This window comes from Hordeum vulgare, chromosome 3H (assembly GCF_904849725.1).
Source record: "Hordeum vulgare subsp. vulgare chromosome 3H, MorexV3_pseudomolecules_assembly, whole genome shotgun sequence".
In the NCBI taxonomy this organism is placed as follows: Eukaryota; Viridiplantae; Streptophyta; class Magnoliopsida; order Poales; family Poaceae; genus Hordeum; species Hordeum vulgare.
The window spans coordinates 126,007,564-126,079,652 of record NC_058520.1 but is presented as its reverse complement, the minus strand read 5'-3'; positions in this window follow the sequence as shown (position 1 = coordinate 126,079,652).

Here is a 72,089-nt window from a genome sequence, read left to right as displayed (position 1 = left end):
AACACATATCATGTGGTGAATCAAAATATAGCTCCAAGTAATGTTATCGATGGATTGAAGATCAAAGAGGGGATGCCTTCCCGGGGCATCCCCAAGCTTAGGCTTTTTGGTGTCCTTGAATTCGGCTTGGGATACCTTGAGCATCCCCAAGCTTGATCTCTTTCCACTCTTTATCCCATTGTCCATGTGAACATCACCCAAAACTGGAAAACTTCACAACACAAAACTTAAACAGAAACTCGTGATATCATTAGCATGAGAAAACAAACCAGCACCTCTTTAGGCACTGTAGAAAACTTGATTTATGTTTATATTGGTGTTAGATTACTGTATTCTCACTTTTCCATGGCTAGTACCCCCCGATACTATCCATAGTTTCATCAAAATAAGCAATCAACACAACAAAAACATAATCTGTCAAAAATAGACCAGTCTGTAGCAATCCGGTATACTTCGTAAACTTAAGGTATCTCGAAAATTCTGAATAATTATGAAAATTAGGAAAATTGGCATATCAACCAGCAGAAAAAAGAATAAACTCAAAAGCTCTTTCTGGATAGGAATTAAAAACAATTTCGTGAGCGTAAAGTTTCTGTATTTTTCAGCAAGATCAAACAACCATCACCAAAACTAGTCATAAAGGTTTTACTTGGCACAAACACAAAATGAAACACAAAAAACACAATCATAGCAGAATTATGATGGTGTGGACAGAACAAAACATAAAGTAAAAAGCAAAGATAAATTCATTGGGTTGCCTCCCAACAAGCGCTATTGTTTAACGCTCTTAGCTAGGCATAAGGCGATAGCATCAAGTATCGTCGTCTTTGGTGCTCAAACCATAAGTAGCCCTCATCATGGATTCATAAGGCAATCTTATTTTCTTTCTAGGAAACGTTCCATGCCCTTCTTTAATGGAAATTGAAATCTAATATTCCCTTTCTTCATATCGATGACAGCACCAATAGTCCTTAGGAAAGGTCTACCAAGAATGATAGGACATGTTGGATTGCAATCAATATCAAGCACAATGAAATGTACGGGTACATAGTTCCTATTTGAAATAATAAGAACATCATTGATCCTTCCCATAGGTTTTTAAAACTAGAATCCACAAGATGCTAATTAAGAGAGCACTCATCAATCTCATTGAAGCCTAGAACATCACATAAAGACTTCGGAATAGCGGAAACAGTAGCACCCAAATAACAGAAAGCATTGCATTCATAGTTTTTGATCTTGATTTTTATAGTAGGTTCCCAATCATGATGAAGATTTCTAGGAATAGAAACTTCCAACTCAAGTTTCTCTTCAATATATTTCATCATAGCATCGACGATATGATCGGTAAAGGCCTTGTTTTGGCTATAAGCGTGTGGAGAGTTTAGCATGGATTGCATCAAGGAAATACATTCAATCATAGAGCAACTATCATAATTGAATTCCTTGAAATCAGAAGTAGTAATTTAATTACTACTCAAAGTTTTGATATCCTCTACTCCACTTTCAATGCTTTTAGCATCAAGATAGATAGACTCCGAATCATTGGGGCGTTTCTCAACCAAGGTGGATTCATATCTAGCCCCATCATCATTAGGTTTGACATTAGAAAACAAGGATTCAATGGGAGTCACTCCAAGCACTTTAAGATCTTCGTGATTCTCATCACGAGAACATGCCTTTTTAAGCCATTCATGTCTAGAACGAATTTGGGCAGTTCTTTCCTTACTCTCATTAATGGAAACACGCATAGATTTCAAAGTTTCATCCATATTAATCTTGGCAGGAGCACATCTCAATTTCAAAGCATCAATATCAAGAGACATTCTATCAACGCTCCTAGCCAAGTCATCAATTCTGAGCAATTTTTCTTCTATGGATGCATTGAAAATCTTTTGCGAGTTGATAAATTGTTTAATATTACTCTCTAGATCAGAGGGTAATTTATTGTAATTTCCATGAGAATTGTTGTAGGAATTGCCAAAGTTTTTAGAGGGATTACTAGGAAAAGGCCTAGGAATATAATTTCCTCTAAAAGCATTGTTGTTGCCAAATTTATTCCTACCAACAAAATTAACATCCAAGCTCTCATTGCTACTCTCAATCAAGGAAGAAAAGGGCATATAATTTGGATCTAATGGAGCACCTTTACTAGCAAACAATTTCATTAACTCATCCACCTTAGCACTCAGAGAGTTAATTTCTTCTATAGCATGCTCTTTTTTACTAGTAGGTGACCTTTCAGTGTGCCATTGAGAATAGTTTGTCATGATATTATCTAGGAGTTTTGTAGCTTCTCCTAATGTGATTTCTACGAAATTTCCACCGGAGGGGGAATCCAAGATATTTCTAGAAGCAAAATTCAGACCATCATAGAAGATTTGTATAATCATCCAAAGACTCAAGCCATGAGCGGGACAATTTATAATCATCAATTTCATTATCTCCCAAGATTGTGCAACATGTTCATGATCTGGTTGCTTAAAATTCATGATATCATTACAAAGAGAGATAATTTTAGCCGGTGGAAAATACTTGGATATATAAGCATCTTTGCACTTATTCCAAGAATTAGTACTATTTTTGGGCAAAGATGAAAACCAAGATTTTGCTCGATCTCGCAATGAGAAAGGAAATAGCTTCAATTTAATGACATCATTATCCACATCTTTCTTCTTTTGCATATCGCATAACTCAATGAAGGTATTAAGATCAGATGCGGCATCTTCACTAGGAAGGCCGGAAAATTGCTCTTTCATAACAAGATTCAGCAAAGCAGCATTGATTTTATATGATTCCGCACTAGTGGAGGAAGCAATCGGAGTACTAATAAAATCATTATTATTAGTATTCGAGAAGTCACAAAGTTTGGTGTTTTCAGTCATGCTAACTTCAGCAAGCAGACAAGCACACAAGCAAACAGAAAGCAAGCGAAAGAAAAGGGCGAATGAAAAAGACAAATATTTTTTTGTAATTTTCGTTTTTCAGAAGTGGGGGAGAGGAAAACGAGAGGCAAAAAAGTAAATGCAAGAGATGAGTTTGTGATAGTTACTTGGATAAGCTTCACTTAGAATAGTCCCCGGTGCCAGAAATTGACACGTTGAAGGAAGTCTATTCTTGACTTGATACTCCCCAGCAACGGCGCCATAAATTCTTCTTGCTACCTCTTGAGCTTGCGTTGGTTTTTCCCTTGAATAGGAAAGAGTGATGCAGCAAAGTAGTAGTAAGTATTTCCCTCAGTTTGAGAACCAAGGTATCAATCCAGCAGGAGTATCAAGGCAAGTCTCCAAAGTATCTGCGCAAAAACAAACAAACTTGCACCCAACGCTATAAAGGGGTTGTCAATCCCTTCACGATTGATTGCAAAGTGGGATCTGAAGGCGGAAAGTGCAACAAAGTAAAAGTGTAGAGATGAAAATATGATGTGAAGTAGACCCGGGGGCCATAGTGTTCACTAGAGGCTTCTCTCATGATAGCAAGTATTACGGTGGGTGAACGAATTACTGTCGAGCAATTGATAGAACCGCGCAACGTTATGATGAAATCTAAGGCAATGATCATACATATAGGCATCACGTCCGAGACAAGTAGACCGATACTGTCTGCATCTACTACTATTACTCTACACATCGACCGCTATCCAACATGCATCTAGTGTATTAAGTTCATGACAAACGGAGTAACATCTTAAGCAAGATGACATGATGTAGAGGGATAAATTCATGCAATAGATATAAACCCCATCTTTTTACCCTTGATGGCAACAACACGATGCGTGCCTTGCTACCCCTTCTGCCACTGGGTCAGGTCACCGCATGGTATGAACCCAAAAGCAAGCACTTCTCCCATTGCAAGAATTATAGATCAAGTTGGCCAAAAAAAACCCACAACTCGAAGAAAATTACAAGGATACGAAATCATGCATATAAGAGATCAGAGGAGACTCAAATAACATTCATAGATAATCTGATCATAAATCCACAATTCATCAGATCTCGACAAACACACCGCAAAAGAAGATTACATCGGATAGATCTCCATGAAGATCATGAGAACTTTGTATTGAAGATCCAAGAGAGAGAAGAAGCCATCTAGCTACTAGCTATGGACCCGAAGGTCTATGGTGAACTACTCACGCATCATCGAATAGGCAATGGTGTTGATGAAGAATCTCCCTCCGGCAGGGTACCAGAACGTGCCCAGATGGGATCTTGCGGAGACAGAAGCTTGCGGCGGCAGAAAAGTATTTTCGTGGCTCTCTCCCGTGGTTTCACATTTTTAGGGAATTTGTAGGCGGAAGATGTAGGGCAGAGGAGCCACTGGGGGCCCACAAGCCTGCTAGGCGCGCCCCCGAGGCCGCGCCTAGGGGTCTTGTGGCCTCCCCCGGGACCCTTTGCCTTGGTTCTCAAGTTCCCTGCGTATCTTCTGTTCCAGAAAAAATCATTCCGAAGATTTTATTCTCTTTGGACTCCTTTCAATATTTTTCTCTCAAAAGGGTCAAAACACGGAAAAACAGGAACTGGCACTTGGCACTGAGTTAATAGGTTAGTCCCAAAAAAGATATAAAATGCATACAAAACATCCAAAGTTGACAAGATAATAGCATGGAACCATCAAAAAATTTGGATACGTTGGAGACGTATCAGTTGCCACCTTTCATTATTAATAAAGGGTAACTTTTTCCTTCTTATGTAACATATGTTTTCCTCTTGAGACTTCCAAAGCTTTATCTTCTCTTCTTATACTATAGTGCCATGGCCAAGAAGAGGAATATTTGCAGTTATTTTGCCACTCCTCATCTAGAAAACCTAGATACGACGGCTTTCGGAGCCATCGGGCGAATCAATGATTATCGAGATATTCAAGTCGATCTACCTCAACCTAAAGTAGAAGAAGTTGTTGTCCCTCCCACGGGTGTTGAAAATGACCCGGCGATGGGTATTGACCCACCAATTCCTGAAAAATCTCCTGAAGGCATTTCTTGTGACAAGAACACAGAAGTGGTCATCCTTGGGTCAAGTTACATTACTACTGGACCTTCTGACGTATTGGCAAAACAAACCACAAAATAGGAATTTTTCCAATCTGAGAAAGGAAAAGCTAAACTAAAGTCTCTACATCATGTTTCTTTTATCATCGAAGAATTGCAGGGTGGTTATCTTGAACTTTTTCTTCAAACCGGCAAATGGAAGCTAGCCTTGTAAATAAAATGAAAATGAAGTATGAGGTAAGCTATGTATTCTGTACACATGTAGCCTTCTGTATCCCCCAAGGGACGACTCATCTTCTTGAGATGAGTTGGGTCTTTTATTTTTTGAAGATGAATTCAACCTGTAGCCCCCAACCACCGGCTCATCTACTTGAGATGAGTCCGGTCCTTTATTCTTTGAAGATGATTTCGACCTGTAGCCCCCAAGGGCTAGCTCAACTTCTTGAGATGAGTCCAATCTTTTTCTTTTGAAGATGAATTCGACCTGTAGCCCCCAAGGGCCGGCTCATCTTCTTGAGATGAGTCGGGTCTTTTATTTCTTGAAGATAAATTCGACCTGTAGCCCCCAAGGGCAGGCTCATCTTGTTGAGATGAGTCATGTCTTGCTCTATCGTGTGGTAATGAAAAATTTGACACGCATTAGCCCCAAGTACCAAGTATATTGCTTGAAATCTGCTTGGGACTTGTTTTATTGTCTTGTTCATCCTCTGGCTTATCTTCATCCCGATTTTTTTGCACGAAACTTTGAAGTTCACCAAATCAAAAGTTGCTGATTTGTCAAGAGATCTTGAAATAGGACAACATGCCCGAGCAGAACTTCAGGAAAAACTTCTTTTATCTTTGGAGCAAACGGGGAAATGCAAGGCCGGTTTTGCACTAGAAAGGGAATCCTTTGAAAGTGATAAATCCATCTTGACCAAGCGCTCTAATGGTGCGGAAGACAAACACAAAATTGTCTTTGAAGAGCTATCCGTGTTTAAAAGGCATATTGACGAGATGATTCATGCTATCTTTGGTAAGTGTCTATGAAACTTCTTCTTTAATCCACTTCACTCCTTTTTGCCAAGGCCAATCATGTGGCGACTTATCTGTTTGATTCCTTGCAGGCCCCCATGTGCACAATATCCATGATAATTTCTTTTCAAAGCTTAAAGTTGCATATGTTTTAATTGAGCGGCTATATACTAGGAGCTTGTGCACAATCAAAGTCGTTGCAGGGAACAAAGAGCCGGTCAATCTTATAAGAGATGTGCTCTCGTTCCTCTCCATAATCCCAAATAGATTGGAGAACTTAATAGATCACCCGCTCATGCCGAAGCAACATATACTTTGATTTGTGCTCCAGCTTACTCGTTAGAGCTTGAACCGGCAGAAATGTCAGAGGGTTTCCAAAACTGAAGGCAGATAGATCATCTTTCAGTGATGATGATTACCGTCGGTTCATCTCAACAACTCATAAATTTGCTAGTCATCTTGTAAGTGATATGTCCTTGAATAGCTATCATCCCGCCTATGACTCAAAGAACGCCCGAATTCAACCACCCCAATTTCAATCAGTTTGTCTGACTCCAAAGTGCTACAAGCAACTCTTTGCTCCTGATGTCGACCCATGGTATGTCTTCAACGAGGAAGCCATGTTTGAAGCCTTGGCCAACTGCAACTGAAACTTGGACGATCTTTAGATCATGGAAGTGGCAACTCGAGCGGAAGATGAGCCGAAGGCGACTCAGACCAAATATTAAGATAAAGCTTAACCCCGAACTTTTAAAGGTCGAGTTATAAGAACTTTGAATTCTTACTATTTGCTCTCAAAGCGCCTTTGTAATATATTTGATTCAACAACTATTAGGCAGTGCCGCAATTTTGCGTTTGCCTTGAAAATTCTCTCAATTTGTGATAATGGCAAAGAAATCATGTTTGGGAAAGTCCTTGTTAACTCTCCTTTACACCTTAATGTATATGAGCCCTATGAACCTTAATATTGATGTTTGTTTCCTTTCAAAAGCTGATCCTTAATTAGAAATCTGATTGTTCCAAACAACTTGAGGTGAGTCATTAATGTGTGCCTTTTGTAACCTTTCTTCATGATTTTTCTCCGCTGAGTTGTAAAATTTTGAGCAGTTCTCACAATAGTATTATGATTTCATAAGCCATGCATTCTTTATGAGCTGAAAATAGAAAATCATTCGTACCTGAAAGAAAACAAGTGATGGTACCAATAACAATCTAGCTCGGTGAGACATGGCAAAGAGAGACCGGCTTTCGAAGCTCAAGTCTTGCTTTAGTGAAGCGGGTATGATACCCCATGGTTTATCCCCGCTTTCAGTATGTCGGCTCTCACGTGGCAAACCAATGTTTTAACCTTGCTAATTCAGGGTCGACAATGGACTGAGTAGTCAAGAGTACATGGAGTCACCTTATCGGAGTCACATCAAACATACCAGCAGATTTAACCATTTTATGGCATCTTTGCCAGATCAAGAGGGTGAGAAAGCTAAACTCGATGAGTCGGGAGCCCCCAAGTGACCAATGATCAAATAGAAAAGCTCGTCATAGGATTGCAGAAGTCAATGCTATTACTGGTAAAAAACATGGGGACCAGTAGCCCCGAGATAAGCCTACTTAATTCCATTGATCATGATAATTTATCCGGACTTGTAGCCCCCAGATAACATAAAAAATAAAGGCTCTTGCTCAATTTATGGCTAAAATATGAGATTTTTTGTATTAAAAAATATCATAGGAGTACGTATAGAATTTTGCGGAAGTATAAGAAATAATGAGCCAATGGCTCTATGTATAATAAGGCCGTAGGTGAGCAATATTCCAGAGCCGGGTTGTCTCTGCTTTAGAGGTGTTCTTACCAGGTCACATGTTGATTAGGTAATATGAACCATTGTTCAGATTTTGCTGACGATAAACAGGCCTTCCCAGGGCGGTGAGAGTTTAGGTACCCTTGTTTGATCTTGGATTAGCTGGAGAACCAAGTCGCCTTCCTAAAAGGTGCAGCTTTTAACCCTATGGTTGTGATAGCGACATAGATCTTTTTGGTATATGGATGGTCTAGCTGCCGCTAAGTCCCGCTCCTCCTCCAAAGCATCCAAAGAATCTTGTCTCGCATGTTCATTGTCGTTCTCAACATAGGGGGCGACTCTAGGAGAGTCATGACGGATATCACTTGGCAGCACCGCCTGAGCACCATAGACCAGAAAGAACGACGTGTACCCTATGGACCTTTTTGGGGTTGTATTGAAGCTCTGAAGAACTGAATGGACCTCCTCAACCCAAAAACCCAGACTGCATTGCAATGGGACCATGAGCCGGGGTTTTATCCCTCTTAGAATCTCTTGATTCGCCCTTCCGGCTTTCCCGTTGGATTACGATGCGCCACGACCGCACGATCGAGCCGAATATGCTCTTTCTGACAGAATTGATGAATAGCTCCTTTTGATAAATTGGTACATTATCCGTGATAATGCTATGAGGATAGCCAAAATGGTAGATTAACTTCTTCAAGAATTTTACCGTTGTTATCGTGTCGCAATTGCTGACGGGTTCCGCCTCAACCCACTTGGTGAACTTATCAAGAATCACTAGTAGATGGGACTTTTTATCTCGAGTCATTTTGAATGGATCAACCATATCAAGCCCCCACACCGCAAACCGCCATGTGATCTGGATCATGCGCAACTGCGTACAAGCTCTTCTGCATCTGCATGAGCTCTCAACCAGTAGGGCCCATGTCGAAACACCTTTGCCACCAAGGATCTTGAGCCGGCGTGATTCCCACAATCTCCAGCATGAATGTAAATTAGAATTTATTGACCCTCTTTAGGAGAGACACATCATTGGAAAATGCCAGTGTTGCTCTGTCGATGTAACTCGCCTCTGATAATGGTCATCGACTTAGATTGACGAACTATTTGGCGGGCCTCAACCTCCTCGATTGGGAGCTCTCCTCGAGTGAGATACGTTAAATATGGCATTGTCCAATACGGGGTCACGTGAGGAGACGACGCCAGTTGTGATTCTGGATCCGGAATTGCTATGTCCTCTTTATATGGTAATTTCACGAAGGGATTATGAAGAACATCCATAAAAACATTGGGAGGGACCAACTTCAGCTCAGAACCAAGCCGTGATATGGCGTCCGCTGCCTCATTGAGCTGGCGATCTATTTGATCGACTTGATATCCATGAAAGTAAACTGCCACCTCGGTGAGCGCTCGTCGATAGGCCACCATCGGGTGATATTTAGAATCCCAGGTGCCTGAAACCTACTGCGCCACCAAGTCTAAGTCGCCCAAACACCTGACCTGGCTAAGTCTCATTTCCTTAGCCATTCTTAGCCCATGTAACAAGGCCTCGTATTCAGCTGCGTTATTCGTGCAAGGAAACATGAGTCGAAGAATGTAGAAAAATTGTCACCTCGTGGAGAAGTTAACACGACCCTAGCTGCGGATCCTTCTAGGTGTCTGGACCAATCAAAGTGTAGAGTCCAGTATGTGTTGTCTAGCCTATCCTCTGGAATTTGCAACCCTGTCCAGTCATTGATGAAATCTACCAATGCTTGGGATTTGATAGCCATTCGAGGCATGTACTTCACTTGATGTGGACCAAGCTCAATGTCCCACTTAGCAATCTATCCAGTCACCTCTTGATTTTGTATGATATCACCAAGGGGTGCTGAACAGACACATTGATTGGGTGCTCCTCAAAGTAATGTTTCAGCTTCTGGATTGCCATAAAGACCCCGAAGACGATTTTCTACCAATGTGGGTATCTTTGCTTAGATAGGGTCAAGACCTCACTAACAAAATAAACCGGCCATTGGAATGGATATTAATTTCCTTCCTCCTTTCGTTTGACAACAACTGCAAAACTTACTACCTTAGAATTTACAGTAATGTACAAGAGCATGGGCTTTGTCTCAGTCGGGGCGGCTAGAACCGGTGGTTCAACCAACTTCTTCTTGTGTGCCTTGAAGGCTTCGTTAGCCGCGTCAGTCCAGACTAAATTGTGTGTTTTCCTTAGCAACTGATAGAGAGAGATCACCTTCTTCCCAGGTGGTTTATAAACCGGCTCAATGCTGTGATGCGGCCCACTAGGGGCTGAACCTGGTTTATATTAGCTGGCTTGCCCAGTGAGGTTACCGCCTTGATCTTGTTAAGATTGGTTTCAATGCCCCTTTCCGAGACTAAGAAGCCCAGTAGTTTGCTGGCAGGGACCCCAAAGACACACTTTGTCGGGTTAAGCTTCATTTGGTAAACTCAAAGGTTGTTAAATGTTTCTATGAGATCATCTAAGAGTGTTTACTTTTCCTAGACTTCACCACGATGTCATCAATATAAGCATGGGCGTTGCACCCAATCTGTGATTGAAGGCAATTCCGTATGCATCGCTGGTAAGTCGCCTCTGCACTTTTAAGCCCACAAGGCATATAAAAATAGCACAAGGCACCAATAGGAGTTATGAAAGTTGTTTTCTCCTGATCCTCCTTAGCCATTTTGATCTCATGATATGCTGAATATGCATCCAAATAGCACAACCACTCGCAACCCACTAAAGAGTCAATAAACTGGTCGACGCGCGGGAGGGCGAAAGGGTCCTTGGGAGAGGCTTTGTTAAAGTCCGTGTAATCTACACACATGTGCTAGGTGCCATTTTTCTTCAAAATAAGCACAGGGCTAGCCGACCATTCAGGATGAAAAACTTCAACGATAAACCCAGTAGCTAGGAGCCTAGCCACCTCTTCCCCAATAGCTTTGCATCTCTCCTCATTTAAATGACGGAGGTATTGCCATACTGGTTTCATTTTTGGATCCACATTAATATGGTGCTCAGCGAGTTCCCTCGGTACTCCACGCATGTTAAAAGGTTTCAATGCAAAGATGTCCCAGTTCTCGCGGATGAACTCAATGAGTGTGCTTTCCTATTTGGGATCCAGACCGGTTAGCAAACTGCTCGTATGAGTCGCCTGTGACAAAATCGATCTATTTAGTATCTTCAGCCAACTTAAACTTGAGAGGTTCTTCGGACTCAACAGTCGGCTTCTTGGGGGACTCATATGTGCCGGGTCAACATTAAGTGTATAAAACATCAATTCATCAGTGGCACATGCCGATTCAGCATAGTCGCGTCCCCTTCTTCACACTATTGAGTCGTCATTCTATCTCCTTTTACTGTGATCGGGCCATTGGGGCCCGACATTTGAAGCTTGAGATAAACACAATAAGGGCGAGCCATGCAACGTTCATAAGCTGGTCTTCCAAAAAGAGCGAGATAAGGGCTTTGTATCTTCACCACTTTGAAAGTCAAGGGCTCTATCCTGTACTTGTGTTCATCTCCAAAAACCACATCAAGCTTAATTTTCCCAACCGGGTATGCCGACATCCCGGGAACAACGCCGCGGAAAATAGTGGTCGAAGTCTCCAAGCTATTGTCGGGGATATTCATCTACCGAAAGGTGTGATAATACAGTATATTGATGCTACTTCCTCCGTCTATAAGGACCCTTGAGAGGTCATAGCCACCCACCTAAGGCGCCATCACCAATGCCAGCTCCCCGTGTTTGTCGACCCAGGGAGGGTGATCCCGATGGCTCCAAGTGATTTGCTCCTCCGACCAACGGAGATATTCGGTGCTCGTCGGCTCAACCATACCAATAGCTCTACTTTTAACGTTCTTCTCTCACTTACAAGCATTGGTGGTGAATACATGGTATTGACCACTACTTAGCTATTTAAAATCTTCGGATGACCCTCCAGGGGTATCCTAACTAGGGTATGGAAAATACCGCGTGTCGTGGATTGACACGGAAGTTTCCCGAGTCTTGTGGGTAAATTATGGAACTTATCCAGAGTGCCAAACTATTCGAGTAGCACTGTCCACGGTTAAGGACACTTGGATGGCCGCTCTTGGGCTACACCCATCATTACAAAACTTTGTGTGTGTGGAGGTGAGAAAGGGGATATTTGAGCTAAGTCGAATGACTTGACATGATGATGCAGCATGAGATGCTCTACCCGGTTTATATTGATATCTATAATTATTTCATATGGATATCACTTACCTCATGGTGGATGCCTTCATTATATATTGATCATGTCCTCTCACTTAAAATTAGCTTTCTGCAACTTACCTACTTTCTGCTATATCATGTATTGTTATTGCCTTGTTCCAAACGTGGGTTGCTTGTGAGTACATTCAAAGTACCCATTGGCTTGTCACTGGTTATTTAATTGGCCAGACATGGGAGAATAGTACTATGATGCAGAGTTCATTGGTGACGATCATGCGAACTAGAACACTTCCCAGTCAGAATGCCTGTAGGGTTAAGGCAGATGGCATGGGTTCACGCTTTCGTTCAAGATTTCCGCTGGTAGTTTGTGTTTGGTATTTGGCCTTCATGTCCCTATCTATGTAAGAATTGATGTTCATGCTATTTAATTGTGTCAGACGGTATGAATGGATGTAAGACTCTTGTTATTCAGCTTCTGTGTGTTTACTGAGCATTGATCTCTAGGATCATTTTTGTCACACCCTCTTTTCACCTCACTTTCACTTTAGTTCAAAATTTTGAGATTATTAAAACTTTTCAAAAACAAATGTTGTGACTGCCATGGTTGTCATTGTATGCTTGTATGCTTGATTGTGTAATATCAATACCACATTTTTCATAACATAAATATTCTCAAAACCCTTTTTCATATTTCTGACTATTTCAAAACCCTTCTTTGGGATGCACTACAAGTCCTTGATAGCAAGGGAGTGCTCTTACCCAAAGTTCGTGATCTGGTTTTAAAACTATTTTAGCTCTCCAAAACCATAAAATAATTATTTTATGAATTATTTTCCTATTTTATTTGCATGTCCATTTCTGAGGCCACAAATGATATTACTATATGAAAAATACTTTGAAAACCTATTCTGTTTGTTTGTTTTGAAAATATTTGACCCTATTTATTTTCCTATTTTATTTTATTTGCATGTCCATTTCTGACCCTATTTATATTGAAAATATTTGAGTAAAACTTTGAAAACCTATTCTGTCTGTTTTGATCTTTTGAAATATTTCTAAAGGAAATATTTGTAGTAAAATCCCGTAAAATTCCACGAACCTTCCCAAGCTATATTTAGTGGCCACACCAAGTTTCACCTCACTCCAAGGTGGTCTGGTTCACTAAATAATTCCGAAACCCTCTCTGTCCGGAACCAAGTTGAAACATCTCTACATTGCAAAGTTTATCCAATTGGGTTGAAACTTTGCAGGAGTGTTCAACACCCCAAATAAGGAGTTTCCGCCAAAAATGGGATTTGAAGGAGGTAATCTACCCACATTCCCTTTGGAAGGGACAGATTTGTCATTTGGGGGGCGATTTCAAGGTTGCATTGCCTAACTTGTTCAATGGGACTCAAATTTGGTGGAGTATCTTATTTTTGCACCCAAGTTAATCATGTTAACTCTCACCACCAGTGGTGAGGTGTTGCTACCCCAAACACCTGTCGAACACCTACTCTCATATTAGCAAAACAACACCTACCCCACTCCGTACTTAAGCTCTTCTCTCCAAACTCTTTGACGAAGTAGCCAGAACCACTTCCCAACTATAGGAGAGTGGCCCCTCTTTGAATCCAAGCAGAAAGCCCCAAAATCCTCATTCTAAGTTCTGGTCTAGCACTAGCATCTCTTCTTTGCTCTCCTCCCATGGGCAAAGTGAGTCCCTCGGCTCCCAAACGGTTAGGCATCTTCAAGCCTAGCCCAAGACAACCAAGACAAGGCCAAAGTGCCCCAGAGTGTGCCAGCATGCCGTGGCAAGCCAAAACTGCACTCTGGGCACACTGCTGGGCGCACCCGAAGCTAGGTGGCCAGCCCCAGCCAATTCGAGCCTCCCCCTGATGCCATTTCGAGTCCCCGACCACCTCTCTATATCAAGGCAGCTCCAGGGCCCCTCCTCCCTCGCTCTGTTGATCGGAGCGACACAGTCCCACGCGCGTTAGATCCACCAGAAGACCACGGCCACGCGTGCATGATCCTCCTTGCTTTCTCTCCCTCTCAATGGGTCACGCGGGTCCTAAACCATGTCCGCACACCGTGGTTTCAACCCCGAAGGCTCACTGCCCCTCCTGCGAGCAGCGGTGAAATTACCAGCGCTACCGGCTTGGTACACCGTTGGGAGCCTATAAATAGGGCCTCCCCTCGCTCCAGCACCTTCATCCCTCCTCTCCAGTGCCTAAATTCCACCCCTAGCCTCTCCATTTGAGCACAACGAGCTCCGGTGCTCGAGATCGACCAAGGCCCACCCGCTTTGGAGCTTTGTTGATCTCGGGCTACGGGCCAGCTCCGGTGCTCCTTTCACCTCCTACGGGATCCTAGAAACCTCAGGGAGCTTCCCCATCACCTCCCCGAGCTAATCCACACCCGTAGCACCCAGTTCATCAGCCTCCCGAAACAGCTCCGTCATAGCCACCTCATAGCCGGTGAACCAGGGCCTTCCTGTCGACCCCTCGACCACCAAAGGTAGGCGACGGTGAGCTCGTTCAATTGCTGCCTTTGGTTGGGCTCGAGGACCTCGGTAGCATCACCGGCGTGGCTCCTCTCCTCTCTGTCCTGAAGTGGAAGACGACCCCGACAGGTGGGGCTCACCTGTTGGTGGCTCCTATCTCTCCCCCTCTCTCCTCTCTGCCACTGATCGCAGGGGCCCGCACGTCTGGTTTGAACATGGTCGTGCGTGCGCCTGGACTGGCTGGCTGGGCTGGTCCAAGCCACAGGCCGAGCCAGGCGTGAGCCCCAGCCTTTTCTTTTTCTGTTTAATCTGGTTTTGAAAGATTTTTATATAAATAATTATTCAGTATATTTTTATTATTTTTCCACCATAATTCTTGTAAAAATGAGTAGTATTTAACACTGCCTTTTGAACAATTTTTGAGACAACCTTTCTGTTTTATATAATTAAAAAGGCTATTTGGAATAGTTTTGCTTGTGTTAAAATACTTCTAAAAATAATCCTTTCACTAAAACCCGAGACAAATATTTTTAAAATAACAATATGGATTTATCAGAATTAAGCAACATTTTTAAAGTGACTTTGTGCTCTGTTTTTGAGTGAGCTACTTATTGCTTTTTATTTATTACCATGATAGAAACCACGTTTGACGTAGGAGTTCGACTTGAAGACCCCGAAGACCCCGGTACTTAGCTGATCAAGGCAAGCAGCGCTTTGACCATGTTTGAGCATATGTTATATTGCATGCTAGTAGAGCAAATATTTCCGGTGCATGTGATCATAAGTATGAATAAATCATCGATATGATGTTTCCGATGGCTCCTCCGGAGCACTTGTATTTTGAGCACCTAAGAGGGTCATTCTAATATCATGCTGACAAGTAGAGCTAAGCATAGTAGAAGCATGAGCATGATGGTGGTATAAATCAAAGGTTTATGAAGACCCCGTCAGGTGCCACTAATGCCCGAGGGTGATGATGAGATCGGTGGCCAGTTTTGGAGAAGTGGTCCAGCGAGTGTATTTTGGTGTGGGTCGTTTCGGAAATCGGAATAGACTTATGATGTGTCGACCGTGCCAACCTTACATGTGTGACCACATTACCCCTTTATGGGACGGGGCTTTGTTGATTACTCGTGTCGGTGCTAGCAAAGAGCCACATTATTAGTGGCGGGAGTGATGTGTGGTCAATCTCATGACGGGGTCGTGCCAGGTAGGGCGACTATGCCATTTTTAGGTGTTCCGAGCACACCGTTGGTCCCCGCATGGATGATATTGTCCAGAGTTGGTGCTCATAAGATGTACATCATGTGGGCTGGGTACCAATCGAGTGGATCTCTTTGTCTAGTATCGTCAGAGGAAAGACATTGATCGGGTACTTACCTCGGGTATGTTATATACCTCGAGTCATGGATGACATGGAAGTTTCCCGGATCTCGTGGGTACAGCGTACAACCTCTGCAGAGTGTAAAACTATTCGAATAGCCATGTCCATGGTCAAGGACAGTTGGGTGGTGCTGCTTAATCTACATCCAGTCGTTTCCGCATAAACCAAGTGTGTGTGTGTGTCTAATGTTGTTATCGGAGAAAGAGTTGATATGACCAAGTTTGGTGACTTGGCATATCGGGTGAACCCGAAGTGTTCAGCCCTTAACAGATATGTTGATATCTGTAACCTGTTCTTTTAAATACCATCAAGCTTATGTTGCATATCCATCCATGATCATGTTTATTTACAGTTAATCTGCTATCCACCAATACTGCATATTACTTGTTATTCTACCAATTGCATTATTCATATCATGGGTTGTTTGCAAGTTCATTCAAAGTCCTCATTGGCTTTCCACTGGTTATATTATTGACCAGACATGGAAGGACCGGAGTTTGGAGAAGAGTGCGTCATCGGAGACGGCCCTACGAACCAGGACGCTTCCTAGTCAGAATGCCTGTCGGTGTAGGCTGATGGCATGGGCACCGACTTAGCCCCGAGATTTCCGCTACTAGCTGTATCAGTGTGCTTTGGCCTTACAGGCCCTACCTTGTGAACTTGACCTTATTAGTCATGTGTTGTAATATTTCGGTACTTGGATGTAAGACTTTTATTATTCAACATCTTTGTGTTCAGTGAGCATTGATCTCTGGGATCACTGAGCACGTTCATTCGGCGATCTCGTCTCATAAGTCGGGGTCCCCACAGAGCTGGTACCAGAGCCATCGTAAATATAGGAAGCCTTAGGTAGCATGGACGATAGCCGAGACGAGTAGTGCACTCAACCCTTACACTTGAGATTTTCTGCAACCACCAAAAATTTATAATCCTCTCCTACAACCTTGTAGATGGCCGCCATACATGAGATGCTTCTGGAGACGGGCTTTCCCCTACTTTTGGGAGATAGCCTCGAGAAGTGTCAAGTACGCCGCACGCCCATTTTCCTCTACCACGAGCACTGGGTCAACACCAACACCAAGGAATATCACGTGGACGTGATAGTGAAGGCTAACGACTCCCCAACTAGTTGGTTCTTTTAAGGACCACAGATGGAGAATCTGATGTTGGTAGTGGAGAGAGCCGAATGGCAGGCGCTCGTGCGTCTCCGCGACATACTTCCCGAGATGGCTAACGAGCCAGCTACTCGACACCTGCCTTTTATTAAGGACGACATTGACGGGAGTTGGACGCTTAACGCATCCTCGGAGGACAGAACGCCACTCAGGTTTTAGACATACTTCAGTCTCTCCGCCGACACCTTGACTCACCTTCTGATCAATGAGTCGATGACGCTTTGCCAAGAGCTACACCAAGTCAAGGACCTGCTTCGCTTGGAAAAGATGAAGACCCGCAAGGTCAAGAAGGAAGGAGCACCCGGAGGGCAGTCAACCATTGCCTTCCGAGGGGGAATACCACTGCTCCAGGCCACTCCTATTCAGAGTCGCCGTCTGACCGCGGAAGAGTACACTGAGCTCCTCACCGCTTCACCGACTAAGAGACGCCGTGATGGACCACTTCCGTCACCCACACCTCTGAAGGAGGAAAGTACCAATGAGGATGAAGACGAAGACCTTGTGGAACCTGCCTACAGGACCGAGGAGTCTGCCGCTTAGATGTACGACTTAGGCTATTAGGTGTCTTCCCCGAGATTAGTAGAGTCCATGTATCGGTTCATGCGAACCATAAGTGTTGTATGATGGAAGCCGCATTTCTGCCTTAGGCAGCTTGTAAGCGACTACATCACTTGTTTTAAATCAATGCATTAGATTTCCCAAAAAACCTATGTTTAAAAACTCTCACACTAGCACAGTACCAAAACCCCTTATTTAGAGCACCATCCCTTATGATCCCTGGCCAATTCGGCATGTTGACCTGTCTATTTCCCTGTCAGGATGGTGATTTCAACACACACCAGCACCTTCCGCAACCCCGGCTTTGCCTCCTCAGGCCAGCAGCAGGGAACCGGTGGGAACTCTCAAGCTGGAGATCACCACGAGCAACAGGAAGGCGATATTCCTCCGCCACAGCCTCCTTCGGAGAGCCAGACTGTGGCTCAGTTCCTCCAAGCTCTCCGAGAGGAATATGAAGCCAACAATGCCGCCATCTAATAGCTGGCTCAAGTCTTGGTGACCAATCCGCCGCAAAACAGAAATTGCAACGGTCGCTCTACTCTATGTGAGTTCATGCAGACCATGCCTCCTATATTCACGGAGATAACTGAACGATTGGATGGCCATGACTGGATCTATACTATCGAAGACTTCCTCGCAGTGGTCAAGTGCACCGATGATCGCGAGAAAGGCCTTTATGCTTCTTACTGTCTCGGAGGCACGGCCAGAGCTTGGTGGGACGGGTTCTAGATCATGCGAGAAGGGCAAGCTATCACTTGGGCAGTATTCAAGGAAGGATTCCGCGCTGCTCACATTCGTCCTGGAATGATGACCATTAAGAAGTGGGAATTCCGAGCTTTAAGGCAAGGCAGTGGAACCGTCAAGGAGTATCTGCAAAAGTTTAACCTCCTGTCGAGATATGCACCAGAGGACGTCAACACTGAGGCCGCAAAGGTGGAACGCCTTATGGAAGGACTGCATCAGTCACTCCAGTATCAACTGGTTGATTGTGAATGCCGGACCTTCTGCGCTCTAGTTAACAAGGCCCTCATGTTGGAGGATAAGCTCGGGCAATGGATGACACCCGTGAGCGCAAGCTGATGGGTAGTGGAGGACCTAGTAACCCGAAACCACATCCATGGCAGTCACCCCCAACAAGACCCAGTTATCAGCAACAGCAGTACAAGGCACCAATGTTCCGCCAGAACTACCAGCCCCAGCAGCAAGTCAACACCAAGCCAGCAATCAACCTGCCGAATAACAGTGGAGTCAAGACCAACATCCCAGGATAGGTTACCTGTTTTGGATGTGGACAAGCTGGGTACTATTCCAGGCAGTGCCCCAACAAGAAGCCCGACGTACCGCGCCCCAATGCGCCAAATCAGGGAAAAGGTCAAGGAGTGCCAGGAAGGAACCAACCTCCTCACAATTAGCAGTACCACAGCAGGGGACGTATTAATCACATCTCCATAGAAGAAGCACAGGAAGACCCGGACTGCATTCTGGGTACGTTCCTCGTCAAGTCCACCCCGGCAACAATGTTGTTTGATTGTGGTTCTTAGCATTCTTTTGTTACTCAGAAGTTTGCGGATAAATGAGGTTTGAAACCTACCCTACTTAATGGGCAAATGGCAGTACATACCCTGGGAGCAGTGCTAAGGACCAACCTAGGATGTAGAGGAGTCGGGATCAATATTAATGGGATAAGCTTCTGAGCAGATCTCATCGTCATTAAGTCGCAAGGCTTAGAAGTGATCCTTGGGATGGATTGGTTGGCCAAGCACCAGAGCAACTTACACTATGCCAACAGGATTATTACCATGACAAGCGACCAAGGGGTCAAAGTCAAATACGTCCCTGAGCCGACATCCACTCATGTCCCGCAGGTAAACTGCCTATCAGGAGAAGAGATGGATCGAGTGGCGATAGTCTGTGAATACCTGGATGTCTTTCCTGATGAGCTACCAGGGATGCCTCCTGACCGAGACATCGAGTTCATCATTGAGCTCATGCCCGGATCAAGGCCTATCTGTAAGAATCCTTATAGGATGGGATCCGAAGAGCTAGCAGAGTTGAAGAAGTAGCTGGATAAGCAACTCAGGAAAGGATTTATTCGCTCGAGTGCATCACCTTGGGGATCACCTGTTCTGTTCATGTCCAAGAAAGATGGGACTATCATACTCCGCGTCGATTACCGTTCTCTGAATGAAGTCACGATCAACAACAAGTACCCACTTCCCAAGATTGAAGACTTATTTGACCAGCTAAATGGAGCCAACGTATTTTCCAAGATCGATCTTCGATTTGGATATTACTGATACGTTGACATTGTTATATGTTTTGGTACACTTTTATATCTTTTTACACATATTTGGACTAACCTACTAACTTAGTGCATCCAATGCCAGTTTCTGTCTGCTGATGTCTTTTTTGCAGGGGCTTTTATTCCAATTTCCAGAGCCCCAAAAATCCCGAAAAAAATATATAAAAATCAGAATGATGGAATCTTCGAGAGGCATCAAGGTGGGCCAGAGGGGAGCCACGGGCTACCCAGGCGGCCTCCGTGCGCGGCCTGGCCCCTAGCCGCGCCCATAGGCCGCCTGGGTGGGGCCCACCTCCTCTGGTGCCCTCCTTCGGCCTATATTTACCTCTCCGATAGGAAACCCTTCCATGAGATCCAGAATTGTGAATTTCTCCATTGTTCCGCCGCCACAGCGCTTCCGAGATCGGGAGTATCAGGAGACCTCTTCCCGGCACCCTACCGGAGAAAGGATTGAGCTCCGGGAGCTTCTCCACCACCATGGACGCTTCCCAGACGTGCCGTGAGTAGTCCTGCTCGGACAATGAGTCCATGGCCAGTAGCTATGTGATGTCTTCTCTCCAATCTTGTGCTTCAATGTTTAGCCCTTGTGAGCTTCCCTACATGATCAAGGCATCTATGTAATTTTCTTGTTATTGCTATGTTTGGTTTCGATGGATTATGAGATTATGTTCAGATTGTGATGAGTTATATATTTGGTTATTCTTTTATATTATGTTCTTAGGTGATTCATGCATGTTATCCGTTGCTTTGTATTGCTTTGGCCCAGTAGTAGATTGTAACTCCAAGAGGGAGCATTATGCATGATTGTGGGTTCATGCCCCCTGATGTCTAGGTTGAGTGACAGAAACATGAGACTAGGGGATGTGCTGTTGCCACCAGGGAGAAAACAACGGTGCTTGTGATTACGGTTGCAAGGATTGTTTACCTTACAAAAAGTTCGTTAATTCAGTTGTCCGTTGCTTTGAGTTTACACTTTGGGTGGGGCTCGCAACTTAATACCAACGAGATGTTCTGGATAGATATCTCAAGGTGGATGATTAGTAAGTAGATGTTGATGGATAAACGGTCTACTTGTTTTGGCGTACTGCCCATTACTTTTGAGCCTCTAACTTTCCAGTAGCATGATTAGCATTGGAATGCGTTTAAAATTTTGTCAATTGCCCAGCTATAATTTGTTTACCCATGCATAGTTGTTTATCGTCTTTTGGGAGAGAGACATCACTAGTGAACATCATGTGATTCAGGTCCATATTACCACAATTGTTTACACCTCCACCATTTACAACTTTTATTTACTTTTCTGTTGCAATCACTATCACTATTGCCGCTTGTGTTTTGATCCTTCGCAAACTACAAGGCCGGAGAGAGATTGACAACCTCTGTGTACTCGTTGGGAGCAAAGTTAGTTGTTGTGTGTGCAGGTCCACGTCTTTTGCTAGCGCAAGAGCAGCGGACACCTACTTGTTCATCCTCGGAGTCCTCCAGGTTCGATAAACCTTACAGTCCCCGGGTAAGGGAAATCTGCTGCTGAATATATCTCCACCTTCCGCTTGGGGTAACCAACGAGGGGCGAGAAGTATATCCATCAACTCGTCATCAAGCAAATTTCTGGCGCCGTTTCCGGGGACTCCAGACTTCAAGATAGGGGAGTTGCACACTATCTTTTACCTTTGCTTTTTAGTCTTGTTAGTTTGCTTTCTAGTTTTTGCTTTAGAGTCTTATACCAAAAACCACAAAAAAATTAGTTGATTTGCTTCTAGTTGTCCTTTCTGCTTAGTCCAGCATGTTAGGGTTTGATTCTTTGAGGGAATTTGAGGTCCTAGATTTCCATAAAAGGAATGGAGAAAATATGAAGGAGGCTTGGTGCAGAATTTCTAAAGCACATAAAAGAATTATGCCTTGGATACCTATCAAAATTGTGCGTTGAATTTTTTATCATGGTCCTTTTGTTTGGTGTAAACACAGTCTTGATATTATAGACAGAGGAGATTTTTTAGAGTGCGAAGAGGCTGGAGCTCTTGATATCATACATGGTCTATCTAAATACCTTGTTTATGGTCGTGTATATGACACTACTATAGATGGACTTGCTACCATTGAAAGGAAAACAGATGCTCCAGACTTAAGAGAAAGAGAGAAACCCATGGTTGATAAGAAAAAGATTTTGAAAATAGATGATGACTAGGAGCCTTTTCTTAGAATTAGCATCTCTAACCAAGATTTCCTTGCTTATTGTGATATTGGATCCATGGTTTCTACAATGCCAAAAGTTGTTTATGATTCTCTAAGATTTTTAAACATAGACAATTTTTCATCTTATCATGAACATGCTAATGGGGATATTTCTGAGATCCAGGGAAAGGTAAAAGATGTCCAGGTTACATTCTCTAAAAGGAATGCAACTGTTGATTTCTTCATCACGAAGCCAAACCAAGGAAAGATAGTGCTTGGAAGGGACTTCCTCCGAGCCATGAAAGGCGTCATTGATATAGGTAAAGGACACATACGCTTACGTGGGAAAGAGAGAGGAACGTACCTGTTCCCTAGGAAAAATAAGGATCAACTTGTTGAGGTTCCGTTTGAAGGTTTTGATGATTCTAATGACTTCGGTGAATTTTGATCCCCCTTTTTGCATCATGCCTAGTTCAAAGGCATAAAAGAAAGAGCTTGTTGGGAGGCAACCCAGTTTGTTTTTACTTTCAGTTTTAGTGGTCTTGTTGCTTGTTACTACTCTAGCAACATCATTGTATCTTTATTTTCCAGCTTCGTGCCAAGTTTTAGCCTCCGATTGCAAGAAAGTTCAAAAGTTGTGACATGCTGTCGAGAAACAGATTATGTCTGCTCGACGGAAAAATTCACCAAAAATCACCATTTAGTCATTTTGATCTGAATTAGTTTGACAGCATGCTCTATATAATTATCTTTCTGGCGCATGTTCGGAGTTTTTTTATTTCAGTTGCAAAAGTGCCGCAAAAAAATTATTTACTACCTGTTGTTATGTTTTTCACTGATTCTGCCACGTTTTGCATTTTCATTGTGTTGCAGATCTTAAGCTTGCTTTTTCTTTGCAAAAAGCTTTTCGAAATCTTGAGAAATAGTAGCTCTTCATGAAAATCTTTATTTCCACTAGGGAATACATTATTTTATTATGGGCACTAACCACTCTAATCGGCTTATGATGAGTTTCGTATGAAGGGAGTTTTCAAGTATGCGATGGAAGATGATGAAAGAAGATCTAGGAGTGTCAAGCGCTCATGCTTGGGGATGCCCCATGCACCCCCAAGAAATATTCAAGGAGACTCATGCGTCTGAGCTTGGGGATGCCCCCGAGCATCCCCTTCTCTATCAATAATCATCAGTTCGTCGTTCTCCATGCTATATTTTTATCACTTCATATGTTATGTGCTATGCTTGGAGCGTCCCACTCTTTACTTCTTAGTTTGTTTTAGTTTTGCTTGCTGTTCATAACAAGATGGAACCTAGCCTTCTTTGTTTGGGAGAGAAAGACGCCCCACTCCAACCTAGAACAAAACATAGGTTTTCATGCTTATCTTTTTTGTGTGTTCTTTATCTTTTCATAGTTGTTGTCATGCTTAGCTCTTAGTTTTCATGCTTTATCTTTTTAAGAGCTTTTATTTAGGTTGCGTTTGGAACTCTCTTGAGTTATCACGCTTATCTTGTTTAGAGAGTTGGCTTGTTGCACTAAGTTGTGTGTCTTGCATGAGTAGGTAATTGAGCTTGCTATTTAAGTATAGTAGTAACTTGGAATAGTTTTGAGGTATTGATTTTAGTAATGTTTGGACTATTGGTGCCAAGAGCTTGAGCCTATTAGTGATCGGTGTCGTATTTTAGGAAATCCGTGTGTTTTTCAAAAACTAAAAAATTAGTTGAGAGCTCTAGCTACTAGATGGATCGCTAACCTCTTTAGGGGATGGAATATATAGAGTACCCTCACGTTATCATGGGTTCAGGGTGCGCAAGGATAACCAAACCTCCAAACACTCCTCCTCGGGGTACTTGTCTCTTTGTGAATTTCCTGAGTAGATAGAGAGTTACCGATAATAAGTGCATGAGTTCTTCGGACTAATGCGAGTATTCGATTGTTGGCACTTCCACCATCCAGATTTTGCTAGCCTCTTCGATACCATGCATTGCCCTTTCTCATCTTGAGAGTTGGTGCAAACTTCGTCGGTGCCACCAAACCCTTGGCATGATACGCTCTGTCATCATAAGCCTCATTATATGTTTCCTCAAAACAGCCACCATACCTACCTATTAAGGAATTTACATAGCCTTTCCGAGATACATTGCCATGCAACATCCACCATCTGATGACTTGATCTTCATGTCATACATGCTTTTGCTTGATCGAGGAGCCGCATGCTAGTTGGGCCTTTCCCTTATTATTGCTACATGACGCGCTAGTTTCATTGCATATCCTGCTACACTGGTAGAGGCATACATTTGCATACATCATGATAGTTTTCATTTGTCTTTATGTTGAGTACTTCTTATAAAGTGTGAAGATCTTCTTTTTATTCTTGTAAAACATAGAGTGTTGCCCTTAAGTTAGGAAAAGATCCGACAAAGGAGAAATTAAAAGATCCCAACGAGGGAAAAGAGAAGATCCCAAAGAGGACAAATGATAGATAACTAGAAAGAGACAAAGAGGCCACAAAAAATAAAAAAAGAAAGAAAAAGAAAAAAAAGAGAGAAGGGGCAACACTACTATTCCTTTTGAAATATCCACACTCGTACTCCATTGTTATATTTGTACTCCATAGAGATTGTCATTCATGCATAACTATGTGGGGACCCTTACACTATGGAACTTGGCTTGTATATTAAAATGACGAACCTCCTCAAATGATCTCTAGGTATTCATGAGCAAGCAAGTTGGATGCACCCCCACTAGTTCCATTGGAGAGCTTACCTTAGCTCATATGTGCATTCATTGCATGGCAATCCCTACTCCTCACATCATATCTATCATTTGGCATTCTCTCACCTATGGTTGTCCTCATTGATGTGAGCCTTTCACACCCTTTTTGTCTTCCTTCCCCATCAGTATTCTCTTTGCCATCCTAAGTACCAACATATCTTTCTTGCGCTCATCCATTGCATGAGTGCTCAAAGTCGAAAGGGAGAGGATCATTTTGACTTGTGCCTCACTAGTGGTCTGGGGATGAGTCAAACTAAGATTCCGAAGGAGACCAAGTGTGAAGTTTTAGTAGATTGAGTTCTCAATTAAAAAAATTATGCTCTAAACCCATATCCCATTTCTTGCACGCAAACACCATTTGAAGACATTCGAGTCACGGATAGCGAGAGCTCTTGCACCTTTATGTTCTTACTTTGCTATTTTCAATATTAGATATATACTCTTGCTTGTTATTGTCTTGACTTGAATTGCACAGATTACTTTCTTTACTTTGAAGTTCATATGTGTGTTAGCATGTCAACACCTAAATTATTTGTGTTATCATTTACCTACCCGGGGACGAGCTGGTATTAAGCTTGGGGATGTTGATACGTCCCAAACATGTCTATAATTTCTGCTTGTTCCATGATCTTTTGGGTGACATTGTTATATGTTTTGCTACACTTTTATATAATTTTACACATATTTGGACTAACCTACTAACTCAGTGCACCCAGTGCCAGTTTCTGTCTGCAGATGTCTTTTTTGCAGGGGCTTTTATCCCAATTTTCAGAGGCCCAAAAATCCCGAGAAAAAAATATAAAAATCAGCGTGATGGAAGCTTCGAGAGGCATCAAGGTGGGCCAGAGGGGATCTAGGGGCTGCCGAGGCGGCCTCCCTACACGGCCTGGCCCCTGTCCGCGCCCACAGGTCGCCTGGGTGGGGCCCACCTCATCTAGTGCCCTCCTTTCGCCTATATTTACCTCTCCGATAGGAAACCTTTCCAGGAGATCCAGAATTGTGAATTTCTGCATCGTTCCGCCGCCGCAGCGCTTCCGAGATTGGGAGCGTCAGGAGACCTCTTTCCGGCACCATACCGGAGGGAGGATTGACCTCCGGGAGTTTCTCCACCATCATGGATGCTTCCCGGACGTGCCGTGAGTAGTCCTCCTTGGACCATGAGTTCATGACTAGTAGCTATGTCATGTCTTCTCTCCAATCTTGTGCTTCAATGTTTAGCCCTTGTGAGCTGCCCTACAAGGCATCTATGTAATTTTCCTTCTATTGCTATGTTTGGTTTGCTAGAAACCGATGGATTATGAGATTATGTTCAGATTGTGATGAGTTATATATTTTTTTATTCTTTTATATTATGTTCTTAGACGATTCATGCATGTTCTCCGTTGCTTTGTATTGCTTTGGTCGAGTAGTATATTGTAACTCCAAGAGGGAGCGTTATGCATGATTGTGGGTTCATGCCCCCTGATGTCTAGCTTGAGTGTCAGAAACATGAGACTAGGGTATGTGCTTTTGCGACTAGGGAGAAAACAACGGTGCTTGTGGTCACGGTTGCAAGGATTGTCTAGCTTACGAAAGTTTGTTAATGCAGTTGTCCGTTGCTTTGAGTTTCCTCGGGTTAATTACTCCCTATGTGGTTCATTAGTTATTAGGAAAATGTAGTACCAAAGTTGGGCCTTGCCAGACCAGTTTTGAACTAAAACGAATTATCAAGGGGGTGTCCATAACAACCCCGATCGTGTTAGGAGCGCTCGATTATGGAATATAACACCGGTAGCCGAAACTAAGGGGGAAAGGTGGAACAAAACACCAGGCTAGAAAGGCCGAGCCTTCCTCCTTTGACCAAGTATATAGGTGCATTAACTTAAATATCATTAATATGGTGATTTAACAAGGAACTCATGTTATCACATGGAAGCAACTGCACCTGCAACTAGCAACGCTAACACATGGTTAAGCAAGCGGTAACATAGCCAATCAGTGGTTTGGTAGGTTGTGAACGGTCCGAAGGTTTTCATGGCAATGTTGAGAGGCTGACATTTAACAGGTGGTAGGCAACGGGACATCGCGATAGAAACGAAACAACTAGCATGGCAACGATAGTAATGGTATATAGGGAAATGGTCATCTTGCCTAAGATCCCTCTTGAAAGAAGAACAACTCCGTGAAGCAGACGAACCGACGTAGTCGAACGGGTCCTCACATTCCGACACGCTTGCGGAACTCTATCGAGACGAAGCAAACCGGAAACAAGAATCAACACACATTATTCACTACGACACAGGAACGACATGATGCACACCACATATGATGCATGAACGGTTTAAAATATGCAAGACATGGCATGACAATTCACATCACGCAAACACTACACAGTAAGTGAAGCTCGATACGCAACAAGTTGCATATCCACGAAACTCCACATTTAATTGTTTATTTCATTCCCATTTAGGAACACGACAATATTAAAATGTTGTTAACATGGCAACGGGTGAAGCAGAAATTAAACTACCTATCTAGGCATTTTAAATGAGGCGGGAAATGACATATAGCATCTCCGAGGCGACCCCACGCGTTAAATTCTAATTCTGTCCAGATTTATCCTCGTCGCATTTTCTCTTTGTTAAACGGCAAAACAGAGTTGTTCACGTGATTCTACTCGTCGTTCTAGTCCATTTACGTATATGGCTCATCTCCAACGGAGCTACGGTTAATTAACCACGACCTAAACCGTTTTTAACATGTCGACAGATAAACCGATGCAAACAACATGTAAAACAGTTTTAAATATGCATGAGAGTTGGAAATTTTTAATCTACGCAAAATTCTAGTCAAGTTACATATTTAAATCACTCCGATCCAATGCACGGTTTAGAAACTACACTCGTTTGAAAAACAATGCATTTTCTGAAATCCTAGTCATTGAATAAATCACCAAAACGGAAAAAAAACTACCGCGGGCCGAATCTAATCTGCTGGGCTGAACAGGCACTGGCTCAAGATATTAAATCTCGCCACGGGTAGGGAATAGCGGCTGAGGAGGCTCACCATGGGTCTGGCGCGGTTGAAGGAGACGGAGGCCTGGGCCTGGCGGCGAAGCAGGCCGGCTGGGCCACGGTGGCGTTCCGGCCCACCTAGCCTAGCTGGGGCAAGCAAGCGACGGGTTTCTCTTGATCCGATCTAGATCAGGGATGGCGTGAGATGCGGCGACGGCTCGCTGGCGGCGGGGCCAACTTGTGGCATAGGGAGGCTAGGGACGGGCTCCTCCGGCCCGGATCCGGCGGGGCACGGACTGACGGGACTCCGGCGAGCCCTGGAGGCTGCGGCGAGCGCCATGGCAGCTTGGGATCCTTAGCAGAGAGAGAGAGAAAAGCGGGTGAGCAGAGGGAGATGGAGGTCCAACGGCGTGGTAGCTCCGGCGGGTTCCAGCGGAGGTCCGGCGAGGAGGCGGGGCGACGGAGCTGACAAGGAAGGCAGGGCGACGAGGGGGCTGGAGGCGCTGGGAGCTGGGGGAGATCGGGGGCGGCGGCGGCTTCGGGCCCGGGCGGCCCAGTTGCGGACACGCGGGCCTGGCGACGCGAGCAGGAGGTGGGAGGCTGGCTACGCGACTAGGGTTTGGGGGCAATGCGGAAATCGAGGGAGGAGGTGGGTAAAGGCCAAATTAGGCAGGGAAGCTGCTTAAATAGGATAGGGAGGCTAGGTTTATCCAAATCCGGCTCCGTTTTCGACCACGGGATTGCGACCGGACGACCACGGACGCGGGAATAGATTAGATGGGCTAGGCGGCCGTGATGGAAGTGGTTGAATGGGCTAAGGCGAGAGGAAATACGGGCACCCGGCGACAGAGTTCAAAATACCGAAAACGTCCAACGATATACCGAAGACGGTGCCGCTATGGTCGACCGTTCGGCTATCACACGAACTCTGATTGCTATGAAATTTGGCAGGTGGCCTACCTACATTAAAATAAGACAGCACGCCAAGTTTCATCCCAATCCAAGAAAGTTTTATGAACACTTTTAAAAATAATATTTTTAACGCTGCTGCTCGCGCGTGCGAGTGTGGTTGGGTTCAAAATGGTCAACAATAAAACGGAGAGGACCGACAACTAATAACGGATACAGTTTTGAAAACTGCCAGCAACGGATTGGCGATGCAATGCAGATAATGCTAACATGAATGCGACAAACAAAATAACCACATGACGACAACGGAATAAAAGGAGAATCTTCTGGAGCATCGATCTCGGGTTGTCTCACCACTCCACCCTTAAGCTCTTCCCTCCAAACTCTTTGACCAAGCAGCCAGAACCACTCCGCAACTGCAGGAGAGTGGCCGCTCTTTGAATCCAAGTTGAAAGCCCCGAAATCCACATTCTAAGTTCTGGTCTAGCACTGACATCTCTTCTTTCCTCTCCTCCCATGGGCAAGAGTGAGCCTCTCGGCTCCCAAACGTCTAGGCATATTCAAGCCAAGCCCGAGGACAGCCCACACAAGGCTAAAGCACCCCAGAGCACGCCAGCAAGCCATGGCATGCCAAAACTGTGCTCTAGGCACGCTGCTGGGCGCACCCGAAGCTAGGTGACCAGCCCCGGCCAGTTCGAAACTCCCTCTGATGCCACTTCGAGTCCCCGACCACCTCTATGTATCAGGGCAACTCCAGGGCCCCTCCTCCCTCGCTATGTTGACCGGAGCAACGCAGGCCCATGCGCACCGGATCCACCAGAAGACCATGGCCAAGCGTGCATACTCCTCCTTGCTTTCTCTCCCTCTCAATGAGTCACCCGGGTCCTAAACCATGTCTGCATATCGTGGTTTCGACCTTGAAGGCTCACTGCCCCTCCTACGAGCAACAGTGAAACCATGAGCGCCACCAGCTCCGTACACCGTCGGGAGCCTATAAATAGGCCCCCTCGCTCCAGCACTTCCATCCCACCTCTCCAGTGCCTAAATTCCGCCCCTAGCCTATCCATTTGAGCACAACGAGCTCCTGTGCTCGAGATCGACCGAGGCCCCGCCGCTTCGGAGCTTCATCAATCTCGGGCTACGGGCCAACTCCGGTGCTCCTTTCACCTCCTACAGGATCCTAGCAACCTCAGGCAGCTTCCCCATCACCTCCCCGAGCTAATCCACGCCCGTAGCACCCAGTTCATCAGCCTCCCGAAACAACTCTACCGTAGCCACCTCGTAGACGGCGAACCAGGGACTCCCTGTCGACCCCTCGACCACCAGCAGGTAGGCGACGGTGAGCTGGTTCCATTTCTGCCTTTGGTTGGGCTCGACGCCATCGGTAGCATCGCCAGCGTGCCTCCCCTCCTCTCTGTCCCGAGGTGGAAGACAACCCCGACAGGTGGGGCTCACCTGTCGGTGGCTCCTATCTCCCCCCCTCTTCTCTCTACCACTGACCGGAGGGCCCTGCGTGTCAGGTTTGAACCTGGCCGCGCGCACGCCTGGGCTGGCTGGCTGGCTGGCTAGCTGGGCCGGCCCAAGCCACAGGCCGAGCCAGGCCTGAGCCCCAGTCCATTTCTTTTTCTGTTTAATCTGGTTTTCAAAGATTTTTATACAAATAATTATTCAATATATTTTAATTATTTTTCCTCCACAATTCTTCTAAAAATGAGTAGTATTTAAAAGAGCCTTTTGAACAATTTTTGAGACAACCTTTCTTTTTATATAATTAAAAAGGCTATTTGGAATAGTTTTGCTTCTGTTAAAATACTTTTAAAAATAATACTTTCACTAAAGCCAGAGACAAATGTTTTTAAAATAACAATATGGATTTATCAGAATTAGGCAACATTTTTAAAGTGACTTTGTGCTCTGCTGTTGCGTGAGCTACTTATTTCTTTCTATCTATTACGACAATAGAAACTACGTTTGACGAAGGAGTTGGACTTGAAGACCCCGAAGACCCCGGGAACTTAGCTGATCAAGGAAAGCAGCCCCTTTGACCATGTTTGAGCATATGTTATGTTGCATGCTAGTAGAGAAAATATTTCCATTGCATGTATCATAAGTATCGGTAAATCATCAGTATGATGTTTCCGATGGCTCCTCCGGAGCACTTGCATTTTGAGCATGATCCTACGACCTAAGAGGGTCACGCTAATATCATGTTGACAAGTGGAGCTAAGCATAGTAGAAGCATGAGCATGATGATGGTGTATATCAAAGGTTTATGAAAACCCCGTCGGGTGCCACTAATGCCCGAGGGTAATGATGACATAGGTGGCCACTTTTGGAGAAGTGGTGCACCGGGTGTATTTTGGTGTGAGTGGTTTCGGAAATGGGAATAGATTTATGACGTTTCGACCATCCGAATCTTAAATGTGCGACCAAGCTACCTCTTTATGGGACGGAGCTTTGTTGATTACTCTAGTCGGTGCTAGCAAATATCCACATTACTAGTGGCGGGAGTGATGTGTGGTCACTCTCGTGACGGGATCGTGCCAAGTAGGGCGATTGTTCCGGGCACATCGTTGGTCCCCGCATGGATGATACTATCAAGAGTTGGTGCTTGTAAGACGTACGTCATGTGGGTTGGGTACCAATCGAGTGGATCTCTTTGTCTAGTATCGTCAGGGGTAAGACATTGATCGGGGGTACTTACCTCAAGTATGTTATATACCGCGAATCGTGGATGACACGTAAGTTTCCCGAATCTCGTGGGTACAACGTACAACCTCTGAAGAGTGTCAAACTATTCGAATAGCCGTGTCCACGGTCAAGGACAGTTGGGTGGTGCTCCTTAAACTACATCCGGTTGTTTCGGCATAAACCAAGTGTGTGTGTGTTTGATGGTGTTATCTGAGAAAGAGTTGATATGACCAAGTTTGGTGACTTGGCATATCGAGTGAACCCGAAGTGTTCAGCCCTTAACAGATATGTTGATATGTGTAACCTGTTATTTTAAATACCGTCTAGCTTATGTTGCATATCCATCTATGATCATGTTTATTTACAGTTAATCTGCTATCCACCAATACTGCATATTACTTGTTATTCTACCAATTGCATTGTTCATATGATGGGCTTTTTGCGAGTACATTTAAAGTACTCATTGGCTTGCCACTGGTAATATTATTGACCAGACATGGAAGGACCGGAGTTTGGAGAAGAGTACATCATCGGAGACGGCCCTGTGAACTAGGACGCTTCCCAGTCAGAATGCATGTTGGTTTAGGCTGATGGCATGGGCACCCGCTTAGCCCCGAGATTTCTGCTACTAGTTGTATCAGTGTGCTTTGGCCTTGTAGGCTCTACCTTGTGAACTTGACCTTATTGGTCATGTGCTGTAATATTTCGGTACTCGGATGTAGGATCTTATTATTTAGCATCTGTGTGTTCGGTGAGCATTGATCTCTGGGATCACTTAGCACGTTCATTCGGCGATCTCGACTCATAAGTCGGGATCCCCACAATTTTACACGTGCATTCAATGATCACGACTTATGAGTCGGGGTCCCCATAGAGTTGGTATGAGAGCCATCCTGACTGAAGTAAGCCTTAGTTAGCATGGATGTTAGTTAGGATAAAACTCCTTTCAAGAACTATAACTACTACACTTGCTCATCCACTCTATTTTTGAAACTTTACGAACACTCCTCCCCTTAAACCTTGTAGATGACCATCATACTCGAAGACCTCCAGTTTCACCGTTCACCCGTTTTCCACTACCACAAGCACGGGGTCGATGCCACCACAAAGGAGTACCATGTTCATGTGGTCGTGAAGGACAACGACTCCCTGACAAGCTAGTTCTTTCGAGGACCACAAATGGTGACACTGGCATTGGCAGTCAAGACAGCTACACGGAAGGCACTCATCCACCTTCGAGACATCATCCGAGAGATGGCTGAGGAGCCGGATACTCTCCACCTTCTCTTCAGGAAGGATGATATTGACGAGAGTTGGACGTTGGTTCCATCCAAGGAGGATGGAACACCACCCATGTTCCAGACCTACTTCAGCCTCTCTGCTGACAGTCTGGCTCACAACCTGATTAAGGAGTCCGTGAATCTCCACAAGGAACTTTACCAGACCCGCGAGCTGCTTTGACTGGCCAAGACGAAGCAAGACATGAACAAGAAGGATGGAGCCCCCAAGGCACGACCAACTATCGCTTACAGGGGAGCAGTACCCCTAGCTAGAGAAGCACCCACATGTCATCCACATGAGTGTGAAGGAGTATCATGCGCTATTCACCAACACACCAATGAAGCATTGACGGTATGGACCTCCTCGTTCTCTAACCCTCTCGATCGGAGAGGATGCCCGTACAGATGATGACTAGGAGGAAGACACTGAGGAGCGTGAGTACGAGACCGAGCACTCAAAAATTGAGTCCGAGAACCCCCAGGGTAGGATAAGTCATGTGTCCCTCATGCAAAGTCGAGTCCGTGTAATGGTTCATATAAAACAGTATGTGCATGTTGTGTTTGTTGTTGTTTGTGTTTTGATGCAAGTCGTGCTTGTGCCTTAGCTAACATGTAAGCGACTACATCACCTATCTTGTCTTAATGTTATATGTTTCGTCTTTCGACCTTTGTTTTATCATAGTTGCACAATACCAACCCCCTTAGGCACATTTTCCTCTTGTTGCTATTCCCTCTTGCATATTCTAGTTGTTTGAACTCGCTGCTCCAAAAAAGATGGTGAATGCAACCCGCACCGACACTTTTGGCAACCCCAACGCCAGCAACTCTAGCCAGGAGCCAGTGGTTGGTGGGTCTGCTCAGGCTCAAGATCACCAGGAGCAGCCACGAGGTGAGGTTCCCCCACCACCACCTCTACCAGAGAACATGACCATAACTTAGTTTCTCCAAGTTCTATGGGAGGAACACCAAGCCAATAGTGCCTCTATCTACCATATGGATCAAGTCCTTGTGAATAACCAGCAATAAGGCAGGAATGACAATGGCCATTTCACTTTTTTGGAGTTCATGAGGAATTCGACCCCAAGCTTCATTGAGACTGTTGAACCTATCGATGCTGATGACTGGATCCGCACCATTGAGGACATCCTTGGAATGGTCAATTGTAATGAGGATCGTGAGAAGGTTCTCTATGCCTCTCAGTGCCTCGTAGGTACTGCTAGATCTTGGTGTGATCACCTTGGCTGATTTCAAGCTAGGATTCTGCACTGCCCACATTCCTTCTGGGATTGTAGCTATCAAGAAGCAGGTATTTTGTGCGCTAAACCAAGGAAGTGGCTCTGTCAAGGAGTACATGTGGAAGTTCAACCTTCTATTGAGGTATGCCCTTGAAGACGTCAGCATTGAGGTAGCCGAGATAGAACACTTCATGGAAGGAATCCAACAAGCACTGCAGTATCAGCTCGTTGTCTGCGACTGCCAAACTTTCTTCGAGCCGGTAAACAAAGCCCTCATGCTCGAAGACAAGCGTTATGTCATGGAAGACACTCGCAAGCACAAGATGATCAACAAGGGAAGTTCTAGCAAGAAGAAACCTCGCCCTTGGCAACCAGCCCTGACAATGCCAAACTATCAGCCTTAGTAGGCCTTGACTCTCGCAGCTCGTCTCAGCTACCAGCCTCAACAGTATGGCAATCCTAGGACAGCATACAACAACCCCAATAACAACACTAGTGGCCAGAACAACAACTTCGGGTAGGTGACGTGCTTTGGGTGTGGTCAGCCTGGAGCGCCACTGCTGCCTCTTGAGCTTGCGTTGGTTTTTCCCTTGAAGAGGAAAGGGTGATGCAGCAGAGTAGTAGTAAGTATTTCCCTCAGTTTTGAGAACCAAGGTATCAATCCAGTAGGAGAATCAAGCCAAGTGTCCAGAGTACCTGCGCAAACACAAACAAGCTTGCACCCAACGCTATAAAGGGGTTGTCAATCCCTTCAAGATTGATTGCAAAGTGAGATCTGAAGGTGGAAAGTGCAACGAAGTAAAAGTGTAAGGCTGAAAATATGATGTGAAGTAGACGCGGGGGCCATAGTGTTCACTAGAGGCTTCTCTCAAAATAGCAAATATTACGGTGGGTGAACAAGTTAGTGTCAAGCAATTGATAGAACCGCGCAAAGTCATGATGATATCTAAGGCAATGACCATACATATAGGCATCACGTCCGAAACAAGTAGACCGATACTGTGTGCATCTACTACTATTACTCCACACATCGACCGCTATCCAGCATGCATCTAGTGTATTGAGTTCATGACGAACAGAGTAACGCCTTACGCAAGATGACATGATGTAGAGGGATAAACTCAAACCAATGATGTAAACCCCATCTTTTTACCCTTGATGGAAACAACACGATGCGTGTCTCGCTACCCCTTCTGTCACTGGGTGAGGTCACCTCACGATATGAACCCAAAACCAAGCACTTCTCCCATTGCAAGAATCATAGATCAAGTTGGCCAAACAAAACCCACAACTCGACGAGAATTACAAGGATATGAAATCATGCATATAAGAGATGAAAAGAAACTCAAATAAGATTCATAGATAATCTCATCATAAATCCACAATTCATCGGATCTCCACAAACACACCGCAAGAGAAGATTACATCGGATAGATCTCCATGAAGATCATGGAGAACTTTGTATTGAAGATCCAAGAGATAGAAGAAGCCATCTAGCTAATAGCTATGGACATGAAGGTCTATGGTGAACTACTCACGCATCATCGGAGAGGCCATGGTGTTGATGAAGAAGCCCTCCGTATCCGAATCCCCCTCCGGCAAGGCACCAGAACGTGCCCCAGATGGGATCTTGCGGAGACAGAACCTTGCGGTAGCGGAAAAGTATTTTCGTGGATATCTCTCGTAGTTTTGGATTTTTTGGGAATTTATAGGCGGAAGAGGTAGGGCAGACGAGCCACAGGGGGCCCACAAGCCTACTAGGCGCGGTCCCCCTGGCCGCGCCTAGGGGGCTTGTGGCCTTCCCTGGTGGCCTCTGCCTTGGTTCTCATGTCCCGTGGGTATCTTCTGTTCCGGAAAAAATCTTTTCGGAAGTTTTATTCTGTTTGGACACCGTTTAAAATTCTCCTCTGAAAAGGGTCTATAACATGGAAAAAATAGGAACTCGCACTTGGCACTGAGTTAATAAGTTTGTCCCAAAAAATATATAGAAAGCATACAAAACATCCAATGTTTGACAAGATAATAACATGGAACCAACAAAAATTATAGATACGTTGGAGACGTATCAAGCATCCCCAAGCTTAACTCCTTCTCGTCCTAGAGTAGGGAAGTGATAAAGACTGAATTTTTGATGTGGAATGCTACCTAGCATAGTTGTCCTTTGTAACTTGTTTCATGTGACATGAATGTTCAGATCCGTAAGATTCAAAACAATAGTTTGCTATTGACATGAGAACAATAATACTTTAAGCAAACTAGCAAGGTAATCATGAACTTTCCAAATAATAAGGCCAAAGAAAGTTATCCCTACAAAATCATATAGTCTGGCTATGCTCCATCATCCCCACACAACTAATTCAAATCATGCACAACCCCGGTATTGGCCAAGTAATTGTTTTCGCACTCTAACTTTCTCAAACCTTTTTCAACTCTCACGCAATACATGAGCGTGAGCCATGGATATGGCACTATAGTAGAATAGAGTGTGGTGGAGGTTGTGAGACAAAAAGGAGGAGATGGTCACATTGACTCGGCGTATCAAAGGACTATGGAGATGCCCATTAATAGATATCAATGTGAATGAGTAGGGATTGCCATACAAAGGATGCACTAGAGCTATTAGTATGTGAAAGCTCAAAAGGAGAACTAGTGGGTGTGCATCCAAGTTGCTTGCTCACGAAGACCTAGGGCAATTTTGAGGAAGGCCATCATTGGAATATACAAGCCAAGTTATATAATAAAGACTCCCACTAGCATATGGTGGTGACAACACGAGAGGCTCTCAATCATGAAGAACATGGTGTTATTATGAAGCACAAGTGTGGAAAGAGATAGTAGCATTGTCCCTTCTCTGTTTTTCTCTCTTTTTTTGTTTGGGCTCTTTGGCCTTTTATTTATTGTGGGAAACTTTGGCCTCTTTTTTTCCCTCACATGGGACAATGATCTAATAATGATGATCATCACACTTTTATTTACTCACAGCTCAAAGCTTAGAACGATGATGGCTCTATAGGAAATGTCTTCGGCAGTGTACCGGGATGTGCAACGATCTAGCTTGGCGTATGACGTTGAAACATCTCGCTAGCTATCTTACAATCATTCATTGGCAACTTGAGAGTGATGGCACAAGTCATGATATGGAACGGTGGGAGTTGCATGGCAATATATCTCGGAATGACTATGAAAATGCCATAGTAGGTAGGTATGGTGGCTGTTTTGAGGAAGGCATATGGTGGGTTTGTGCACCGGCAAAAATTGCGTCGTACTAGAGAGGCTAGCAATGGTGGAAGGTGAAAGTGCATCTATACCATGGACTCACATTAGTCATGAAGAACTCACATACTTGTTGCGAAAGTTTTTATTAGTAATCGAAACAAAGTGCTAAACGCATACTCCTAGGGGAAGGGTTGATAGGCGTTAACCATCGCGCGATCCCGACCGCAACACAAATGATGAAAATTAATAGATCAATTATGCTACGACTTCCTAACATAGCGGTTCACCATACGTGCATGTTACATGAATCATTAACTTCAACACAAGTATTTCTAGATTCACAACACCCTACTAACATAACTATTAATATTACCAAATTCACGTGTCAAAACTAATTGAGAGGAATCAAACTTCTCTTTCTACTCAATGCACATGAAGATGGAAGTCTTATTGTATCCTATTTGGGTACCTATCACCTTTGGGACTACTTTCATAGCACAAGCCAACTACCAAGTTACGCACCGCCGTGCTCTAAAAGATCTAAGTGAAGCACATAGAGCAAAATTGTCTAGCTCAAAAGATATAAGTGAAGCACAACGAGTATTCTAGCAAATTCATGATGAGTGCATGTCGCTCTCAAAAGGTGTGCAGCAAGGATGATTGTGACACAACAAAAAGAAAATACTCCTACGATACAAGATGCTCCAAGCAAAACACATATCATGTGGTGAATAAAAATATAGCTCCAAGTAATGTTACCGATGGATTGTAGACGAAAGAGGGGATGCCTTCCCGAGGCATCCCCAAGCTTAGGCTTTTTGGTGTCCTTGAATTTGGCTTGGGATGCCTTGGGCATCCCCAAGCTTGAGCTCTTTCCACTCTTTATCCCTTTGTCCATGAGAACATCACACAAAACTTGAAAACTTCACAACACAAAACTTAAACATAAACACATGATATCATTAGCACACGAAAACAAACTACCACCTCTTTAGGTACTGTAGCAATCTTGATTTCTATTGATATTGGTGTTAGATTACTGTATTCTCACTTTTCCATGGCTAGTACCCCTCGATACTATCCATAGTTTCATCAAAACAAGCAACCAACACAACCAAAACAGAATCTGTCAAAAACAGACCAGTCTGTAGAAATATGTATTCTTCCTATACTTTTGGTACCTCACAAATTCTGAAAAATTACGACAGCCTGGAAAAAAGGCATATCAACCAGTATCAAAAAGAGTAAACTCAAAAGATCTTTCTGGATAATAATGAAAAATAATTTCGTGAGCGAAAAGTTTCTGTCTTTTTCCAGCAGGGTCGAACAACCAACACCAAACTAGTCATAAAGGTTTTGCTTGGGTCAAATACAAAAAGAAACACAAAAGACACAATCATAACATAATTATGATGGTGTGGACGCAACAAAACAGAAATAAAAAGATAAATTCATTGGGTTGCGTCACAACAAGCGCTATTGTTTAACGCCCTTAGCTAGGCATAAGGTGATAGAATCACGTATTGTCGTCTTTGGTGCTCAAACCATAAGTAGCGTGAGCACTCATCATCTTAAGGTCTTCATCTCTCTTACTCTATGGTTCACCACTATTTTTAGGAACAAAAACAGACTTGGTGGCCTTATTGTGGGCAAAAATTGGAGTGTTCTGCACAACGGCAAAAGCGGAACCCAAGTTGGTTATAACATCCTCTAGTTTGCCAATCCTAGCGGAATCATGACCTAGTTTTTCGTTAACTGTGGGTTCCCTCTCCTTTAGATTTTTAAATGTCATTCCCACCTTGGATCTGTACTGAGTGATTTGATTGTGGATCCTTTTATTCAAATTCTCAATGAGTTCAATCGTAGCAACTTTATTTTCAATGATATCCAGCCTACGCATCACATGTTCCAAAGTTAAGGTGGTTCCATTAGCGATGAGTGGGGGTGAGCCTACCAAATTTACCAAAGCATCGTAAGAATCAACAGTATGGCTACCCAAGAAGTCTCCGCCTACGATGGTGTCAAGAACTTACCTATTCCAAGGGGAAATACCCACATAAAAGCTGCAAAGCAGGACGGTAGTGGATTACTTACGAGTAGATCTACTCTGAGCATTGCAAATCCTATACCAAGCATCGTTCTCGGGAGTATCGTTCGAAGCGGTGGGTCTAGCCATGAGGACAGGTAGACTATCCCACTCAAGCAGGCAGAAAGCAAGCGAGAGAAAAGGGCAAACGAAAGAGGCAAATATTTTTGTTTTTCAGAAGTGGGGGAGAGGAAAACGAGAGGCAAAAAAGTAAATGCAAGATATGAGTTTGCGACACTTACTTGGATGAGCTTCACCTAGAATAATCTCCGGTACCAGAAATTGACACGTTGACGGGAGACTATTCATTGACTTGATCCTCCCCGACAACGGCGCCAGAAATCCTTCTGCTGCCTCTTGAGCTTGCGTTGGTTTTTGCCTTGAAGAGGAAAGGGTGATGTAGCACAGTAGCATTAAGTATTTCCCTCAGTTTTGAGAACCAAGGTATCAATCCAGTAGGAGAATCAAGCCAAGTGTCCAGAGTACCTGCGCAAGCACAAATAAGCTTGCACCCAACGTTATAAAGGAGTTGTCAATCCCTTCAGGATTAATTGCAAAGTGAGATCTGAAGGCGGAAAGTGCAACAAAGTAAAAGTGTAAGGCTGAAAATATAATGTGAAGTAGACCCGGGCGCCATAGTGTTCACTAGAGGCTTCTTTCAAAGTAGAAAATATTACGGTGGGTGAACAAATTACTGTCGAGCAATTGATAGAGCCGCGCAAAGTCATGACGATATCTAAGGCAATGATCATACATATAAGCATCACGTCCGAAATAAGTAGACCAATATTGTCTGCATCTACTATTATTACTCCACACATCGACCGCTATCTAGCATGCATCTAGTGTATTGAGTTCATGACGAACATAGTAACGCCTTAAGAAAGATGACATGATGTAGAGGGATAAACTCAAACCAATGATGTAAACCCCATCTTTTTACACTTGATGGCAACAACACGATGCGTGCCTCGCTACCCCTTCTGTCACTGGGTGAGGTTACAACATGGTATGAACCCAAAACCAAGCATTTCTCCTATTGCAAGAATTATGGATCAAGTTGGCCAAAGAAAACCCACAACTCGAAGAGAATTACAAGGATATAAATCATGCATATAAGAGATCAGAAGAAACTCAAATAATATTCATAGATAATCTCATCATAAATCCACAATTCATCGGATCTCGACAAACACACCGCAAAAGAAAATTACATCGGATAGATCTCCATGAAGATCATGGAGAACTTTGTATTGAAGATCTAAAAGAGAGAAGAAGCCATCTAGCTAATAGCTATTGACCCGAAGGTCTATGATGAAATACTCACGCCTCATCGGAGAGGCCATGGTGTTGATGAAGAAGCCCTCCGTATCTGAATCCCCTCTCCGGGAGGGCATCCGAACGTGCCCCAAATGGGATCTTGCGGAGACAGAAGCTTGCGGCGGCGGAAAATTATTTTCGTGGATCTCTCTCGTAGTTTTGGATTTTTCGGGAATTTATAGGCGGAAGAGGTAGGGCAGACGAGCCATAGGGGGCCCACAAGCCTGCTAGGCACGAACCCCCTGGCCGCACCTAGGGGGCTTGTGGCCTCCCCTGGTGGAATCTGCCTTGGTTCTCACGTCCCCTGCGTATCTTCTGTTCCGGAAAAAATCTTTTCGGAAGTTTTATTCCGTTTGGACACCGGTTAAAATTCTCCTCTGGAAAGGGTCAAAAACACGGAAAAAACAGGAACTGGCACTTGGCACTGAGTTAAAAAGTTAGTCCCAAAAAAGATATAAAAGGCATACAAAACATCCGAAGTTTGACAAGATAATAGTATGGAACCAACAAAATTATAGATACGTTGGAGACGTATCAGCCACCCAGGAACCAAGCTCCCCGCAACCAGCCCAACAATGGCAAGGGTCGTTTGAATCACATCAACCCCTCAGGAAGCCCAGGAAGACTCGGATGTCATAATGGGTACGTTCCTTCTCTACTCTACCCCAGCAACAGTTCTGTTTGATTGTGGTGCTTCAGATTATTTTGTTACCCAAGAGTTTGCAATAGACAGTGGTATGAAGTCTACACCTCTGGGTAGTCCTATGATGGTACAAACCCTGGGGCAATATTAAGGACCAAGGTAACATGTAAAAGAGTTGGGATTAACATCAATGGGGTAGATTTCCTAGCAGATCTTATCATTCTGAAGTTAGAAGGCTTCGATGTGATCCTTTCCATGGATTGGTTGACCAAGCATCGAGGCTTGCTAGACTCTACCGAGCGAAAAGTCACCATGACTAGTAGCCAAGGACTTGAAGTCAAGTATGTTCCCAACCCTACCACTGCTCAAACCCTCAATTAAACGATTAGTCTGGAATTGAGTTGGATCAAGTACCAGTGGTATGTGAATACCCGGATGTCTTTCCTGGTGAGCTCCCCAGAATGCCTCCTAACAGTGACATTGAGTTCATAATTGAGCTAATGCTCGGAGCAGGACCCATCTATAAGAAGCCCTATAGAATGGGACCCAAAGAATTGGCTGAACTGAAGAAGCAACTAGTTGAGCAACTCAGAAAATGTTCTATTCGTCCTACTACTTCTCCTTGGGGATCACATGTTCTATTTGTTTCAAAGAGGGACGAAACTATCCAATTATGTGTCAATTACCGTTCTCTCAATGAGTTCACAATAAAGAACAAGTACCCACTCCCCAATTTTGAAGACATGTTCGATCAGCTGAATGGTGTCAATGTGGTTTCCAAGATCGATCTCTCGTCTGGGTACTAGAAGTTGAAGGTCAAACCCCAAGATATTTCGAAGAAAAGATTTGTGACCAGGTATTGCCTGTATGAATACACGGTCATGTAATTCGGGTTAACCAATGCCCCAGTCTACTTCATGTACCTCATGAACAAAGTCTTCATGTAGTATTTGGACAATTTTGTCATTGTCTTTATCGATGACATACTCGTCTTCTCCAAGTGTAAATAAGATCATGAGAAACACTTGAGGATGGTCCTAGATAAGCTTCGAGAGCACCAGCATTATGCCAAATTTAGGAAGTGTGAATTTTGGCTGCATGAAGTTGGATTCTTGGGTCATGTGTTGACGACAGAGGGATTGTGAGTGGATCATGCCAAGATTGAAGCCGTGACTGAATGGCAATCTCTAAGCAATGTGAAGGAAGTCAAAATCTTCCTCGGACTCACGAGATATCACCGCAAGTTCGTTGAAGGATTTTCAAGTATTACCCGACCTATGACTCAGTGCTTTAAAAAGGACAAGAAGTTCAAATGGATGCCAAAGTACGAAGAGAGCTTCCAGGAGCTCAAGAAGAGATTGATAATGGCCCCAGTTTTGGCCACTCCTGATATACACAAGGAGTTTGTGATATATTGTGATGCATTAAGAATCGGGATTGCTGGTGTTCTGATGCAAGAAGGTAGGGTCATAGCATATCTATCCAGACAACTACGTCCTCACGAAGGGAACTAGGCCACCCGTGATCTTGAGTTGGAAGCTGTGGTTCATGCCTTGAAGACATGGCGACATTAACTTATCGGGTAGCAATGTGAGATATACACAAACCACAAGAGTTTGAAGTATATTTTCACTCAAAAGGAATTGAACATAAGGCAGCAGAGATGGTTGGAGTTGATCAAATACTACGACCTCAGTGTTCAATACCACCCTCGAAAGGCCAATGTGGTTGGAGATGCCTTGAGCAAAAAGGCTTTACCCCTGAATTATATGGTTAAGGAAGGGCTTCCCGCCTTGTATGAAGAACTTGAGAGTTTCGAACTGGAACTAGTTGCACCAATTTTTTTGGCCAACTTTGAAGCGAAGCCTACGTTGACGGTTGATATCAAGGAATATCAGAAGGGACATGAGAGCATCGAGGGCATCAAGAATAAGATCAAGAAAGGAATGGACAGAAGATTCTCAATGGATGAACAAGGAGTCATGTGGCTTGGGAATCACATATGCGTACCCAACAAAGTTGAGCTCAAGAATCTTGCAAGAAGAACATGACACTCCGAATTCTATCCATCCTGGAGGAACCAAGATGTACCAAGACCTCTAGTCAAGATTCTGGTGGCATGGCATGAAGAGAGGGATAGCGTTCTACGTCCTTCAATGTGACATATGCCAGAGAATCAATGTTGAGCATCAGCGACCCGCTGGACGGTTACAACCTCTCAAGGTGCCTGAATGGAAGTGAGGCAAAGTTGGGTTGGACTTCATCGCCTTATTACCGAGGTCAAACAATGGACATGATTCCATTTGGGTTATTATTGATCACCTGAACAAGTTAGCCTACTTCATCCCCGTCAAGACAACCAACAATGGGAACGAACTGGCCAACCACTACAACAACCGGATCGTGAGCTTCCACGGGATTCCTAAGGAGATTGTGTCAGATCGAGGTACCCAGTTTACCTCAAGGTTTTGGAGCAGATCCCAAGAAGCCGTGGGAACCAAGCTATCCTCCAACACTACTTTTCAGCCTCAGACAGGCGGACAGACATATCGAGTAAATCAGATACTCAAAGACATGCTTCATGATTGTGTTTTGGCATATGGAGCCAAACGGGTAGATTGCTTGCCCTTTGTCGAGTTCTCCTACAACAACAACTATTGGTCCAATGTTCACACAACACCATTTGACGTGTTGTATGGATGCAAGTGCCGCACTCCCCTCAACTATTTAGAAACCGGGGAAGGACTAGTCTTTGGATAAGATATCCTCCGTGAAGCAGAAGACCAAGTTCAATTTGTCACAGAACATCTGGAGACCGCTCAATCAAGACAGAAGAGCTATGCCGACTCTCACCGCCGAGACATGAGTTTTCGTGTTGGACACTACATCTATCTTCGGGTCACGCCTCTCAAGGGAACCAACCGCTTCCACGTTAACGGAAATCTCGCACCAAGATACATATGCCCCTTCAAGATCACCACAATACGAGGAGAAGTTTCCTACTAGCTAGATCTACCTTCCGATCTTTCGGATGTGCACAATGTTTTCCACGTGTCACAACTCCTGAAGTGCCTCCAAGTTCCCAACCGTCCAGATCTCTGCAAGGACATCAATCATCAAGCCATCGACCTTCAGCCAGACCTCACTTATTGTGACAGGCTAGTTCACATCTTGGATGAAGCCAAGCATTACACTCGAACCCTCACCATCAAGTACTTCATGGTCTAATGGAGCAACCACACAGAAGGAAAAAAACCTGGGAGCATGAAGACTACCTTAGATCTGAGTTCCCTTATCTTTTTAGCGCTTAGCATAGGAATCTCAGGGACGAGTTTCTTTTAAGGGGGGTAGATGTGTCACACCCTGTGTTTGTACCACTTTTCTACAATATGTTTTTATAAAATCTGGAAGCATTTAAAACTTTTCGTGTGCATGTGATGATTGAATTGGTTGCTATATGCTTGTTTCCCTATTAGGGTTTTATTCACAAAATCATCCCTTCTCTCAAAGCTCATCTTCTTTCTCCAAATCCTTCTCCAATGACCATACCATGTGAATGGGCCCTAAAACTATTTTTATTAAATATATATTTTACCAAAAAACTTTTCTTTAATTTAAATATTCAAAACCCCCTGAATTGAGGTTTGTACTTCAAGTCCTGAAATTAGGGTTGATGGTTTTCCTCAAAGATTTTATTTAGGTCCCATTAAAAAAAGACTTCCCAAAACCAAAAAATTATTATTCTAAAATTTATTATCCTATTTTAACTAAATATCTTTTTTCTGGGGCCAAAAATGGTATTTTATAGGGACAAAATATTTTTATGCTTTCAAAATATTTGAGAAAATTTAGGGAAACTCAGTGGACATATAGTTGCCATATATAGGAGTTTTAACCCATGGTCATGTTCAAAATATTGGACAAAACACACGCAGGCAAGGATGACAAAGGTCGTGCGAGCAAGCGCGGATAGGTAGAATTTCCTCTTTGGTGACTAAATTGCAGCGCAGGCTGACTCCCCAAAGGCAGGTTCCCAAAGCTTGGCTTTCCGGTGAAGGAATAACATGTTGATGCGGCCCGCAAGGATGGAGGTCATCATCGAGTCCACAAGCATGTCATGAAGAAAAATTTATCACACAAAGACCGCCTTTAGTTAGCATAAGCTTGGGCACGTGTCCCCTTCGAATGGCCTCCCTATGGCTACCCTTTCCTGCTCATGTTTTTGGGAAACAGGACCAATGCACTACAAGAGGGGACGGGCCACTTCCATGTAAGGGGTATTCATTCTCCCTCGCATATTCATGTACCTCGAGCACATCTCTCCATTACAAAGCAATCCAACACGGGCAGTAGTAGGGTATTACACCGCACGGTGGCCCGAACTTGGGTAGCTCGCGTGTCCCCTTCATGCCCGGTGAGATTGAGTAAGCTAATCGTGGTCCTGGCCGTAGTTGTCGTCGTGTTGGAGGTTTCCAAGCCAAAGCCTCCAATGTTTGAACCCTAGATCTTTAGAGGGTTTCTTGGTCATAGATCCTAGACTCCGACAATCACCGAGCCTACCAGTGCGTCAGGATGACTACTTTATCAGGCCGAGACCGCCTATAGTTGGGATAATCCTGGGCACGTATCCCCCTTTGAATTGCCGCCCTGTGGCCACCCTTCCCCGCTCATATTTTTGGGGAAGAGGAACAAGGCAATACAAAAAGGGCAGGGCCAGTTTTATGTAAGGGGATCGCTTCATTCTGACCCACACCTCGTGTACCTCGAGACACAAGCTCTCTGGTACAAAGCAATCCAACAGTGGTAGGAGTAGGGTATTACATCGCACAGTGTCACGAACCAGGGTAACTCGTGCATTCCCATCTTTCCCGGTGTGAGTGAGTGCACTCATCGTGGTCTTGTCATAGTTGTGATCGGGTCATAGGTTGGCAAGAAAATCCCCCGAGAGTTCGACCCCTAGTTCATGGAGGAGTTTCTTGGATGCAGATCCCCGACTCCGAAATTTGGGGCACCAGGTAGGGGGTTTGCCATCTTTGTGCCTTTGATCTTGATGTCAACATCGACATGCACGATGCCACCGCTTGCTGGCAACACGCTGTGCACTGAGCTACTACGAGGGCCCATGCAAAGCCCACTACGAGAAGTGACCCGCGACGGCGCCATCGCTCTACCACCGAGCCTTGGGGAGCGGGTGGCCTTCTCTGTTCACCCGACGGTGAAGGATCAGGCGTGTGGTCGCTCCGCCACTGCCTCCTCTCTTGCACGCCATGACCCTCCTACTCCGCATGTTGTACCATCCCATCGAGGATGGCTATGAATCCTGGCTCATGCGCATCATCGAGCTCGTTGACGCCCCACGTGCTGGCCAAGTGATACGTCTCCAATAGATTGATAATTTATGAAGTATTCATGCCATGTTTGCCTTTTTTACAACACTTTTATACGGTTTTGATGCACTTTAGATGATTTATTTAGAACTTACCAGGAGTGACGTTGTTTTCAGCACAATTACCGTGGTGTTGTTTTTTGTGCAGAAAATCAAAGTTCTTAGAATCGCCCAGAACTTTATATTTTTTCTGGAGGAAATAAGCAATATTGGAGCAAAGTAGCACCGGAGGTGAGCCACCAGCGGGCCACAAGCCAACATGCTATGACCACCTAGGCTACGTCCTGATGGCTTGTGGGGCCCACGTGGCTCCGTTTGGCGTGATTCCAACACAGAAAAATCCTATATACAATAGGAACTCCAGAAATAATAAGATATATTCCGTCCCACCACTTCAACTCCGTGTATCGATGAAAAACCAATCTAGAGACGCTCTAGTACCCTGCCAGAGAGGGGAAATCATATCCGGTGGCCATCTTTATCATCCCGACGGAGGCCATGACGAGGAGGGACTAGTTCACCCTCGGGGCTGAGGTTTTGTACCAACATCTATTTGTTTAATCTCTCTCTCTCTCTCTCTCTCTCTCTCTCTCTCTTACTCTCTCTCTTGTGTTCTTGAGTTGTAACGATCTTGATCTATCACGGGCTTTGTTAATATAGTTGGAATATATGGTGTTTGTCTCGTTAGATTGGATTGAATATTCAGGTTTGAGAAGAAATGATGTATGTATTGCATGCGGATACCCGTAGTGACATTGGGGTATTCCGGTGTTTCACTTGATATATGTTATTGCATCAACTTGCGGATATCAGTGACGTTGGGAATCTATGCATAGGGGTTGGTTGCACGTTTTTGTACTATGTTCTCCTATAGAAATCTTGGGGTGCTCCTTGAAGTTCTTTGTGATGGATTGGATATGAAGAATCTAAATTTGTTTCATGCATGCCGTATAAATAGCCCACGGATACTTGAGGTGACATTGGAGTATTTAGGTGACATTAGGGTTGACTGATATGTATCATGGATGTCATTCTAGTACGAACTCTAGGGACTTTTGTGACACTTATAGGAATAGCTCATAAGATTGATCATAAAGAATAACTTTGAGGTGGTTCTACTACCTACACCAATTTCATCTTATTATTCTCCTCTGCATAGGAACTTTGGAGTGATTCTTTGTTCCACCTTGAGGGATGATCATATGATTCTACTATGTTAGCATTGTTGATATATTGTACTAGTGAAAGTATGAACCCCAGGCCTTGTTTCCCAGCATTTATACAATGTTTTTCTATCTGTTTTCCACTTGCTACGTTGCTGTTGTTGTATATTTAGATTACAAAAACCTATATCTACTATCCATACTATACTTGTATCACCATCTCTAAGCCGAACTAGTGCACCTATACACTTTTCCATTGTATTGGGTGTGTTGGGGACACAAGATATTTTTTGTATTTGATTGTAGGGTTGTTTCAGAGAGACCATCTTGATCCTACAAATCCCATAGATTGATAAGCCTTAGGTCATCCACTTGACGGGAAATTGCTACTATACTACAAAACTCTAAGCTTGGAGGCCCAACATAGTCTACAAGAATAAAGTTGTGTAGTAGACATCAAGCTCTTTTCTGGCGCTGTTGCCGGGGAGGTGAGTTATTGAAGGTATATCTTTCGATCTTGCAATTAAATATTTTAGTTTCTTTTTTTTCACAGGTTTTGTTTTATAAAAGACAACTACAAAAAATGGAATTGAGGTTGTGTCATTTGGTTTGTCTCCATAATTTCTTTCATGAAAATGATGGTTCGGAAAATTGTGCTCAGTTACTAGAGGATGATTTTATGACAATGCTTAATGTGAAATGCTTGAATTATGATCATGATAGAAATATTGTAGCTATGAATTACCTGAATATCCATGATTCTAAAGATATGCAAAGCCACAAGCTTGGGGTTAGCTATTTTTAGTCCCCCTAGTATTGATGAGAAAATTTAGTATGATGAGTCATTCCTGCTATCTATGATGATTATTGTGATGACATTTATGTTATAAAGAATAAGGATAACCATGAAAATTTTCATCATGATTTTATTTTTCACATGGATTATAATAATTAATTATCACTTGATAGTTATTTTGTTGAGTTTGCTCCCACTACTATGAATGATAAGCATTTTGCTTGTGTGGGGAGCAATAAATATTCTATGCTTGTGCATCATGAAATGAATGATTTATGTGATAGTTATATTGTTGAATTCCTTCATGATGCTACTGAACATTATTATGAGGGTGGAACATATGCTTGTAGCAATTGCAATAATATCAAGTTTCCTCCGTGTGTCTTCAAAGTGTTGAAGCCAGGTTTGTTTTTTCTTACTATGCAAGTTGATTATTGCTACAATAAATTGTTTGATTGCAAAATCACTATGCATAGGAAGTCGGTTAGACTTAAATGTTCTTGTCATGTGAATCATGATGCTCTCTTGCAAGCCTCAGTTACTACTTTATATACGAGCATCATTGAAATCATCATGCCTAGCTAAAAGGCGTTAAAGGAAACCGCTTGTTGGGAGACAACCCAACACTTTTACTTTGTGTTTTTGTGTGTTCACATGGTTAAGCTACTACGGCAATCATGTTTTATAGCTTTGATTTCAATAAGGTTGTAAGTAAAGCCTTTGGGATAGTGTGCATACTTGCTTGTTTGATTCTGTGCAAAACATAAACTTTACGTCCAGTGTAGAATTTCTCTGATTTTACTGAACGGTCAAATTTTTTTGAAAGTTTACACAGTTTTGGTATGCAAATCCTATGTGTTTTCATAAATTTTCAGAATTTTTAGAGACATGTAAGTATGGTATGTATGCAGATTGTTAGAGACTGTTCTTTTTTTCGCAGATTCTGTTTTGCATGCATAATTTAGTTGTTTTAGTGTGTCCATAGCGTATATTGAGTGACATAAATTATGGAAATGATAGAATACAATAGGTATAATGTGATAACAATTATGAATCTTTTCTTGACAGTACCTAAGTGAATGATCTATCATTATTACACTAACCCGTCTCACGAAGTGCCGTTGAGTTTTGTGTGATTGAAGTTTTCAAGTTTTGGGTGAGATACCAATATGAGGAGAATAATGAGAATCAAGAACCTAAGCTTGGGGATGCCAAAGTAACCCCAAGATAATATCCAAGGAAGACTCAAGCATCTAAGCTTGGGGATGCCCAGGAATACATCCCCTGTTTCATCTACAACATTATCGGTATATCTTACTTGGAGCTATATTTCTATTCGACACATGATATGTATTTGGCTTGGAGTGTTATTTTATTTTGTTTTTATCTGTTAGATGTTATTTACATAATTTTTTCAATAAAACTTCCTTGAGAGTGCTTGAATTGCATGTGTGATGTGTGTTGTACAAAAAAAGAAAGTTTTGCTTTAGTATTTGAATTATCAGATTTGACTAGAACATGGAAAGTTTATCAAATTATTACAAAGTAATTTCATAAAAAAATTATATCATGTTTTAACTTTTCAGAATTTTTGGAGATACAGAAGTACACGTTTTAAACAGATTGCTACAGACTGTTCTGTTCGGACAGATTGCTTTCATAGTTTTGTTATCTACTTATCCTAGAGTTTTCATGGCTTATATTAGTGTTTATAAATGTTGGAAATGATAGTATACAGTACCTAACATTTTAAAATTATTATGCAACTTGTCTTGGTAGTACATGAAGTGTTGGTTTATTCTTATGTGTACTAACCTATCTCACGAGTTCTTTTCAAATTTTGTGTGGATAAAGTTTTGAGACTTAGGTGAAACTGGAATATGAGAGGATTGGAAGAGATACAAAAGGTCAAGATTGGGGATGCCCAAGGCACCCCAAGTAAATATTACCAGAAGTCTCAAGCATCTAAGATTGGGAATGCTAAGCATCCAACCTCTCTTCGTCAACAACTATCGGTTAGCCTATGTTGATCCTAAGTTCTTATTTGTCCAAATGATATGTGATATTCTTGGAGTGTATTTTTGTTTTATTTTCTGCTTGAAATAAAATATCAGATCTGAAAATCTTTATTGAGGGAGAGCCCTCACATAGCTACTTAATTGACTACTCATTGATCTTCACTGATATCTTTTGAGAGTAGTTTGATGTTTACTCTTGTGCCTCACTTATATCCTAAGAGTAAATTGTGAATGAATGAAATATCATAAATATGAAATTATCAATGTGCTATATTCTTACTACTAGATTAACATATAGTTTACATAGGAATTTCTATTGAAGTTTGACAATGATCAAATTGGCCATACAATCAATTCATGAATGACTAAGTATAAGAAAAAGAACTTTCACATACAAATATTATTGGACATCTTTTAGGATTGTGAATACCCATCAATTATTTCCAAATTGAGCAAATAGTGGAAGTTGGAAAATAAAGACAACATAATTGTTATATTTATATATATTAGCATAGAAGTTATACTATTATGGATCCTGCAATGTGTGGTGCTTGTTTAGAACCTTTTGCTAGCCAAACATTCGTACTAAGTAGAGATACTACTTGTGCATCCAAATACTTAAAGCAAGTTTCTTCCATGAGATTGCACCAGTCCAACCTATATACTATATTTCACTGCCATTCCAAGTAAATTTGCATGTGCCACCTCTAAACATTCAAATAATCATCCATTTTATGTCTATGTACTGCTCATGTAGCAACGGGGTGGTCATTATCTTCCATGCTAAGTATGTTATTATCAAGATAAGTGTCTATTCACTGGACATTGCACGACAGAGGCTGGTAAAAAGGATGCCAGTCATGCATAATACAAAAATACATAAACAAGAACTCCCCCTAGAAATTTGATTGTTTGGAGGGCTAGCCATGGAATATGATTGAATTGTTGAGGGGGGGGTTAAAAATTTCAGTTTTGTTTGGGAACCACCAGTAATGTGATTAACATGGAAGATGTTGAAAACTCTTGTCGTAACATTGAAATGAAAGGCACACCACCCAAATTACATATTCATCTCTGTTTTAAAACAAGGAGCTCTCGCACCTCTGCAAATCGTTGCTTCCCTTTGCAAAGGGACAATCTATTTACTTTCATGTTACTTACTTCTCATGTTGAGTCAAGTTATTATTCCAACCTTAGTCTATTAGTTAGGAAGAACCATGTGGTGGGGAAATATCCAAACATATGTATCCAGTAAAATATACTTTATCATCATTCATTATTGTTTACAATTATCTTTATTATAAGTATGTTGGGAAGCGAAACTTTAAGCGCCTATGTTTCTCTCTGTTTGATGGATGATGTTTGTTCTAAAAATATGCCTTGACTATTAACAATCAAAGAAGACCCTCTGTCCGGAAAAAGATATCCACCTCGTAGTTCATTTATAGTTTTGCCAAACGACCCTTCTAGTTTTTAAACCGTTGCTACTTAGCCCCCTCTGCTTCTTCTTCCTTCCCCAGATTCCCCTATCGGCCTCCCGCACCGTGGTCGTCCGTCGTCCCATCCACCGTCGGGCCCCTCTAAGGTGGCGACACAGAGGCTAAGCTCCTGCTGCATAGACTCCATCGGGGAAAATTAGATCCCTGCAAGAGAGACCCTGGCCTGACTGCTGACGTCGCCATCGTCGGCCACCCGATCCCCGAGGAGGATGAGGATGAGGGGTAAGTGACGCCGACCCGCCCAGCCCCAGCAGCACGGCTGCGTTCCGGAGGAGCGAGGAATCCAAGGGGCTCGAGGAGGAGGAGCACTACGCTGACGAGCAAGACGAGCAGCGTCACCTCCAACACCGGCGCCGCCTACAGAAACAACGAGCCTATTTACCCGTCCGGAGCTGTGATTCTTTTTCTTCGGCCGACAAGCGCCTCGCCCCGGGCAACGCTGCCGCCCCGGTTATTCTCGTGCTGCTACATCGAAGGTCCTGGTCCTGATCCTGCTGCTACGTCGAAGGTGTTGGTCCTGATCCTGCTGCTTTTGATGCTCCTCCGCCGGGAATGACCTGTGTTGCTGCCTGCTGTCGGTGACATGTAATACCTCCCTTTGTAAATTTGCACCTTCAGAATATTTCTCCTTGTATGAATTCCTGCACACCGAATTAGTAATGTTTTGAATCTATTATTGTTTAGTTATTTAGAGCTCTAAATCAGACAAAGGAGTTGTTCTGTTTTGCGCAGCCGAATCAGTAAAGTTCTGTTTTGTTGCTCAGGCAATAACAATTAGGAGTGTGTATATTCAGGATGATGACAATAAATCAAATATTGAGTTGACAAGATGCGAAATGAGAAACTGAACTTAATGTCAAGAAATTTGGCACCGAGGGGCGATAGAGAACTGTTTTTAGTGGGTTCGGGGGCAACGCAACGTCTCTCAGATCTTTCAGGAGATTGGGCTGATTTTGCCCGCTTTCATCATGGGCGCTGTAGCCATTGTTTTGTGCAAAGGAACCACATGGTTCCCATTCAAGACATTGAAGCATTATGAATGTGTCTAGAGTAAGGTCGGTAAATTTGAGATGTTGTTGTTGCTGCTGCAGCTGTAGGTTTGCAGATCAACATCACACAAGTACTTTGATGTGAGGGGTTGGTTTTGGATTTTTTTGGTGAAGTTTTTTTCTAAATGGTGCAAGTCACTCGACATTTGAAATTTGACAAGTTTATGTTCCATAAAAAACTTTAGTTAACTCTTTAGCTATTGCTAATTTAGTTAATTCTTTAGCTATTGCCCGGATTTAGGGCTTTAAATTCTGAATTCCAAAACAGAGCACCGCATCAAGCTCTAAATTCAGTTAACTCTTTAACTATTGCTAATTTAGTTACTTTTTGGCCATAACAAACTTGTCATCTAACTAGATTCATCTTTTTCCATTTATCATTGATTATAGATAGAAGTAGAGGAACGACTATGGACTTGAACTTGATGGCTGAAGAGGAGGAAGGAGCTCGAGAGGGTCATGCTATAGATTTGAACATGATGGCTAAAGAGGAGGAAGGATCTCGAGATGGTCATGCTATGGATTTGAACTTGATGGATGAAGAGGAGGAAGGAGCTCGAGATGCTCATGCTATTGATTTCAACTTTATGGCTGAAGAGGAGGAAGGAGCTCGACATGGCCATGCTATTGATTTGAACTTGATTGCTGAAGAGAAGGAAGGAGCTCGACATGGTCATGCTATTGATTTGAACTTGATTGCTGAAGAGGAGGAAGGATCTCGACATGGTCATGCTATGGATACGAACTTGATTGCTGAAGAGGAGGAAGGAGCTCGACATGGTCATGCTATGCATACGAACTTGATGGCTGAAGAGGAGGAACAAGCTCGAGAGGAAGAAGCTGATGCACAAGGTAATGCAAAAAAGAAGGAGTTGTCAAACGATGAGAGGTTTGGTGTTTACTTTGCTCTGCGAGTAATCGAGCTCAGAGATGGGGAGGTTCATCTATATGATAAGGTGCTCATCGCAATAATAATGAATGTATGCGTACGAACAGTTTCAAGAATATGGAATCTAGCGAAAGAACAACTTGACTTAGGCCAAGAAGTGAACGTTTCAAGCAAGAAGAAGGGGAATGTTGGTAGAAAGAGAAAAGAGCTAGACTTGGCGAGAACAGCTACGGTCCCACTGAACAAAAGAAGGACAATCAGATCTCTTGCAAGGTGTTTGAGTGTTCCCCGCTCAACGCTACATGATAGGTTTCAGTTGAAAGAGCTGAAACACATCACTAACACTGTCAAACCTTTCCTCAAGCCACCCAACAAGATAGCGAGACTGAAATTCTGCATATCAATGATGGATGAGCACTCAATATCAACCCCCTATCCTAGCTTCAAATCAATGAATAATATGGTTCATATAGACGAGAAATGGTACTAAACATGACCAGGGTTAAGAACACTTACTATGTACTGCCCGGAGAACCTGAACCTGAGTGCACCGTGTCAAACACTAACAATATTGGGAAGGTCATGTTCTTGACCGCCGTGGCAAAGCCCCGGTACAATGATAAAGGACATATGACATTTGATGGAAAGATCGGGACTTGGGCGTTTGTTGTTGAGATAGAGGCACAACGGAACAGTCAAAACAGAGATAGAGGAACGATTGAGGTGAAATCAGTGAAGGTAACCAGACATGTATGCAGAGAGTACCTGATCAATAAAGTAATCCCGGCAATCCAAGACAAGTGGCCCGACGATGACGAGGGCACCACAATCTTCATTCAATCGGACAATGCAAAGCCTCATGTTCTTCCTAATGATCCAGGTTTTCGAGAAGCAGTGGAACAAACAGATTTGGACATTCGATTGTTACAACAACCTCCAAACAGCCCCGAGTTCAATGTTTTAGACTTGTGCTTCCACCGATCTCTCCAATCCCTAACCGACTGCAGAGCGCCTATGAATATCTGGGAACTAATACAGGGTGTAGAGGAGGAGTTTGAGAACTATGAGTGATGGGGTTATAGTCCCAGGGTAGGGTCATAGGCCTGTCCTATAGGTCCTACCCAAGGACTACCCTTCATAGTGGACAAAGCCATTAGACAGTTCCAACTGAACTAAGGACTCCCCCATCATCCAGTCGGTGACGATCATTCGGAGCGTATTTAACGTACTCACTGAATTCCACTATGTACATCCTAACCTCCCAGGAGGGCAACGGTCATACGTTTCCATACACCAATATTAGCATTTAAGGCATACGTTACCTGTAACGTAGGCATTTATTCGCCACTATTCCACCCCTATCCACCGGGCCGTTGTGGAGGGCAGCGCACTCTATATAAGCCGCCCTTCCCCACTGGTGCAGGGGTTGGCATTTACTGTAATCTGATATTCCACTCGACACTAAGCTCCCAAGAGCACTGAGACGTAGGGCTTTTACCTCCACCGTAGAGGGGCCTGAACTCATACAACCTCGCCGTAGCTAAGGCTCTGCCCATCCTTTCGTACCCTAGACATCTACTGTCAGACTTATACCCACCACAGTTGGCGCCCACCGTGGGGCAGGCGTCTAAGCGACTTCGGGCGAGTTTGCGACTCCATCTTTTTCATCATGTCGTCCGGCGGAGATTTGTGCTTGGGTCATGAGATCCTCTTCGGCGCACTCTCCTTCATCTTCGACGATTCGGCATGGCTTCGGGATGCGCCTCTCGACGCTGAGGTGCTCCCCAGTCGCGGGGCTACGCACTTCCGTGCCGGTTCCCGCGTCATCCTTCTTCTCCAGCAATCGGCCCTAGTGTCGATCTTCGCCCCCGTCACGCGCCGCAACAAGCGGTCCCGCCGTCCGCGGCTCCAGCGTTGGGTGCGACACGCCCCGGCACGATAGAACGCGTCATCTCAAGTGGCGGTCCTCGAGTCGGTTGTGGTCGCGCCGCTGTCCCAGTGCTTGGACTCAGTTCCGACTGAGTTACCTTCCGAGTACTTGGGTCGCGGGCCTGCAACCGAGGTTCTCATGGCTGATTCCCATGAAAGTCCCCGCCGAACTGGCCGGAACGAGCATGAGGTCGGCGAATCATCCGACGCTCGTCGTCAACACCACCGTTCTGCCAGTCGATGCACTCGCCACAGCAACGTCGAGGTGTTCCACACACCCGTCCTGAACTTGGTTGCCGCTGCTAAGATAGCCGATTCCCTCCAACCGACTGATTCAGAGGCTGGTAGAGGGGTCGAGCAGATCCGTGCCCTGTTGCACACGGTGCAGCAACAGAATTCGGCGGTCTCCCAGTCGCACAACAGGATCCACAACAGTGTTGTTCACGCCAACACACATCGGTCGGTTTTCAGCCCCGACTCTCATCAGCGACGCAGAGGGGGTAGCCGTTCCATGAATCCCGAAGATCGTCGCCGTTCACGCACCCCTCCGTGGGGTGGGCCTTACGGGCCCCGACATCATGATGATCGGCGTTCAGTCGGTGACGCGTATGATCCAAGGCCCGACGCTAGAGGGTACATCGCCCATAGGAAGGTCGACAAGAGTCGAGCCCACCGTGATGGTCACGAGAGAGACCGTCTGAGTGAAAGCAGGAGCATCGTCTCTGGCCCCGATTACTTGAGTCGGGCCATCCGTTCAGCTGACATCCCTCCCAACTTCCGATTGGCGACGGGGATTAGCAAGTTCACCGGAGAGTCCAAGCCAGAAACGTGGCTGGACGACTACCGAGTGGCGGTCCAGATCGGTGGCGGAGATGACCAGGTCACCATGAAACATCTCCCCCTGATGCTTGATGCCTCAGCACGAGCGTGGCTGAGCCAGTTGGCTCCATCAAGCATCTATAGCTGGGCAGATCTGTCCCGAGTCTTCATCATGACCTTCGAGGGCACGTGCAAACGCCCTGCTGGTCTCGTGGAGCTCCAGCAAATGCCCAGAAGCAGAATGAGCCCCTGCGCGATTTCATCCAGCGCTGGACGACCCTCTACCACACGGTGGAGAACGTTACAAAGCACCAAGCAGTCTGCGCCTTCAAGGCAGGCGTGCGGTACAGAGATCTGTACCTGAAGTTCGGTCGGACATGCGACATCTCCATGAGCAAGATGATGGAGATAGCCGCACGCTACGCAAATGGCGAAGAAGAGGACCGCATACGTAGCGGCAAGCATAAGGAAGTCGCCGATGGAGATGGGAACAGCAATCGAAAGCAGAAGCAGAAAGTTCCGTCCACTCCACAGGCAGAGGCAGCAGCCGTTACCAATGCCAAGTTCCAGGGCAAGGGGAAAGCTCAGTACACCCCCAAGAAGAAACAGTTCGGGAATTCCATCCTGGATCAGCCATGTCCAATCCACACGAAGATGGACGAAGAAGGCAACGCCGTATTCCCGAAGCACACCACTCGACAATGTCGCCTCCTGATCCAAGGGTACGACGAAGGGCAGCCGAGTGAAAAGGATAACGAGCAGGATGATGAGGACAAGGAGGATCCGTTCCCCCAAGTCCATGCAACATTGATGATTTTTGCTGACGTGGAAAGCAAGAGTCGACTGAAGCTGGTGAATAGAGAGGTGACCATGGCAACCCCAACCAACCCCACGTTCCTCAAATGGTCTCAGACTGTGATCGCCTTTGATCATTCGGATCATCCAGCACACGTGCCCACCCCAGGGAGGCAAGCTCTTGTCGTCGACCCGGTGGTGGAAGGAGTCCGACTGCGCAAAGTCCTCATGGACGACGGCAATGGCTTGAACATCATGTACGCCGACACTCTCAAGAGGATGGGCATTCCGATGTCCAAACTTAGTGAGAGCAGCATGCAGTTCCACGAAGTCGTCGCAGGATGAAAGGCCAAGTCACTCGGCCAGATCGCGTTGGACGTCGTTTTCGGGTCCGACAAGAACTTCTGCAAGGAAAAGCTGACATTCGAGGTGGTGGACTTCGAGAGTGCATACCATGCAATTCTGGGTCGTCCGGCGTATGCGCGTTTCATGGCCCGTCCATGTTACGTGTATTTGCACCTGAAGATGCCGGGTTCCAAAGGTGTGATCACGGTCACAGGCAATCGGCAGCGGGCCGATGAGTGTCTGCAGCAGGGGTCAAGGATTGCCGATTAGAAGATGGCTATCCTCGAGCTGGATGAGTACAAGAAGACAGCCGACCCCGCTGACTTGATGCGTTCGAAGAAGCCAGCTTCGGAGTCCGCATTCCAGTCGGCGGGAGACACGAAGAAAGTTAGCATCCACCCGACGGACGACACCGCTGCCCCGACGAACATCTCCACCAGCCTTGATCCAAAATAGGAAGCCTAGCTCATCCAATTCCTCCGTGAGAACTGGGACATTTTCGCATGGAAGCCCGCTGACATGCCAGGTGTACCCAGGGACTTGGCTGAGCACCGACTACATGTGGATCCTGCTGCTCGGCCCATCCGAGAACGCCTGCGTCGGTCCGCTGCGCACAAAAGGAAGGCAATCGGAGAGGAGGTGGCTAAACTTTTGGCAGCCAACTTCATTCGCGAGGTACACCACTCTGAGTGGCTCGCCAATGTTGTCATGGTGCCCAAGAAGGACAAGTCCCTCCATATGTGCATCGACTTCAAGCATCTCAATAAGGTATGCCCGAAAGATCATTTCCCGCTCCCCCGCATTGATCAAATTGTCGATTCGACTGCGGGTTGCGAGCGTTTATCATTACTTGATGCCTATTCGGTCTATCATCCGATCCGTCTGTATGGTCCGGATGAATTAAAAACAGCCTTCATCACCCCATTCGGGTGCTTCTGCTACATCACTATGCCATTCGGTTTGAAGAATGCAGGAGCAACTTTTATGCGCATGATCCAAAAATGCCTCCTTGACCAGATCGGTCGAAATGTGGAGGCATATATGGACGATATCATAGTCAAGTCACGCAAAGGTTCCGACCTGTTGACTGAGTTGGCAGAAACATTCGCCAACCTGCGTAGGTACGATATCAAGCTCAACCCAGCCAAGTGTTCATTCGGCGTTCCCAGTGGGATGTTACTCGGTTTCTTCGTTTCCGAACGAGGGATCGATGTCAACCCCGAAAAGATCGGGACCATCGTCCGAATAGAACGACTGGTCAGAATACATGATGTTCAAAGGCTCAGAGGTTGCCTAGCGGCTTTGAGCAGGTTTATCGCTCGACTCGGCGAGAAGGCGCTACCTCTGTACCGACTCATGAAGAAATCAGATACTTTCGAGTGGACAGACGAAGCCCAAATTGCATTCGACGACCTCAAAGCCCTACTTTCCACCCAGCTGGTTCTTACTGCCCCGCTCAGAAAAGAACCCCTTCTTCTGTACATCGCGGCTACAAATCAAGTCGTCAGCACTGTTCTCACAGTCGAACGCGAAGAAGAAGGCAAAGCGTACAAGGTTCAGCGGCCAGTATATTATGTCTCCGAAGTCCTCACTCCTTCCAAGCAGAGGTATCCCCATTATCAAAAGCTTATTTATGGGATATACATGACTGCAAAGAAGGTGGCTCATTATTTCCAAGACCACTCGGTGTCTGTCATTTCTGATGCTCCGTTGTCGGAAATCCTCCACAATCGGGACGCATCAGGCCGAGTGGCGAAGTGGGCAATGGAGATGTTATACTGCGATATCAAGTTCGGAGCCAAGAAGGATATAAAGTCTCAAGCTCTGGCTGACTTCATAGAAGAATGGGTAGAACAACAACAACCGACTCACATCTACTCGGCTCATTGGACCATGTTCTTCGATGGGTCCAAGATGTTGAATGGCTCCGGCGCTGGCGTAGTGATCATATCGCCAAAAGGTGATAAACTCAAGTATGTGCTGCAGATACATTTTGATTCTTCCAACAATGAGGTAGAGTACGAAGCTCTCCTTTATGGATTGCGCATGGCCATCACACTCGGCGTCCGTCGCCTGATGGTCTATGGCGATTCAGATCTGGTGGTTAATCAAGTGATGAAAGAATGGGATGTAAGGAACCCCACCATGACCCCATACTGCAACGCAGTAAGGAAGCTCGAGAAGAAGTTTGAAGGTCTGGAACTTCACCATGTTCCCCAACTGAAAAACCAAGCAGCTGATGAGTTGGCAAAACTCGGATCCACTCGGAGACCAGTCTCGAGTGATGTCTGCCTCGAGCACCTACATCTCCCTTCGGTGAAAGAAGATCCTTTCACAGAAGAACCAGTACAACCGAAGAGCTCAACAGATCCGACTGAAGTCGAGGTCCCTGCTGTGGTTGATTTGATCATGGAGATTCTTGCTGTCATCCCCGATTGGACTGTGCCGTTCATTGCGTACATCCTGAGGCAAGAATTACCAGAAGACGAAGTCCAAGCTAGGCAGATCATCCGCAGGTCGAAGTCCTTCACCGTCATTGATGGCCAATTATACAAGGAAAGTGTTTCAGGTGTCCTTCAGCGGTGCATCTCCCCTATAGAGGTACAGTTAATCCTGGAAGAAATTGACTCGGGAACCTGCGGCCATCATGCTTCCTCAAGAGCAATCGTCGCCAAAGCATTTAGAGCTGGTTTCTTCTGGTTGCAGGCGAATGAAATGGCAAAAGATATGGTCGACCGATGCGAAGGCTGTCAGTTCTATTCGAACAAGTCCCACAAGCCAACATCTGCGCTGAAGACAATCCCTCTTGTTTGGCCGTTCGCAGTGTGGGGATTAGATACAGTCGGACCATTCAGAACAGGCCAAGGGGGATTCACTCATCTGTTGGTAGCAGTTGACAAGTTCACCAAGTGGATTGAAGCCAAGCCCATCAAGAAGCTCGAAGCCCTTACGACCATCAAATTTGTCAGAGACATCATCGCCAGATTCGGGGTTCCGCACAGCATAATCACCGACAATGGCACAAACTTTGACTTGGACAGATTCAAAGGTTTTTGCACAGGCCAAGGTATCCGAGTGGATTTTGCATCTGTGGCGCATCCCCAAACAAACGGGCAAGCAGAGTGGGCGAATGGGCTTATTCTTCAAGGGTTGAAGCCTCGACTCCTCCGAGAAGTTGGACATGCCGCCAGTGCATGGGTCACCGAACTGCCTTCGGTGTTATGGGGCCTCCGCACAACTCCGAATAGATCTAAAGGGTGATCCCCGTTCTTCCTCGTTTATGGAGCAGAGGCGGTCCTTCCGAGTGACTTGCTTCACAACTCTCCATGAGTCAAACTCTTCTCCGAAGCCGAAGCAGAGCAAGCTAGGCAAGACGGAGTGGATCTTCTGGAAGAAGAGCGCGAGATGGCACTGACTCGCTCAACAATTTATCAACAAGATCTGCAGCGATTTCACGCGCCACACGTCAGGAGTCGCACATTCCAAGCAGGCGACCTGGTTCTCCGAGTGGATCAGCAGAGACCACACAAGTTGGCTCCTGCCTGGGAAGGACCCTTCATCATCTCTAAGGTGCTGAACAATGGGGCATATCGACTTTACAACCTCGACAGGGAAACGGATGAGCCGCGGGAGTGGAACGGAGATCTCCTGAAGCGCTTCTACATATGACCGCCGACGAGGACAATGTAAAGAACAAGTATCATTGAAGTAATACAAAGCAGATTGATTTCTTGTAGGTTCAAAATTTCTCCACGTTTGCAGACTCTGGTCTAAAAACACACTCCGAGGGTGCACCAAAAGCCGCACTCGGGGACTTAGCTGCGACCCAGAATCGCCTAAGTAAAAACTCGCTCCAAGTGACTTAGCTGCGACCCAGAATCGCCTAAGTAAAAACTCGCCCCGAGGGCGCACCAAAAGCCGCACTCGGGGACTTAGGTGCGACCGAGAATCGCCTAAGTAAAAACTCACTCCGAGTGCGCAACAAAAGCCGCACTCGGGGACTTAGCTGCGACCCAGAATCGCCTAAGTAAAAACTCGCTCCGAGTGCGCAACAAAAGCCGCACTCGGGGACTTAGCTGCGGCCCAGAATCGCCTAAGTAAAAACTCGCTCCAAGTGCGCGACAAAAGCCGCACTCGGGGACTTAGCTGCGACCCAGAATCGCCTAAGTAAAAACTCGCTCCGAGTGCGCAACAAAATCCGCACTCGGGGACTTAGCTGCGACCTAGAATCGCCTAAGTAAAAACTCGCTCCGAGTGCACATCAAAACCGCAGTCGGGGACTTAGCTGCGACCCAGAATCGCCTAAGTAAGAACTTGCTCCGAGTGCGCACCAAAAGCCGCACTCGGCGACTTAGCTGCGACCCAGAATCGCCTAAGTAAAAACTCGCTCCGAGTGCGCACCAAAAGCCGCACTCGGGGACTTTGCTGCGACCCAGAATCGCCTAAGTACAAACTCGCTCCGAGTGCGCACTAAAAGCCGCACTCGGAGACTTAGATGCGATCTAGAATCGCCTAACTAAAAAAGCTTCCTCCGAGTGTATCCTCGAGATCCATTCGGAGGCTTAGTAGAGCCTCATTGAGGCTCATGTGGATGTGAAGACAACTGACAACTACATGAGTATCAACTCGCTCCGAGTGCGCACGAAAAGTCACACTCGGGGACTTAGCTACGATCCAGAATCGCCTAAGTAAAAAGCTTCCTTCGAGTGTATCCTCGAGATCCACTCGGAGGCTTAGCAGACCCTCATTGAGGCTCATGTGGATGTGAAGACAACTGACAGCTACATGAGTATCAACTCACTCCGAGTGCGCACGAGATGCCGCATTCGGAGACTTAGCTGCAATCCAGAATCGCCTAAGTAAAAAAGCTTCCTTCGAGTGTATCCTCGAGATCCACTCGGAGGCTTAGCAGACCCTCATTGAGGCTCATGTGGATGTGAAGACAACTGACAACTACATGAGTATCAACTCACTCCGAGTATGCACGAAAAGTCACACTCGGGGGCTTAGCTACGATCCAGAATCGCCTAAGAAAAAAGCTTCCTTCGAGTGTATCCTCGAGATCCACTCGGAGGCTTAGCAGACCCTCATTGAGGCTCATGTGGATGTGAAGACAACTGACAACTACATGAGTATCAACTCACTTCGAGTGCGCACGAGAAGTCACACTCGGGGACTTAGCTGTGACTCAGAGTCGCCTAAGTAAAAAGCTTCCTCATGTTTGCCATTGGCTTCACCAAGAAACGCCAAACAAAAATCACGAGCCAAAATCGTGTCAAAAAATTTTTTTGGCGAAAGAAGAGCAAAATATTCGATTCGAATTCAAAGTTGGATCTACGATCAGTCGGCTCGGTGTGGATCAAGCTTATCCACACCGAACCACGAATGTGATGGCCAACAGTAGTGGCCAAAGTTTGATACAGATACCAATCGGCATACCGAGGTAAACTTTTTCAAGCGCCACCGGGACTGGCAGGCTCCACAAAGGTGTCAAGGTCGATCCTGTCTGCGTTGCGAGTGGCTATGTCAAGGAAGGTCTCCATGAAATCTTCGAATCGAAGCTTCTTGGTGTTGGCGACCTGCAACGCCTTCAGCTTTTCTTCGCGAGCTTCCTTGTAATGCACTCGGACCAGCGATAGCGTCACGTCCGCACCACAAGGAGCGACAGAATTCTTCCATGCCTGCACTCTGTTCGGGACGTCCTCCAGCCAAGTCATCAACCCTTCTATTTCTTGCCGGGAACCGTCTTCGGTCCACAGCTCCTTGTCGATCCGACCGATGACTTCTCTCAGGCGGCCAATGAAAGGCCCCACTCTGCCAAGGCGAATATGCGCTCGGAGCATGTCCCGGTTGGCTTCATCGCCGAGTGGAACGTTCGGAACAACCGACCGTTCAATGTCGGCTGCTTCAGCCTCAGCGTCCAGACAAAAATCTGCCAAGAAAAGACAAGCAGAAAGTAAGCGCAGAATAAACTCCAAAGACAAGAAGCACTCGGCAAAAGACTTATCACCAAGCAGTGCAATCATCTTCCTTGCCCAGTCGCTGACGTACTTCTCCTGCGCCATGCACCGATTGTTCATCAACTTCAGGTGACCCATCCGTTCGGTTCTTTGCCTGCCCATTTTCTCAATTTCGGCTACCAATGCCTTGTTGGTCTCCCGGGGCTCCTCCAAAGACTTGTCTCGGTCAGCAAGAGCCCCCTTCACACTAGCCAAGTCATTCACAGCCACCTCCAATTCCGCAGCAAGCTGAATCTTTTCAGCCTTCAGAGCATTGTACGCGGATCCCATTTCTCAAGTCTTCTGCCAAACCAGCGCAAAGGGAAGATCAGACACATTCAACAAGGAAAACAAACAAAGCTCAAAGTTCTTCAGACCCCTGCCGATGCAAGCAATCGACAGCGGTCTCGGGGACTACACCCAGTGGGTTCACTAAGAGTGACCCCACTCGCATGAAGCTCGAACAGGCCGGCCCTATTGAGCTACATGACAAATAGACAAATCTATGACACTACTATCACCTGACCTGAGTAACACTACTCTCGGGGACTACACCCAGTGGGTGCACTCGGACTGCCCCCACTGGAACCATTCGGGCAGATCAGCTCTGATCCGCTTAGGTAACGGAAAATGCATCTAAAGAAAACTGCCGGTGCAAGCACTCGACAAAAGTCTCGGGGACTACACCCACTGGGTTCACTCGGAGTGAACCCACTGCAAAATAATCCTACCCTATCCGAATATATCACTCAAACCCCCAGTGGGTAACAAGAGGAAAGTAAACACTTACTAGTGCACTTACTCGGATATCGTCCCGGAGTTCCAAGCTTCTCTTGTACAAAGACGTGATGGAGTCTTACGCTCCCTTGGCGTCACTCACCATCAGCTCCACCTGCAACATGGCCTCCTTGGCGGCCCCCACTTGGTCTTCCGGTAGATGTCGGGCATCGTACTGGATGGTCAACGGACCCGGCACGACAGAAGACTCCTTGGGCATCCCAAGTTCCGCTCCAGTCGGTTCCACCGCGAGGGGCACCGTCTCAGTCGGCGACATCGTCTCGGTCGGCAGCACGTCCATGGTGGGAGCAACAACAGATGGGACAACCTCAAGAACAGGCGCCAAAGCTGGCCCTGACCCCCTTTGGTCGTTGTCCTCCATGTGAATCACCTCCGATGGAAGCCTGACTGAACAACATGAAATTACAGAAAAAGGGCAAGATTAAAGACAGCGCTCGCGAAGCAATAATACAAACTCTCAGAGTCGTGACAGCAAACCTTGCTGGGATGTGGCAGTGTTATCCGTGTGCATGGGATCATCGTCTTGGCGTGACAGAGAGGTGGCGGAGGTAGCATCTCTGTCGAGTAAAATACACTCGACGGATAAGCATGAGTCAAACTAGATACTGAAGGAAGATGGGAGAACAAGACACTTACACTGAGGCGACTGGAACAGCGATCCTCATCCAAGGCAAAGCTTTCCGAGGCTTGGGCCCACTAGGTTTTGCCACCTTGGACGGCTGGTCCGTGGGCTCGGCAGCAGCGTCCCTAGTCCTCTTCACGCTCCGAGCACTCGGAGCCACGGGAGAGGCTGGCGGAGCACTCGGGGCCGCTGGAGGAGCCGGCGGAGCCGCGGGTTCGTGATGGTGCTTAGTTCGAGGCTCTGATGGTGGAGGTGGCAAGCTCTGCTCCCCAATCTCCCCCTCCTCCTGTTCAGTCTCCTCCTGAGTCTCCCCAATATCGGAGACGTACTCGGTGCTATCCATGCTGCCCTCCTCTTCGTCAGCTGGATTCCCGTTCGAGACGGGAGAATACCAGTTGGTCCACTCCTGCACAAAACACAGTCGGCAACGCCAGACGTCAGGCGGCGGTACAAGAAAAGCAATAAATCTAAGAAGATTGAAAGCACTCGAAAAGAGGTGCTCACGTCATTCGGAGGAGGATTATCGGCGCGGAAGGGCTTCACCCGCCGGGCTCCTCTGGGGTTGTCGCATGCGCCTGTGATGCCGCGGACCCACGCTGTTACAACCTCCCCGGTCACGCATTCTGGATGAGTCCGGGTGGAATCCTCAGGCCCCGTGTAGTGCCACATGGCGTGGTGTTGGGCTTGCAGCGGCTGGATGCGCCGACCGAGAAAAGTCTCCAGCAAATCTGTGTCGGTGACTCCCTTGCGGACAATAGCTATCAGCACCTCGACCAAATGTTGGATCTGGATCTTTTCCACCTTTGAGAGCGCAAGCTGCCTGGGAGGGGCCGGACGGTCTAGGCTAAAGGGTGGCAACCCAGTCGCGGCATTCGGACAAGCGATGTCCTGGCAATAGAACCAGGTCGACTGCCAGTTCCTAACTGACTCGGACAACTGGAGAGGGGGGTAGCTACTCTTCATTTTCTTCTGGAAGCCTAAGCCCCCCGCAGAGCTGGAGGAGATGGGTTTTATCGTCCGACTGGCTAAGCTTTTTGACAGTCTGGGACCTAGCGGAGAAGATGTACTTAAAGAGCCCCCAATGGGGGGCACATCCAATAAAGCACTCACAAAGGGTGACGAATGCGGCAAGATGGGCTATCGCGTTCGGAGGAAAATGATGGAGCTGTGCCCCGAAGTGTTCATAATACCTCTGAAGAAGGGGTGGGGAGGCAAGGAGAAGCCCCTGAACATGTGGCTAAGCAGTAGCACGCGTTCCCCCTCCTGCGGCGCCGGCTCCGTCTCGCCCTCCGCCGGTAGCCTCCACGACTTGTTGGCGATCATGTCGTGCTCCACTAGCTCCAGCAAGTCGTCCGTCGTCACCGTGGAGGGGAGGAAATCCCCCTGGATCCAACCCGCCGGCAGTGCCCGCTGTCGCCGCTGAGCAGGGGCCGCCCCCTTCTTCTTCTTCTTCTGCGACTCGAGTTTGCTGGTCTGTCCCTTCGTCATGGTGAAGGCAACAGATCCGGCGAGGAGGAGAGGAAGGAGGAGGCTTGGAGCGCGCAGGGAGCTACAGGAGGAGCGAGGTGAATGCGAGTAACAAGGGCAGCGCAATTAGAAACCCCCGCTAGAGAGACTTAAATAAGCTTCCGACTGAGTCACTAACAGGTGGCCCCGAAATCTTATCCCTCGACCGGCTGCTGCGATGTTAGTGGAGAAGATAAAGGCACGGTAATGGAGGCGGCAGAAACTACTCGATGGTGATGTCATCATCCCCGCTGAACGCGCGGCACCCAAAATTTGAGGATCCCAGAAAATCCACCGCTGTCAGTTTGACCGGTCACATCAAAAGATTCCGTGGAAGCACTCGGTCCCTGATGGTTCGGTTCACTGGTATATTCACTCGGATCACTGGTTGAGAGGATAAAATGGATCGAGGCAAACAACGCCAAAGTCACATCCATACCAGTCGGATCCGTACTCCACGCATCACTTTGTCGTTCCAACCCCGATCCATTCGGGGACTAATGATGGGGTTATAGTCCTAGGGTAGGGTCATAGGCCTGCCCTATAGGTGCTACCCAAGGACTACCCTTCATAGAGGAGAAGGCCCTTAGACAGTTCCGACTGAACTAAGGACTCCCCCATCATCCAGTCGGTGACGAGCATTCGGAGCGTATTTAACGTACCGACTGAATTCCACTCTGTACATCGTAACCCCCAGGAGGGCAACGGTCATACGTTTCCATACACCATTATTAGCATTTAAGGCATACGTTACCTGTAATGTAGGCATTTATTCGCCACTTTTCCACCCTTGTCCACCTGGCCGTTGTGGAGGGCAGCGCACTCTATATAAGCCGCCATTCCCCAGTGGTCCAGGGGTTGGCATTTACTGTAATCTGATATTCCACTCGACACTAAGCTCCCAAGAGCACTGAGACGTAGGGATTTTACCTCCACCGTAGAGGGGCCTGAACTCATACAACCTCGCCGTAGCTAAGCCTCTGCCCATCCTTTCGTACCCTACACATCTACTGTGAGACTTATACCCACGACAATGAGGCTCATAAGCTGTTCAAGAGCTTCATCACACTCCAAGCAGTCATGGTAAGAGTCATGGAAGATCAAGGAGGAAATTGCTACAAAATGCGTCATTTGCACAAAGATCGCTTACAAAATGCAGTAGAAGAAATAATCGTTGTGTATTGTAGTGCCGAGCTAATTACTGACACAGTGGCCATTCTTGAACAAGGATTATAGACTAAGGAAAAGGAAAGCAGTAGCTAGGGAAATGAATAGAAAGGATATGAAAAGAAAGGATTGGAATTCGTGTCATGTGTGATATGTATGTCTTGTGTCATGTGGTCAATGGGATAAGATTGGAGTATGTCATGTGATTTAATTGGATTTATTTGTATTTTTATGAATTTATTTGAATTATTTGGTTTTTATGAATTTATTTGAATTATTTGGTTTATTATGAATTTATTTGGATTTATTTGGTTTTTATGAATTTATTTGGATTTATTTGAATTATTTGGATTTTATGAATTTATTTGAATTATTTAAATTAATTTGACAATAAAATCTTATGACAAGATATAAAAACAAAAACCCGAGTTGAGAGAAATAATATCTTTATTCTTCTTCTTCTTCTTCTTCATATTCTTTCTATTCATTACAGGATTACAAGTTGTATAAGATCATTAGAATAAATTCATCTTCTTCTTCTTCTTCATATTCTTCTTCTTCTTCTTCATATTCTTCTTATTCTTCTTCTTCTTCTTCAATACATAGGATAGTTTCCTATTCTCCAAAAATTCTGCATTCACAAACAAAAATGAATTTGGTGAGATAAGAAGCTTCAGTACCTGTTAAGAAGCTTCAGACAAAAATGGTGGTAAAATTCCAATGACAAATTACACCTCTTGTGACATGTAAGTCAGCAAAGATTAAATATCAGAGTACTGACAAATACTGAAGTTAATATTCAAATTATAGCATCTACTCCAACTTAATTTGTTCCCAACGGAGTGCTATTCAAAGAAGCAATCTGCAGATCAATAGAAGTTTCTATAAATGATCAAAATAAAGTACAGAATGTTTGAAAGGCTGACTCCAATTTATGCATCATTTGGTTCAATCTATGACTAAAGCCCAGTTGTTTTTCACTAGACTGTAGAATAGACAAAAACAACCATAAAAAAGGGCATGGACGGCATCACCTACATGCTCCTCTACTCTGCTCCACCACGCACTAGCATTCCCATGGATATAGGCTTCCGAAGGGCTTCCTGAAAACCATCCGGATGAACTATTCGGATATTGGTAAATAAACTTGTTATTGCTTGTAGATCCCCTGTCAGCAGCACTGAACAACTTTTGTGGATCCATGCCACTGCATCTGGGTGCAAGAAAACTTGTGCTGTTGGCACGTTTCTCTGAGGAATTGGAACAAAATAGAATTATTATCACAATGGATCAAGTCAATTGTAAGTGCCTAGCAATAAAATAGAATGCAACACAATAATAAATAGTATGGTACACCCACCATCCAAAACTAAACTTTGGTAGTGAGTAATGATCATGTGGCACTTGGATCCTCCTATTTAAACTAAAATTTGACCATGCAATATGACAGTATGAAAACCGAGATGTTCGTTCTTCCTGCAACCACAACTAGGATAGTATAGATGTTATCAGTTTCCAAGCTGCCCATCTCCCAGAAGTTCTTTCTTCCAGCAACCACTACTAGGACACTATGAAAACCGAGATCACACCCAGTTGATGACTGGAGAATCGTCGAGCCGAAACGACGGATCCAGCACGAAGTCTTCCTCAGCATCTACTCTATGTTCAGGGCTCACGATGATGCTTAGGGGTACCTGGGGAGGCAGCGACAGTAGGTTTCAGTTTCAGTTTCAGTTTCATTACCTTCAGTTTCGAGCAGGGGTGGAGGGGCATCCTCAATGGCTTGGGGGGCACATACCGGATCAGGGGTGGAGCGGCGTCCCGATGCACGAGTGAGCTGCACAGCCGCGTAGTGAATCTAAGAGGGAGAGAGGATGGGTGAGGAAGAGAGGATGGGGGTGAGGAAGAGACGATGGAATTTGAAAGAGTGGAGGGACTTACCAAAGCCTCACCGGAGCTGGAGTATGCACGGGGCAGTGCCGCCGCCGGAGCCGGCCAATCGCGAGCTTTGAAGAAAAGGGGCTCGGCGGGGCGATAGAGACGGCGACGAGACGAGCGGGAGAAGGCGGTCGGTGGTCGGTGGGGCGATAGAGACGGCGGTGATACAAGGCCCAGAGTTTGGGAGGCGGCGTGGCGCGGTGGCACGATGAGTTGCGGCGCGGCGCGGTGGAGGAAGATGGATGGGAGCGCGGGTTCGGTCGGGCAAACATGAAGGGGGTTTTTGAAAAAAATGCCTCGGTGACATTTTTTCCGGACGGAGGGAGTATATGATAATTGAGTATGTGGAGCTCTAATTAGACATGATGACGCATTAAAATTGTTTGATGACTAAGAACATATGATGTTGATTTTGAAGAGAATCCATTGTTTGATCCATGATATGTAAATTGATTTCTACTCAACCGTGATGATTTTTATGAAAAAGTTGTTTGTGATGAAGATAAAAAAAGTGATTGGAATGATCATTGATCAAACCTATATACTACTCTAGCATTCACACTTCATACATTATTTCTTTTATCATTTACCTACTCGAGGATGAGTTTGAATTAAGCTTGGGGATCCTGGTACGTCTCCAACGTATTGATAATTTAAGAAGTATTCATGCCACGTTTCCTATCTTTACAAGATTTTTATATGTTTTTGATTCACTTAAGATGATTAATTCAGAACTAACCAGGACTGACGTTGTTTTCAACAAAATTATCGTGGTGTTGTTTTTTGTGCAGAAAATGAAACTTCTCGGAATCGCCCAAAACTTTTATATATTTTATTCTAGAGGAAATAAGCAATATTGGAGTGAAGAACCACCGGAGGCGAGCCACCAGTGGGCCACAAGCAAACACGCAGCGACCCCCAAGGTTGCGGCCTGATGGCTTGTGGGGCCTACATGGTTCCGTTTCGCGTGATTCCAACGCTGAAAAATCCTATATATACTAGAAACTCCAGGATAAGAAGAGAACTTCCTCCATGTTGCCGCCACTCACTGTATTAATGAAAAAGCAATCTGGAGATGTTCAAGTACCCTATAAGAGATCGGAAATCATCTCCTGTGGCCATCTTCATCATCCCGACAGAGGTCATGATGAGGAGGGAGTAGTTCACCCCCGGGGCTGAGGTTTTGTACCAGTAGCTATGTGTTTAATCTCTCTTTCTTGTGTTCTTGAGATGTCACGATCTTGATGTATCACATGCTTTGTTGATATAGTTGGATCATATGGTGTTTGTCCCTTCCTATTGTTGTGATGAATTGAATCTTTCACTTTAAGATATCGTTATGTTGGATTGAATATTCAGGTTTGAGATCACATGATGTATGTCTTGCATTCGGATACCCATAGTGACATTGAGGTATTCAAGTGATTCAGTTGATATAAGTTATGGCATCAACTTCCGGATTCCGGTGACCTTGGGAATCTATGCTTAGGGGTTGATTGCACGTTTTCATACTATGTTCTCCGATAGAAATCTTGGGGTGCTCCTTGAAGTTCTTTGTGTTGGATTGAATATGAAGAATCTCAAATTGTTTGATGCATGTCGTATAATTAGCCCACAAATACTTGAGGTGACATTGGAGTATCTAGATGACATTAGGGTTGATTGATATGTATCATTGGTGTTATTCTAGTACAAACTCTAGAGATGTCTGTGACACTTATAGGAATAGCTCATAAGATTGATCAACAAGAAAAACTTTGAGGTGGTTCTACTACCTACACCTATTTCATATTATTGTTCTCTCCTACATAGGAACTCTAGAGTGATTCTTTGTTGCACGTTGAGGGATGATCATATGATTCTACTATGTTAGCATTGTTGAGAGATTGCACTACTGAAAGTATGAACCCTAGGCCTTATTTCCAAGCATTTATACAATGTTTTTCTCAATGTTTTCGAGTTGATACCTTGCTGTTATTATATTTTAATATTACAAAAACCTATATCTACTATCCATACTACACTTGTATCAACATCTCATCGCCGAACTACTGCATCTATACAGTTTTCCCTTGTATTGGGTGTGTTGGGGACACAAGAGATTTTTTGTATTTTATTGCAGGGTTGTTTGAGAGAGACCA